A 72,089-nucleotide genomic window follows, 5' to 3' on the forward strand; every position below is an offset into this window, starting at 1 on the left:
ACTGAATTAGAGCCCACCCTACTCCATTATGACCTTAACTTGTTTCTATCTACAAACATCTTATTTCTAAGTAAGATTATATTTACAGGTACTACAGATTAGAACTTGAACATTTAATTTTGGAGATACAATGTAACCGATAACAATCTGCGACATGCACAATATTTTCATCCCATCCGAGAATCCACAGAAGGTTTAAATCATTCCAACATCAACTCTAGCCCAACAACTCATTTAAATATCAATTCAAGAACACTCAAATATTATTTAAATCAGATACAGGTAAGACTCTGGGTATGATTCATCTGGCGCTAAAATTCTTCTTTGTCTGAAGACCTGTAAAACTTAAAAACAAGTTATGAGATACTCTTCCCCAGGCCTCCTTTAGCTTTTTGTCCATGGCTTTCTTTATCTCTTTGAGCACATTTAAGACTATATTTCAAATATTTGTCTAGAAGACCAATATGTGTGCTTCCTCGGGGTCACTTTCTTTAACTTCTCCTGCAAAAGGCCATTCTTTTTTATTTTTATATAACTTATAATATTTTCTAAAATCCAAATATTTTTAGTATCACAATGTGGCAGCATAACATTAGATATTTTCTTCTCTTCCAGGTTTGTTACATATAATTTGCTGTATATTGTAATTTTATTTTTATTTGACTTTTCTAAACTTTCTTCATAAAGTCTGTATTCTTTGTTGTGTTTAGTTTATCAGTGGTTTCTGAAGTCTCTAAGTTTTTTAGATAGTGGTCAGCTAGTGTTTGGCAGAGATTTCCTTAAAATGTTGGATATGAAAGTGACAGAGAGAAAAAGGAAAGATAAAGAGAGAGAAAGAAAAGAAAGTAAGAAAATAAAAAGAAAGAAAGAAAATAAAGGACACATAAAGAAAAATTGAAAGGCAGAAGAAAAAAAAAAAAAAAAAGAAAACCTGACTCAGTAGTTACAGATTATCTGTCATTGGGGCACGCCTTTAATGACCTAGCAAGACCACGTGAAACTATGCAATAGTCTTAATTTTTGCTTGTTCTGAACCTAGAGATGAGTAAAGGTAAAAGCTGAATCCCGTAGTGTTTCCTAAGTATGTGTTCTACTTTAAGCATGTGTGTGGCTTCTTGAAACCACGTGTATGAACACGTGGAAACTTTTCCATTTCCTTATTTCTCAAAGAGATTATCAACTTTTCCTCTCAGGTTTTTAGCTTGCTTACTTGTTTGCCATAAGTGGCAGTGAGTTATTCATTCTCTGTACAGTCATTTAAAGGAATTCCCTCTGTACAGCCAGTTTTCTGCCTGAGAGTTCTAAGTTACATGAAACAAAGGCAAGCAAATTGCCTGAGTCCCTTAAGGAACTCCCAGAATGTCACAATGGACAAACACTACTATTTGAAATAAGATCTAATTTACTTCTGGAACAAAGGACCATCAGACCACTCTGGGAACATGGGCTGCCATGTCCAAGACCGTCACTGAGGCAGGGAGGTGGAGGAACAGCAAGAACAAGTAAGAACACTACAAAACTTTTCTATCATTTTTAAGTGCTATTTAAAAAGTTTGTTTGGTTGGCTGCTGCTAACCTTTAACTACTTTCCAGAGTTCTCACGATATTGATTCTGACAGTTTTTTTTTTTTTTTTTTTTTTTGGGTGCGGTGGAGGGATGAGTACCTATGCTATACATTTTGCTAATACCATCACAATTTGTTGTTTGGAATAAGAATGTGCAGTGTAATAATTAGGGAATATTTATATTAAAAATGTGTTACTTATGCAAATCTTAAGCTTATTTGGGTGTCCTATATTTTTTTCTGGCAACCTATTTTGAATATACACAGAGACATACACACATATAGGTACACATGCAGATATTGGCATATAAAGATATATGGATACATATATATAATAAATATACATATTTTTTCTGAGAATGTAAAGTGAATAAATTGATGAAAGATTAAAACATTAAACAAATGTAAAAACAGAAAATTTAATATTTTATTCAAGTTAAACAGCATTAAGACAGGGTTATAAAATAATGGTGATACTTTAAGGATGAGAAAGTATTAGAGACAGTCTTCATCAATGATGAATGAAGTTCAATATAAAGCCAGCTATTGCATATTTCCTCGATTCTAGGGAAATTTCCTTTTTCCCATTTTAATATATTCATCACATCATTTGCCTTGTATATATGGACAATATCACGTTATTAAACTTTAATTCAAGTTTTGATTTTAAATTTTTATTAGTGTCTCAACATGTTATTTCACATTTCAGTCATAAAATGTAAAATTACTGTATAATCAAAATAATTATTTTTTATCACTTTAGGAAATTCAATTAGTCAATGCTCCCAGTGGAGTTGATCTCAAACTTACCAAAACCAAAGCAAAACAACTTTAGGTTTTCAGATTTGGGGGATTTGAAAATCATGGATTTGTGGGCAAGGAGTCACTATATATATATATATATATATGAGACAATATATATATATTTGTGTGTGTGTGTGTGTGTGTATACAAACATCATGTTTTCGCTTGGTAAAAAATAAGATTACTCTTTTTAATGTGCTGTGAAATCAAGAGACAATTCTTCATGCATTAGTTTCCTCAGACCGCCATAAAAAATTACCATTAACTTGGTGGTTTAAAACAATAGAAATGTAATCTCTCATGATTCTGCAGGCAGATGCCTGAAATTAAGGTGCTGGCAATGACACCCTTTCTCTAAAGGCTCTGGAAGTGCCTCTCCCAGCTTAAAATTAGCTCCTAGAGTTTCTTGGCTTGTGAAAGCATATCTATAATCTCTGCCTCTCTCATCACTTAATCTTCTCTCCTGTCTCCTCTGTCTCTGTAGGTCCTCATTTATTATAGTTCTTATGAGGAATCTAGTCATTGGATTTAGGATCTCTCAAAATGTAAATGATCCCTCATCTTGTAATTCTTATCCTAATTACATCTGCAAAGACAATTATTCCAAATAAGGTCACATTCTGAGGTTCTGAGTGGACACATATTTGGGAATCACTCTCCAACCCACTACACTTAAAAATGTATTATATATTCATATTTTCTACTACTAATCTTTGCCCTCAACATAATTATTAAGAATTTTATTTCATGATTTTCTGTTTGAAACAATGTCTTAAAATCATAAAATTCTCAGACATGAGTTAGAACTTAAGAATTATTAAAGAAGAAAACCCTTTTACCATTACATATTAGATAACTAGTGCCCAAATACTCTCTTTTTTTTTTTTTTTTTTTGAGATGGAGTCTCGCTCTGTCGCCCAGGCTGGAGTGCAGTAGAGCGATCTCAGCTCACTGAAAGCTCCGCCTCCCGGGTTCACGCCATTCTCCTGCCTCAGCCTCCTCAGTAGCTGGGATTACAGGCGCCCGCCACCACGCCTGGCTAATTTTTTGTATTTTTTAGTGCAGACGGGGTTTCAGCGTGTTAGCTAGGATGGTCTTGATCTCCGGACCTCATGATCTGCCTGCCTTGGACTCCCAAAGTGCTGGGATTACAGGCGTGAGTCACCGCGCCTGGCCCAAATACTTTCGACTATTATGTTTAATGTATTAAACTGCTCAATGGATGTTAATTTTGTAATTGCCTAAACTCTTGCTAGATTTTCAAAAATCTGCAGGTTCACAAAGAACTCAAATTAGAAAAAATGTAAGTAATTATTGTGTTCTGACCTCAATTTTTTCATGAAATCATCAATTTCATTTGGTAAATTATGTGACTTTATTTTTCTAACAAAAACTAATATATGGCAGTTAAAATGCTCTACCAAAGAAATATCATATTAATATTTACTGAGACTTGTGAGTGATCAAAAAACTTTCATAGGCAAGTTAAAAAATGAAGTAGAATTGAATAGAATGACTTTTAAAAATAATTTGTTATTATTCATGTGATTGTTCTCTTTGCAATGTATGCATTTTAGAGCACTATATAAACACATTTAAAATCTAAAGTGATTTCATAGTCTTAGAGGAGCAATATTTTTAACTTAATACTTCCACAAAAATGATGGAAACTTGTTGATTACTGAAAGCAAGAAGATAAATTACATGATAATTTCTACAAATTATCAGTTTCAGAGAATACTACATTATTACTAAGACATTAGATTTTCATTAAAGGTTAAAAAATTGAATGTTTCAGAAAGTATCTGTGTTAAGTAAATTATGTAAATTGTAACTAAATTATCCTGCATTGAAGAAATATGTTAATTTTTAACCTGATGACTTACTCTTAGAAAATTGCTAAATGCTAAAAGTGTCTAAACATTTCAATTTGAATGCATTATTAAAAATATAATGACAGAGTTCCTTACACAATTTTTATTTAACAACTAAAAGGGTGATTCTATGTTACTGTAATTAAGCTGCTCAAAGCCTTCATTTATAAAGATCCTTCCATAGTTACCATTTTATTAAAGCCAAAGAAAAATTACATTGATACTTGAAGCATTTTCATATGTAAATGTTTCTGTATATTATCCATGAAAGTTGCAGCACTCCATTTCCTCTCCTACTTTTGTCTCATTTTGATTGCTTTTTATCTGTAGGAATTATATTCTTTAAAAAATTAGCTATATTTTAATTTATCAGATGATGTATTATGCCCATTAAGTTGTTTCATTTTAACTTGTCCATGGCCTAGAAGCCCAAAGAAATGGTATTAGTGGGAATGACATTTAATTTCAGGAGCATATTGACTGGTGCATTAATATGGGACTATGTTCTAAATTGTTAATTACACCAACATGATAAAATATATTTAATCAAGTATATTATTTCATTTTTTGGTGAGGGCATTTATTTGTGAATAAGCTAAGTTTTTAAACAAATTTCTCAGAACAACTAAATAATAATGTTTGATTTCATATTTTATGTAGCATAACTTATGAAAACACATTCTCAATATAATCAATAAGAATTTTTATGATTTTCAGAAGAAAATATTAAAATGTGTACATGTACTCTGCATATTTGCAACTCTGAAATGAAGTTATTATTTTCCCAGGTAGAAAAAAATCATCTAAATGAATTAAATAAAAACACATTCTAGTATTCAAATTTGCATATACAATAAATGTAAAATAAAAAGAAAAATTCTGATTTTTTTTAATACTAATTCATGTGTAGATACATTTTTATCATCATCAGGGAGCCATTACTGAATACAATGGAAAATTTCTTTTTTCGTTGTTTGGTTTTACTATTTTTATTCAGTTCATGATGTGGCTGATAATTCCTGCAAGGCAGAACTCTAGTTCCCAGAGGTAATTTATTCAAATAGTACAGACTTTCCATTTTAAAATGGCAGACTCCTTTTTAACCTGAAAATACATTAGAATAAAAATGTGAGGTCATAAAATAGGACAAGTTAGTAATAATAAAAAGGGTAGAGGTAGAGAGAAAAGTGTCCAATAATTCTTTCTGAGGTAGAATATAGATAAACCTTGGTGGCCAATGATACTGGTTGCCTACATATTACTGTTACTTGCTAACAGAAATCCAGTTTTACTAAGGAGGTTTGCACCTGGGAAAGGAAACTATGATAAGCGTAAATCAATGACGGTATCCCTTTCTACTTTGCCCATGATCAATTTATGCACACACATATTATCTGGCCTCTGCTGGCAACACTAGGATTTGTTTCTACCCTCAGAATAGAGAAGGAGAAGGGAAGGTGAAGTTGGGGGGGTGGCAGGAGAGAGAGAAAGTGAAAGAGAAAGAGAGTGGAAGGAGAGAGAGAGAGGCCTCACTGGTTCCTATGAATATGGTTGAGTAAATGTGATGCATGTACCTGTGGCAGCTCTCTTCTGATCATGTGAGGAAGCATCACTTACACTCAGATGATGGCAGACTAGAAAATGAAGGTATCACATCATGCACAGACAAGTTATCCCACATTTATACATTCTGTTAAATAAATAATGGTAATTGTAAATGCTAAGTCAGAGTTACTCAGAACCTCTATTATCAATAGTCAAATGCATTCTATAAACATGCTTTTAAACTATGTTAATTAAAAGAGGCTGCAAACCACTGCTCAGTGAAATAAAAGAGGATACAAAAAAATGGAAGAACATTCCATGCTCATGGGTAGGAAGAATCAATATTGTGAAAATGGCCATACTGCCCAAGGTAATTTATAGATTCAATGCCATCCCCATCAAGATACCAATGACTTTCTTCACAGAATTGGAAAAAACTACTTTAAAGTTCATATGGAACCAAAAAACAGCCCGCATTGAGAAGTCAATCCTAAGCCAAAAGAACAAAGCTGGAGGCATCATGCTACCTGACTTCAAACTATACTACAAGGCTACAGTAACCAAAACAGCATGGTACTGGTACCAAAACAGAGATACAGACCAATGGAACAGAACAGAGCCCTCAGAAATAATGCTGCATATCTACAACCATCTGATCGTTGACAAACCTGACAAAAACAAGAACTGGGGAAAGGATTCCCTATTTAATAAATGGTGCTGGGAAAACTAGCTAGCCATATGGAGAAAGCTGAAACTGGATCCCTTCCTTACACCTTATGCAAAAATTAATTCAAGATGGATTAAAGACTTAAATGTTAGACCTAAAACCATAAAAACCCTAGAAGAAAACCGAGGCAATACCATTCAGGACACAGGCATGGGTAAGGACTTCATGTCTAAAACACCAAAAGCAATGGCAACAAAAGCCAAAATTGACAAATGGGATCTAATTAAACTAAAGAGCTTCTGCATAGCAAAAGAAACTACCATCAGAGTGAACAGGCAACCTAAAGAATGGGAGAAAATTTTTACAATCTACTCATCTGACAAAGGGCTAATATCCAGAATCTACAATGAACTCAAATAAATTTACAAGAAAAAAACAAACAACCTTATCAAAAAGTGGGCAAAATATATGAATAGACAATTCTCAAAAGAAGACATTTATGCAGACAAAAGACACGGGAAAAAATGCTCATCATCACTGGCCATCAGATAAATGCAAATCAAAACCACAATGAGATACCATCACACACCAGTTAGAATGGTGATCATTAAAAAGTCAGGAAACAACAGTTGCTGGAGAGGATGTGGAGAAATAGGAACACTTTTACACTGTTGGTGGGACTGTAAACTAGTTCAACCATTGTGGAAGTCAGTGTGGCGATTCCTCAGGGATCTAGAACTAGAAATACCATTTGACCCGGCCATCCCATTACTGGGTGTATACCCAAAGGATTATAAATCATGCTGCTATAAAGACACATGCACACATATGTTTATTGCAGCACTATTCACAATAGCAAAGACTTGGAACCAACCCAAATGTCCAACAATGGTAGACTGGATTAAGAAAATGTGGCACATATACACCATGGAATACTATGCAGCCATAAAAATTGATGAGTTCATGTCCTTTGTAGGGACATGGATGAAGCTAGAAACCATCATTCTTAGCAAACTATCGCAAGGACAAAAAACCGAACACCACATGTTCTCACTCAAACGTGGGAACTGAACAATGAGAACACACGGACACAGGAAGGGGAATGTCACACACCAGGGCCTCTTGTGGGGCGGGGGAATGGGGGAGGGATAGCATTAGGAGATATACCTAATGTTAAATGATGAGTTACTGGGTGCAGCACACCAACATGGCACATGTATACATATGTAACTAACCTGCACGTTGTGCACATGTACCCTAAAACTTAAAGTATAATAAAAAAAAAAAGAAAGAGGCCGCAATACAGTATTATCGCATAAGGACTCTTCATAAAGGTGAAAGTCATTTGTCTCAAGAGAATCATAAAGATCTTCCTATCAAAGTTAACCTGTAAGATCTCTGAAGTAAAAAGTATTGGGAATTTACTTGAAAGGCAGTCAACAGTAGAGCATTCCAGTCACTTCTTATAATATTCATGTCCATTTCAGCTTACAGAGTTGCTAGCAGAAGTAATTAAACTCTTGGTTAGAATTAAACCACAAAAAGCAAGGCAGGAAAGTCAGCATTTGTTTCTCCAGGATACAGCACTTGCTTCTTGTAATATCCACATAAGATAGACAATAATACTCCTAAATTGCACTCTAAAGAGCTCTCAATCACAGTCTCAGAAAAAAGGAGCTCCAACTTCCCGTTCATGAGAGGAGTCCATTCAGGAAGCAGACCTACTTACATAGCAACCAAGGAAAACCACAGCAGCTAGTCAAATAAACCAAGTCTTGTTTCCTTCAATCTGACTGAAAAAACAAACAAGAAAAAGCTAATAGAATAAAGTAGAGAGATCAATTTAAACAGTTAGAGAAAAACAAAAATAATCAAGGAGAATAAAAACGAATTGTTAAAGGAAGAAAATATGCATTCATAAAAAGCATGAAAAAGGATACGATAATAAGGAAGAGTCAAATAAGATAATTATCAATGAAAAACAAAAGACTTCTAAAGATAAAAACTGACATAAGCCTTCAGAATAAAATGCTTTGTATTATTAGTATATGAATGAAAAAAACACCCTACAATACAGTGTGACAAAATTAAAGAATATTAAAGCTTCTAGAGAAACACACATCTTCACTCATAAATTTTAACACCCAAATAAAAGCTTGTGTCTGGCTCCAGAACTAGAGCAGGAAATATACACAAAGTGATGCTACAGCATCTTTTAGTGCCAGTAAGTAAAAAGGGTACAAAAAAAAAAAAAAAAAGATTGGAGTGTTTCAAAGGTACAAAAGAGTTAACTGACAGAATTTCCAAAGGCCAAAGCTGAAATAAGTTGAGCAACAAACTAGTATTGATTGTAATTCAAAATAGAAAACAAACATTCATAAGTTTATACTGATATAATGTTATATACAAATGATTGAATAAACAAATAAATAAAGGGGAACACAAAGATATTCTAAGCAGAAACATTCCAAATCATTTATGTGGATATTTGGTCTTCAAAAAAGGTGGAACACAACTACCTACTTCTTAAGTGTGGGCTGCACATCTTGACTTCTTAATAAAAATTACAGTAGGGAAATAAGAAAAAAATAATTTTACAATTGAGAAACTTGACAATCCTCAACCACGATTCAACCTTAGCAGTCATAAATCATGTTGATAGTATGGACCCTTGATATAAATGAAAGATAATGGCACTTTATCTTTGTGGTCTTCCTCTCAAAATTCCACAACCCTAGTCCAGTCATAAGAAAAACACCTGAAAAATCCTAATTGAGGGACATTCTGTAAATCCCTAACCAACACTCCTCAACACTCTCTATGTTATCAAAAACAATGAAAGTATGAAAAAACTATCATAGCCAAGAGAGGCCTAAGGAGACATGACAACCAAACAAAATGTGATATCTTGTATTGGATCTTGGAACAGAATAAGGACATTAGGTATAACTAATGAAATTAATAACTATATCACTGTGGGTACATGAAATATCACAAATACATCATACTAATGTAACAGGTAAATGACAGAAGAAACTGAGTGTGTGGTATGTGAGAACTCTATAGTAGCTTCACAATTTTTTGTAAATCTAAAATTGAATAAGCAATAAGCTTAATATTTAAAAAATTAATTATAAAACAGTTGAGTTACCTAAGCGCAACTATCAACCTGACAATAGATTTTCTGTCAGGTACACCAAGTGTTAGAGGAAATAATTCAGAGGGAAATTATTTTTAATATATAAATGAATGTACCAATAAATGTCCTACTATTATGTGTTTTTGATATTCCATTCTTCCTTTAAATGAATTTATATGGGGATATATTCAAGCCAAATAATAGAGAAAAATTGGGGGAAAAAAACCCAGAATACCGAGGAGTGTAGTTCTAACCAAGAAAAATAATGAAAAGAAGTCCCAGAATGATGCTTTGGCAGAAAGCCTTTAAATGAGACTTTACTGATTGAAGAAGAGGGCAGGAGGCTTCTTGGAAGGGTGATCACCAAAGAAGAGATTTCCATGTAATAGAGAAGATAACTCAATGTGGATACGCCCAAAGATGGGAGACTGCATATTGTTACTTTTAATAATATAAATTTATGAATTTAAAATCAAGGAAAATCAAAACCAGGAAATAAGAAATTGCTACCAAATGTATAGGGTCATTATGTATGCCATTGGGCTTTGGGAGAAGGAATTGTGGCACTAATATTCTTCTTTCCATAGCAAAAATTATTTGCAAAGTAGCATAAATCACATGAATTTTTATATTTTAGAATCAACCTTTTTTCCAAAACAGGAATAAGTACTGTGACAAAACTATATAAATCATGGCAAAAGTTATAAAACCCCAACAATATAAATGTTTACACATTCAGATTACTGCATTTTTATAGTTATGAATTTGATTACCCACATAACACATATTGTTGAGAATTTATGAAATAATTTTCTTTTCAAAAAATCTCTTATTTTTAAATTCGTAGGTGAGAATATACATTCCTAAGTCTATAGAGGAAATATTAAAACTCATTATGAATTATCATTTTATTACAAAGAAATTTATATGTCAAATTCTATGAAATTTGTTTTTCTGTACTGCCTTCTCAGCATACATTTTAGCAGCTAAACTTACCTGATTACAAAGAAAAAGGATGCTATGCTTTTAAAAATGATGCCATCTATGAACAAAAACAACGCTGAAAACAAACTTTGCTATGTATCAGCAATATCTCAATATAAACAGGATTTGGCAGGAGCAAAAAGTTGGCAGTGAATTTATGAAGAGAATCATAGTAAAAAACGAAAACTTGTTATGAGTCTATGGTCACATCATTTTTCCTGAGTTTGACAGTGAATAGATTAAATTCAAAACACATATTTGTGGGTGAACACCTGCACCAGATTCTATGTTAGTTATTAACGACATAGGTATAAAAAGGTTCTCAGCTCTTTCTTCAAAACCAAACAGTTTAATAGAAGAGGCAGACAAGTAAAACATTCTTATGGTCCTTTTGGTAGATGTAAATGTAATCCAGATTTAAGCTGCGGTTTCTCCGACAATTGAAATCTAAATGTAATTTAAAGCAACCCTATTCATGTTTTGTCCACTATTTCTCCAAATACTGGAAGGTTTAGGTTATATCATGGTCTCTCTAGCTCTTTTTTTTCCCTCCCGTCTGAATGTATATTCTCCAACCCACAGCTTTGTCCTTATTTCTGATCTGGCATAGAGTAGAAGTTGGATCTTGGCCCCTTTTCATAATTAATATAGACAAATCCAACAAAATAAACAAACCAAAAAAGACAAAAATCAACTACCTGTCCCTGCGTATTGCACAAACCCATAAGTTCATTTTTGAGGTGAGTCACAGGGGATTTGAATAGCAACAAAACAAATAATTTAATTTTCAGTTGCAGACATCCCATTTCTCAAAAGTACTGCAGTCAGTTTGCCATGGTTCTCAGCCAATTCAACACTCTCCTCTTTCCTCTACTCTAAGCTGCTTCTAAATTCCTTTTCTTTTTTAAGGCAGAGGGCATTAGCTATCTTGTATTGCCTGTCTCCTCAGGAAATTACTTTCTCTCATGAACTCTCTTTTTATTTCAATTGATTTATAAAAGTGCTTTACTAAATGACGTGTTCTCTCCCTATAAGTTTCTCTTAAAAGAACACAGAATTATTTTTTCTTGTAGTTGCAAGTTAATATAATACATGAAAATAAACATTAATAATGAAATAAGAATAGGTAACATATATTGAACTCTTAAAAATATGCCAGTCAAATTTAAAATTACATCACATAAATTATACATACCCAATGATGTAGATATTGTGCTATTTTCATATGGTACATTATTTTTTAATTCACTGAAATTAAAATTGCAAAAGCAATTATAGTTCAGCAAAACTGTATGAACTTTGGGAAATGATGTTTTTCTAAAAGAGGCACATAACTTTAAGTGTGAAATATATTGGAAGTATCCAAAGCATATAGAGTGTAGGTGGGAATTTGTGAAGAAGGGAGAAGAATTTTAAGTATAAAGACATTAAAACAGCATGGTTGATATGGAGAGGCATAAGGATCTCAAAATTGATAGCATATTACTTGCCATGATAAATGGGTATTAGGTTGTGAAGAGTATAGTTTGAAGAAGTAGTCATAAGCTAGAGCATAACAGAATTCCTTAGGAGAAAACATTAAGGATATTGCTATCTATTTTAAACTCTTTAGAAGATGAGATTTATGCTATGTACAAAGCCATAGATTATTTTCATAAATCTACTTTTAAAGTGTGGAAAAACTTAGAAGAAAAGCAAGGTGATGCTTAAAGAATACCATCAAAGATGATGGATGGTATCAAAGAAGAATATGCAAAACTATTATAATAGGTTAGCAAATGCACAAAACCCAAAATATGTATTTGTACTTAGTACCAGTTATTTTATATCAATGTTACTGAATTACATAAATATTTACATTATTCTTGAAGTTAAAGGAAATCTACCACTAAATCAGGACATACAAAGCAATTTACACCATTTTATATTTTATTACTGGATTTTGCAGGTGGTAATTTGGTTTTTCAAAAGTTGAAAATGTTGGGTAGAGATTTTACGTTTTATTTCTGTGAAATGCAGTAAGAAATATTATTTTACTTTGCAGATAATACCAACAGAAATGATAAGGGTTCATTTTAAATCACAAAAATGTTAGAATATTTGCTTGTAATTTCAGAAGAGAAGTCATTAACAAAATATGAATGTGAAAATTATGTTTTCAACATTTTTTCTGCAAGGTATATACTAATCTGCAAGTTCTACTCATATGGAATTGTTGTTTTTTAAATAAGAGTTTGAATCAAACACACATATATAATCAATAATTATATTTTCATAATCAAATTTCAAAAATATTTAGTCTATATTCTGTATATTTTATTAGGGATTTAAAAAGTTATTTAAAGAGTATTATTTTTCACAGCTTATTTTATAAGAGCATGTCATGTAACTTTTGAGTTTCAAAAATGAAGTATATTTAATAAAACTGAAATGAAACTAATAAAAAATATAAATATAACAACTCTTTCAGAATTTATATCTATGGCATTTTGATTATGAACATGATTGCTTTGCCATGCAATTGTTTATATTCTAGAGGAGTGATTCTTATCTGGCGTATCATGGCACCCCTCAGAGACACAGCTGCCACTTGACACATCATAAACTTGTATGGGATCTAAATAAAATTTAAAATCATGCAAACAAATGTTATGAACTAGACATGTTAGTAGGGGAGACTTTCAAATTCTGTTTGGACATAAAACAAACTTCACATAATATTATTCAACATTGTAACTCAACAGGCAAGTGCTAGCAGTACTAGTGATGCTATGTACATTTTACAATATTAGCATAGCTATATTGCTTTAGGAGAAATGAACTTGAAAGATTGACAAAATTATTTTAAAATTTATAAACTATTCGTTTTGTGTAATGATTCCCTCAATTCAGTAGCCTCTTTTAGCGACAATCTGACTCTTTTTTTCCTTAATTGTTTCAATGAGTTCAAAGAAGTAGTAAATACTGATGAAAGTTGAGAATACAGAAAGGCAGAGATTTAAGTGGCAATGTTTCAGAAACTGATTTGAGGTGGACAGATTGTCCAGCCTGGGCTCAAGCAGAGAGCACATCTGAATGCCACAGTTTCTCATGGTGAGTTTTGATTAATTAATCTTAATTTAGTGCTTAGAGGTCTTTGAATATTTAATGCTGGACCTGATTCAGGCGTGTTGAAACCTTACAAACAATCACCCATCAGGATGTGACGTGATAGTTATTTTGTGGCCTGATATTCATTTTCAACTTCTACTCATCTACATGCAACAGAGATAATGTCAAGAACTGGTATTTATTCCAAAACAGCATCAAGAAAAAAATTCATTAAAATACAGAGTTGAGCTAGTACTCTGCTGTTGAAAGGGTTAATAAAAAACAATATTGAATTAAACAAATTAAACACACTCCTGACTTGTTGACTTGTTTATTTATTTTACTTTATTATTAATTAATCCTTGGTGTTCTTTTGGACCCAGCCTAATGTAGTACTTACAAGCATCATTCATTATTCTAAGTGTGATACATACATATATATTTACCTTAGTTGTATAATAGGTACTATAATTATCCTCAGTTTAGACATGAAGTGGGAAAATGTATGTAAATAGCCTGATGCATTAGTAATCCAAAAGGGTGAGGCTGAAGTTTAAACCTAAACATTCTGGTGCTAAAGCACCATATTGTGTATATGTGCATATATGCACACAATGACACACACACACACATACACATATAAAATACACTACACACACATATAAATATTTACACTATATATGTAAAATAGTCTGTGTATATGTCTACATGTATATATCTGAGCATTAACACTAGGTTGGGTTAATTTCCTCCCCCTTTTTAACCTATGACTGTTAGTTAAATATTAATCTCTCCTACAGAGATAGATTGTAATACTCATTACAATTTAAAACACTCCAAAATATTTAGCATATATATGTTCTCTTGTAGTTTTATGATTTATTTGAATATCATGTGTATTAGCATGCACAATAAGGTTTCAACCAACGCTTTATACCTACAGAAGACTAAAACCATAAAAATTTTCTTTCTAAAACATTTAAAATATACTCTGTAAAGCCAATGATTGTATTATCTAAATGGGCTATCATCATATAGAAGAATTTTAATGACTTATGTGTAGCTATATGAATATATTTTAGAGCTTTATCAATTACGCTTGGTATGTTGCTTGCATTTTGCCTACTTTATTAAAACCAATATTATTGTTAAGACAGTTTCCTAGACTTACTGCTTTATGACCATTTTAAAATTACAATCTTTTGCAGGAAATTGATTGCAGCTAAAAATTAAATATGTGCTTAAATAGCAGGAATATTATAAACAAAATTATTATTAGAACTGATAAATACATTTAATGTGTATGCTTTAAAAATTTTCTAATCATTAAGATATTGAAATTAAATGTTCTTTATGTATTAAAGTAACCAAATCACAATAAATTCAATACTTTAACCTTAATACTTTTGTTATAAAATATGACATACACACCAACATTTTTAATGAAAACAGTTTTTACTCTTTAGTATGAATCTACTTATTATATTGTATGAGTATAAGTATGAGAAACTGTAGTATATCATATCACTTGTAGCAACAATTATTTTCCAATGCTCAGCTTTCATCCCAGCATAAAATGAAAAAAACAATTTTGAACATGCAACTTGAAGCCATTTCTTCTTTTATAGAATTTGAGTATTTTTACTTTTTATGTTTAAAGACATTTTATCATGTGAAGTTTATCAATAACATTGTCTTATAAGTAAAAAATGTGCATTTTTCTTATAAATTTACACTTTTTAATGTATAAATTAAATAAAGCTCTTTTTCTTCAGATATATGTTATGCATTGATCCATGGAAAGAAACTGAGAAATAAGTGAATGTGGGATAATCTAGAAAGAGTTTTTATTTAAGCGGAAAAGATATATATTCCTGATTTAAAAGTAGGGATAGTCTTATGAGATTTTAATTTGGAGAAATTTTGTAGATGACCAGAAAATTATTTAAAACAAAGGTAGAACTGTGCCATATTTTACATTCATTTGTCTATTATATTGATGTAACCTGGAGCAAAGGCCTAATTGGTATTGACTTTAGGTCACATTCATAGCACTGCAGATTGCCATGGCAATAGTAATCTATCTGACATTACTGACATTATAATGAGCATAAAAATGATGTAAATCATAATTAAAGCGACTATTAATTACTTATCTTGATCTTGGGGGACAGTCTGGGAATGCATTTTAAAGTGTTTATAATGAAAAATAACTATAAGGTCATGCTATAGGAAATGCAGGTAGTTTACAAGGTTTAATCTCTGACTGCATGCTCAAGAGAGATTGAGCTTCTATTATGGCACGTGAATTTGTTTTGACATCTGACTTTGTTTGAAGGCACTGTAGGTAATAAAATGTGTTGTTGTTTAATCTATTCTTCTGTCACTCATTTCTCCACGGAAGGGCCATTAGTCAGGAAAATAGTTAACTTGTCAACCTGTGGACATTTTCCTGAGATAGGACTGGTTGTACCAGCCAACTTCATGAATTGTGCATTTCACACGAAGAGTATGGTTTGAGTCTGACCACATGAGATATATATCAGTTATTAAATTGGTTCATGTTTTATGATGACAAAAAATAAAATATACGTAAAGCTGTTTCTCTGAGGGGTGTCATGATACAGCAGATATAAATCATGGTTTATGAACTTTTTTACAGTTTAATTATATCTGGTTTTTATGCCTTTGGAACTTTAAAATGTTAAAATCACAGTTCTTTTCACGTTTACGTTTATATTAGTAGTGCAAACAAAGGATTTAAAAATTATTTAAAAGCATAATGACTCAAATAATCAAGCATTGTAGCAACATATGAATTCATATGATACAGATTTTTATTTTGAGAAGAATCCATTTAAATAATAGCAGCCATGGAATTACACAGTTTTCTTTAATTGTTTTGTGTCATATGACATTCAATAATGTAGTCAGATGTATTATCATATAAATTATGCAAAGCTTAGTATCCAAGAGAAACCACTTAATTTTGCTCTGGAATTTGTGGAACAGTGTTTCAGGAGTTCAGTTGGGCCCTTCATCTGCAAACATAATTCACTTGCTGCCATTTAGCTGGTCACTCACCTTGACTGGGAAATTCAAGACAGCTTAACTTATTAGCCTCTCACTTGTGCTGGAATGACTGAGACAATGGAGGTTGGACAAAATCTCTCTTTCCCTTTACATGTTCTTTCTGTATGACAAATTTTGGCTTCCTCACAGAATAGGCTTTCTCAGGGTATTCACAGTTCTTATATGGCAGTTTAAAATGTTCCAAGAGAACTACATGAAATCTGCAACAGTTTATGTAGCCTAAATTCAGGCTGCATTCTTCCATTTTTACAACATTCCTTTGGCAACATAAGGAGAGTCTAAGTGAATATGAAAAGGTGTGGTTCATTGGGGACCATAATAGACTGTCTATCTCAGTCAGCCTTCTCAGCCCCAGAGATTTTTATCCCTTCCATGTGCAAAGTTCACTCATCCCTTACGGAAACCCCCAAAAGTCTCATTTCATTATGATAGCATCTCAAATGTTATGGAGCTCCTGGTCTTGTTAATGTGCACATAAGTTTCCTTGGATATAATTTCTTAATCAGAATTTCTATAAATCTCAAATTTTGGGAACTTAACAACAGATTATCTTTGACTGAACAATTCAATATACAATGTTGAGATAGAGACAATATATAACACCATACTAGTCTGTTTTCATGCTGCTGATAAAGACATACCTGAGACTGGGCAATTTACAAAAGAAAGGGGTTTATTGGACTTATAGTTCCACATAGCTAGGGAGACCTCACAATCATGACAGAAGGCAAGGAGGAGCAAGTCACATCTTACATGGATGGTGGCAGGCAAAGAGAGAGAGCTTGTGCAGAGAAACTCCCTTATATTATCATCAGATCTCATGAGACTTATTCACTCTCACAAGAACAGCCCGGGAAAGACCTGCCCCCATGATTCAATTACCTCTCACTAGGTCCTTCCCATAACACATGGGAATTCCAGATGAGATCTGGGTGGGGACACAGCCAAACCATATCATTCCTCCCCTGGCCCGTTCCAAATCTCATATCTTCACATCTCAAAACCAATCATGCCTTCCCAACAGTCCCCAAAAGTCCCAACTCATTTCTGAATTAACTCAAAAGTTCACAGTCCAAAGTCTCATCCAAGACAAGGCAAGTCCCTTCCACTTATGAGCCTGTAAAATCAAAAGCAAGTTAGTTACTTTCTAGATACAGTGGGGGTACAGGCATTGGGTAAATACAGCTATTCCAAAAGAGCGACATTAGCCAAAGCAAAGGGGCTACAGGCCCCATGCCAGTCTGAAATCCTGCAGGGCAGTCAAGTCTTAAAGCTCCAAAATGATCTCCTTCGACGCCATGTCTCACATCCAGGTCATGCTGATACAAGAGGTGGCTTCACATAGCCTTGGGCAGCTCCTCCCTCTGCCTTTTCAGAGTACAGCCTCCCTCCTGGCTACCTTCACAGGCTGATATTGAGAGTCTGTGGCTTTTCCAGGTGAACAGTGCAAGCTGTTAGTGGATGTACAGTTCTGGATTCTGAAGGATAGTGGCCCTCTTCTCACAGCTCCACCAGGTAGTTCCCCAATAGGGACCCTGTGTGGGGTCTTCCACTCCACATTTCCCTTCAGCACTGACCTAGCAGAGGTTTTCCATGAGGACCCCATGCCTGAAGAAAACTTCTGCCTAGGCATCCAGGTGTTTCCATACATCCTCTGAAATCTAGGCGGAGGTTTCCAAGCCTCAATCCTTGATGTCTGTTCACTCATAGGCTCAACACCATGTGGAAGCTGCCAAGGTTTGGGGCTTGCACCCTCTGAAGCCACAGCCTGAGCTCTACATTGGCCCTTTTCAGGCAAGGCTGGAGATGCTGGGACACAGGGCACCAAACCCCTAAGCTGCACACAGCACGGAGACCCTGGGCCCAGCTCACAAAACCACATTTTCCTCCTAGACCTCCAGGCCTAGTAATGGGAGAGGCTACCTTGAGGACTTCTGACGTGTCCTGGAGACATTTTCCCCATTGTCGTGAGGATTAACATTTGGCTTCTCATTACTTATGCAAAATTCTGCATTCTGCTTGAATTTCTTCTCAGAAAATAAGATTTTCTTTTCTATCGCATTGTCAGGCAGCACACTCCTGAAGTTTTATGCTTTGTTTCCCTTTTAAAGCTGAATGCCTTTAACAGCACCCAAGTCACCTCATGAATGCTTTGCTGCTTAGAAATTTCTTCTGCCAGATACTCTAAATCATGTCTCTCAAGTCCAAAGTTCCACAAATCTCTAGGGCAGGGGCAAAATTCCTCCCAGTCTCTTTGCTAAAACATAACAAGAGCCATCTTTGCCCCAGTACCCAGCAAGTTCCTCATTTCCATCTGAGACCACCTCAACTTGGACTTTATTGTTCATATCGCTATCAGCATTTTGGGCAAAGCCATTCAACAAGTCTCTAGGAAGTTCTAAACTTTCCCACATTTTCCTATCTTATTTTGAGCCCTCCAAAGTATTTCCACTGCTGCCTGTTACCCAATTCCAAAGTCACTTCCACGTTTTCAGGTATATTTCTTAGCAGTGTGCCACTCTACTGGTACCAATTTATTGTAGTAGTTAATTTTCAGGCTGCTAATAAACACCTACCTGAGACTGGGCAATTTACAAAAGAAAGAGGTTTATTAGACCTACAGTTCCACATGGCTAGGGAGACCTCACAGTCATGGTGGAAGGTAAGGAGGAGCAAGTCACATCTTATGTGGATGGCAGCAGGCAAATAGAGAGCTTGTGCAGGAAACTCCCCCTTATATTACCATCAGATCTCATGAGACTTATTCATTCTCACAAGAACAGCACAGGAAAGACCTGCCACGATGACTTGATTACCTCCCCCTGGGTTCCTCCCGCAATATGTGGCAATTGAAGATGAGATTTGTGTGGGGACACAGCCAAACCATATTAAACAATAGACACTCTCAGTCAAAAAGTGGGACTGAGGTAGTGAAGGAAGGTACATAGAGTGAATCCAGCTGAGAATATGATCAGTGACTAGTGCCCAGTCATGCTTCCTTGGTGTAAATTGTGTGGCTATTGGATCTACTGTCTGCTGTATTTCAATAGAATACTATTCTAGTATTCTAACTTTTTAATAAAAAATGTTTTCAAGTAACTTCTTCAGTTTGTTATTCCCTACAGAAATCTGGATATCCAAAGGCCTCTTTTCATTTAATATTTTGAGTTACAACCACACAGCTGACATTTTAGCCCCGAGGCTATGTTTACTGGTGTCCCCTTGGACTTGATCTCTACCTTTATTCCATTTATTAGTTTAAAAGTCTTTTGCAACAAAAAAATGGATATGAGAACTGGTCGCATTTGTAAAACCAGCAAGTCTTGCTGGTGTATTTTCTCTAATATTTTTTCAAAAACTAAACCAATACTTATTTAATTCATTCTTTCTCATATTTTATCATTGGAAGCTAGAAGACTAGGGGACTTCTTTGATAATACCTGAAATATCCCTTGTGAGATACAAACATTTATGAGATCATTTTTTCTATTTTCCATGTTATACAGCTAACAGCAAATAGTTTTGACAAATTTCTGCTATTACATTAGAATGTTTCTGTTTTCTTCAGACACCAAGGCCATTTTTCTCACTCTCCTTCAAGCCTTCAACAACAGCCTTACTGAGGCCCCTACAACTGTTGTGAACATTCTCTCTCAGGACCTTTTAGTTTCCACCTGCCACCATTATAAAAAGTGTTGTATCTTTTGGGCATTTTTATAACACTCCAATTCTGTTACCAATCTCTGCTCCTTATTTACTGTGGTGTAACAAACTGATCTGAAATTTAGTAGTTTAAAAATACTATGTCAAGAATTTTAGTAAAGCTCAGTTGAGCAATTACTTGGATCCATATCACATTAAATTTGGCAATATTCAGCCAATAAGTGTGCTGGTATAGAGGAGCCAAGGTGGCTCAGTTTCCATGTCTGGCATCTGAATCGGGATGATTAGTAAAACCAGCAGTAGGCTAGCATTGGTGTATCTCAATGTAGCTTTTCCATATAATAAGTTTAGGCTTCTAAAATGGAGTGGCCATCCAGTGTGGAATGTAGCCACATTACAGCTTAAGATGTAGCAAAACAACACGAGACAAAACAAACACACACACACACACACACACACACACACACACAAAAGGAAAAACAGAAAGTGGGAAAAATATAAATAACTGACTTTTCTCTTCATTTTTATTTTCTTCTGTTGTTTGCCCTTGGTTCAATCCAACTAAAAGCAAAAGTAAGTAAAAGTCACACAGCAAGCATGCCTAGTTAATGCAGTCTATATGGATCAAAAGGGTAGTTTATCTAGAGTGTTATGTAGAAGAAAAACAGAACAATTCATTAGTTTTTTTGTTCAACAATTAGTCAGTCTCTTCCATCAGTTGAAGAAAGTTTTATTCCCATTACCATGAATATAAAAAATTACTACTAGCTTCTGTATCATTGGACAGGTGAAAATTCAATTGTCATCTCTAGTACTAGAGTTTATGGTGTTGGGAAAAATGTTTTCAGCAGTGAAGGTACATGTTTATCCACATAATGTAAGTACCTGCTAGAAGACACATTGCTGCCCCTTCCGTGAAAGCATGATACAATGTGATTTTTCTCATAGGGCTCCACAATGGCCTCTGCTGTGGACAAGCTGGGCTCTAAAAATGAAGGTGGAACCAATAAATAATAACCTTCCAAATCAGAAAGCACCGGGCTCACATGGGTTTATTGGTAATGCCACCATACACTTAAAGAAGAAATGATACCACTTTTTTTCAGTCTCTTTCAGAAGACAGAAGCAGAGAGATACTGCCTAGCTTATTTTATGTGGCCAGCGACACTCTATAATACCCAAACCAGACAGACGTTATAAGAAAAGAAAACGATTGACCAAAATAACTCATGAAGATAGATACAAAACTTATTAACAAAATATTAGCAAATCGAATTCAACTAATATAAAAAGAATTAGATACCATGACCAAGTGAGATTTGTTTATGCAGAGCTGGTTCAACATTTGAAAATTAAACACATCAACAGGCCAAACAAGACAAATCACATGATTATAATTGATAAGAGTTCAATAACAATCCATGATAAAATCTCTCAGTAAACTAGGAATAGAGGGGAACTTCCTCAACATTGTAAAGAATATTTATAAAACCCTACAGATAATATACTTAATGGTTAGACACGCAAAACATTCCCAATAAGTTAAATAACTTATTTATAACTTTGTACTGGCAGTCTTAGCTAATCCAATAAGGTAACAAAATAAAATAAAATGTGTAAAGATTGGGAAAGAAGAAACAAGACTGCCTTTGTTCATAGGTGACATGATTGTTTATACAGAAAACTAAAATAAATGAACAAAATACTTCTAGAATGGATAAGTCATCATTGTATGGCTGCAGGATATATTAAGACACAAAAGTCAATATATGTCCTATATGCCAGCTATGAACAAGCGAAAACTGAAAGTAAAGACATTATAACATTGATATTAACACCCTAAAATATGAAATGCTTACACACAAATCTAACAAAATATGTACAAGATTTATATGAGGAAAATACAACACTCTCATGAAAGACATAAAAGTGGAATTAAATGGAGAAAACTCCATATTCATGCATGAGAAGACACGATATTTTCAAAACGTCATTTTTTCCCCAAATTGATCTATAGGCTCAATGCAATGCCAATAAAAATTCAAGCATGTATATTTTGGATTTCAACAGATTGATTCTAAAATTTTTATGGAGATGCAAAACTCCTATGATAACCAAAACAGTATTGAAGAAGAACAAGGTTAGAGGACTAAAACTCTCTGACTTCAAGATTGACTATAAAGCTATAGTAATTAAGAAAGTGAGGTATAGGTGTAAAATGGGCAAATAGATCACTGGAAGAAGATAAAGAGTGCAGAAATAGACCCACATAAATATAGTCATCTTATCTTTGACAAAGGAGAAAAGACAATATAATGGAGAAAAGACAGTCTTTTCAAAATTTGTAGTAGAAATTCCATTACTGTGTATACACCCAAAGGAATATACATCATTCTATTATGAAGATACATGCATGCATATGTTCTTTTCAGACCTATTCACAATAGCAAAGACTTGGAATCAATCCAAATGCCCATCAGTGATAGACTGGATAAAGAAAATGTGGTACATATACACCATGAAATACTATGCAGCCACAAAAAGGAACAAGGTAATATTCTTTGCAGGGACGTGGATGGAGCTTCAAGCTGTTATCCTCAGCAAATTAAAGGAACAGAGACCCAAAAACAGCATGTTCTCACTTATAAGTGGGAGTTGAAGGATGAGAATACATGGACACATGGTGGGGAACAACACACACTGTGATCTGCAGGTGGGAGCTGGGGGAGGGAGAGCCTCAGGAAGAATAGCTAATGGATGCTGAACTTAATACCTAGGTGATGGGCTGATCTGTGCAGCAAAAACCACCATGGCACATGTATACCTATGTAACAAACCTACACATGTACCCCAGAACTTAAAATAAAAGTTGAAGAAAGAGAGTAAAAAAAAGAAAAATTCATGCTAGAACAACTGGACATCCAGTTGTAAACAAATGAATCTAGACACAGACCTTACATGTTTCATGCAATTAACTCAAAATTTCTCACAGACCTGCATGTAAAATATAAAATTATATAATACTTAGAGGACAACATAGGAGAAAATCTAGTTAACTTGCGTTTTTCAATGACTTCTTAGGTGCAACACCAAAGTGCGATCCATGAAGTAACAAATTGATGAGTTAAACATTTAAGCAACAAATAAAAATGTCTGCATTGTGAAACACATTGTCCAGAAAATAAAAAGACACACCACATACTGGGAGAAATATTTGTGAAAGATATAGCAGAGAAAGAGCTGTTATCCAAAATATAAAAAGAACTCTTAAAATTCAGTAATAAAAATATGAAAAAACATGACCAAATGTAGACCAAATACCTTAACAGATTTCTGACCAAAGGAGATATACAGATGGGAAGTAAGCATGTGAAAAGATTCCGTACATCATATATCATCAGGAAAATGCAGATTAAAATGAGATACCACTACCTACCAGTTAGAGTGGCCAAAATGTAGGACAAGCAAAACACCACCAAACGTCAAGCTGACAACAATAGATGCTGGTGACAATGTGGAGCAACAGGAACTCATTCATTGCTGGAGGGAATACAAAATGGCACAGCTACTTTGGAATATAGCTTTGCAGTTTCTTACAAAATTGAACATATTCTTACTGTATTATCTAGTAATTACCTTTCTTAAAATTACCCAAAGAAACTGAAAACACCAAAGCCTACACACAGATATTCACAGCAGCTTTTTTTCATAACTGCCAAAATTTAGAAGTTACCAAGATTTCCTTCAGTAAGTGAATGGGCTAATAAACTGTGATACATATAGATGACAGAATATTATCCAACATTAAAAATAAATGAGCTATCATGCCATGAAAATAAATGAGGGAAACTTAAATGCATGTTATTAAATAAAAGAAGTCAATCTGAAAAGGCTACAAACTGTAGAATTTCAATTAATTTTATAGAACACTCTAGAAAAGAAAAAAACATGGAGACAGTAAAATGATTGGTGGTTGCTAGGAGTTGGGTTGACGGAGGAATGACTAGGCAGAGCATGGAGGACTTTTAGGACACGGAAAATACACTGAAATTACACTATAATGGCAGATATATGAATAAACATTTATTCAAACCCACAGAACATACAACCCCAAGGGTGAACCACAATATAAACTAGGGACTCCGGGTGATACTGATGTGTCAATGTAAGTTCATCAGTTGTAGTAAATGTATTACTCTGGTGGAGCATATTGATAATGGGAGAGGCTATGCATGGGTGGAGGCAGAAAGTATATGGGAAATCTTTGTACCTTCCACTCATTTTGCTGAGAACCTGAAACTTCTCTGAAAAATAGTGTATTTTTTAAAAAGTAGAGGAGGTAAACTTATCGATGACCAGCATTAAGCCATGTTGTTTGAGAATTTTTACTTCCCATTACCATACTTTTTGATTCAACATGTATGCAAACTCTGGCATCCAAAAAGGTATACTTAACTCAGTGAACACAGCTATGGTTTTCTTAAATTGACCTGGCCCTAGGAAAATTTGGGTTACTCAGGTTGGTGAACTGAAGGCTTAAAGAGGAGGTTATTACTAGCTGGGGTCAGTGTTTCTTATATACGACATAAATTTGGGTTTGCTTGCTGTGCTGTGGTGGCATACAAGACTATGTCTATTACATTTTTAAGTTAATGAAGCCTTTTTAGTTGTACATCTATGAATATACTGTATTTGTGCCTGTTAGATAAACTTGAATAAATGAAGAAAGATGACATTCACAGCAAGATGTGTCTTATCAATCTGTTTATTGGGATACATTTGTGTAAAGAATGTCTTCTAATAAACATATCTATAAAAATATATTTTCTGTTTATTTCAATTCAAGAGATATATCCATAAAGTCTTCTCTGGATATCCTAGTCACCAATCCTTTAATCTTGAATTCTCAAACCTCAACCAGCCAGTGAATCCATTAGCACTGTCCATAAGTCACTACCCAAGACTTGTGCCTCCAGTCACAAATTCTTCCTAACCATGGAAATAATATATTTTGCTCAAAGTTCTGCCCACTGTGAAGTTCACTGTTTAACATTGGTTTTCAAAACAAACCCTGTATAAGGCTGTTTTTCAGCAGCCATTTAATTCTGGATGATGCCAGTTTAACATACAGACTCAGCTGCAAACCAGGGCCGTATATTTTTTTTTCTTCTGTTGACAGTCATAGTGGACACCCCATGAGGTCATATCAGTGTTGTGAAGGAAATGTGATAGAACAGCATAAGTAGGTATTATGGTAGACTGAGCCACCTGTTCATGTAATTTACTTGCATCTTCTCAGGCTTGTTTGGATCTAGTTTGTATATGCCATTTCTATTTAAAGATGGAATGCTGCTGTGCATGCATCAGATAATACTCAATCTATGATTAGTAGCTAAGTTCAGAGACATGTTTTCCATGGCCAGACATTCATGATTCTTCAAATAGTCACTATACATCTTGAAATATTTCTATTCAACATCCTGAGACATGACCAATTACTAAGTCATAAGAAAATTACCTGCATATATCATTTTCACATCCAAACTCTGTCTACTGCAATCACATAGCTACAGGTTGGACTTCTCTAAACCCACAGTTATGTTCCCAAGTAGATTTCACTACAATCAAGTTCCTGTAAATTTAATTTAAGAAAAAAAGAAGACAAAACCAATATTATCCCTGCTTTGTAAATGACTTTTTCTAATATGCCAGCTCCAGTGTAAAGTCAATCTCTTAAAGGCCTCTCTGGTGATCTTTTTTTAAATTTTTTGTTATTTGGCCCTATGTAATGTAGACTCCAAAGTAAGGGCTAAGAAAAGGAAAAAAATAAATAAAAACCATCATAGTTGATAGAACATTGACCAATCATAAAGGCAGATAGATAATAATAGATGACAGACAGATCAATCTGTACTTTATCACTCTTCCCAAATATTACATTTTTTACAAATTGAAGATTTGTGGAAACCCTGAATTGAACAAAGTCTATTGGTGTCATTTTTCCAACAGCAGGTACTCATTTTATTTTTCTGTGTCATATTTTGCTAATTCTCACAAAATAACTCTTTGATTATATTATGTCTGTTATGATGTTCTCACTTGTAGGTGGGTGCTAAACCACTAGAACACATGGACACAAATTGGGGAGCAAGAGACAGCAGGGCCTACTTGAAGGTGAAAAACGGGAGAAGGGAGAGGATAAAAAAAACTACCTATTGGATATGATGCTTATTAGCCAGGTGATGAAATAATCTGTATACCAAATCCCCATGATAGGCAATTTACCTATATAATAGACCTTCATATGTACCCCTGAAACTAAAATAAAAGTCAAAAAAAAGGCCATGTCCCCCTATTCATTGAAATATTGACTTATTTTTTTGGCAAAATATATTGTCCTGCTGAGCTACTGAACAAAGAAAAGCATCATATATAATATTATATGGTGTTTGGTGATGTATGAATATCTGCTACAACAAAAGCTGTTTTGTCATATACATATAATGAACATTATTTGTTTATCTTTTATTAAAGATTACATTTATTTTTTCATTAATTATCATTTTAGTACTTTTTTCATTATCTTTATTTAGCCTTTTATAAATATTCCCTGAATCAAATTTATTATAGCACTCTAAAGAAAGTTTTTCCAAATTATTTTTGGTGGATTTTCTATTTCCTCATTTTTCTGAGTCACCTAGATCATTTTCATAAGTTTTTACTTTTTGTGTTGTGTTTTGCTTTATTTCTTTTGGCTTCACTTAATGAGACAACATGCCCATTACAATAAAAGGCCTCTGAGGGAGGGAAAATGTGAATTATCACAAAATTCTGCTTTTCTTATTTGGCACATATTTATAATTAGATTTAAATGGCTACCCAGGAATAAGAGTTGAGGTGGGACTGAGTTTTACTTAACAGAAAAAAAATTTAGATTTCTTCTTTCACCAACAAAAACATAGTTGTGGGCTCTCAATTCCATAGTGTCTGTGGCAGAATCTAGAGTTCTGCCTATTAATATGGCATAGTTTTCATAACATTTTAAAATAGAACGCAGAATAAACACTCTTGATATTATAGTAATATGTAGCCATTTCTTATGTTTTTTTTTTGCTTCTCTAGAACGTTTTTGGATATTTCAGTTACATTATTAAACAATATAAGGGGAAAAGTTCTGACCCACTGTGGTGCTATATTTTTTATTAATACAATAAGTATTTATTGAGTAACTTCAGTGTGTCACACACAATGAGCTGAGTAGAGTATATGATGAAAACAGAAACACGCATTTCTTGCCTTTATAGGATATATTGCCCTAATTTTCAAATGAGTTAAATAATATTGCCCAGCATATTTCATTTTTCATTCTTCCAAAAATTCTAATGTTGTTTTTATATTTTTATGCTTTTCTTAAATATTTGGATTACTAGTAATTACACTTATAATAATCTTCCAGTTTAACATTGCTATGTGCTAAGAGCTAAATAAATAATTTTGTAGTATAATTCTTATATTTCTTAGTATATATTTTCAGTCTTCATAGTATATACTCATAGATTTCATACCAGGGTTGCAGGAATGTTTTAATACCATACATAGAATAGGATATTATTCATTTCTGGAACAGTTTATGATAAACATGTAATCCCCTTGTATTCTGAATTAATCAGTGCAATTATATCTAGCTGGTTTAAAATGCAATCCTCAAATTCCTTCAATTTAACAGATAAGGTGTTTTTTTCTTCTCATTTGAAGACTGATGTGGATGTTCTTAACTGAGCTCCTGTGTTTGGTGGCCATCCTTATAGTTTTGCCTGCCTGCCATACATAGGTAGAAAAAAAATATGAAAATCTTAGGGAACTGTTTATGCCCCAGAGGTCCACTTCACTTCTGTTCCCATTTCACTGATACATTAGAACTGAATGGGACCACATTGAGGCTCAAAGTCAATAAATGTGATATACCACATAAAAAATTTAAAAACAAAAATCACATGATTATCTAAATAGCTGCAGAAAAAGCATTTGAAAACATCCAGTATCCCTTTGTGATTAAAACCCTCAGCAAAATTGGCATACAAAGGACATACCATAAGGTAATAAAAGCCATTTATGACAAACCCACAGTCAACATAATACTGAATGGGAAAACATTGAAAGCATTCCTGCTGAGAACTGTAACAAGATGAGGATGCCCACTCTCACCACTTCTACTCAACATAGTATTGGAAGTCCTAGCAGAAGCAACCAGACCAGAAAAAGAGATAAAGGGCATCCGAATTGGTAAAGAGGAAGTCAAGTTGTCACTGTTTGTTGATGATATGATGGTACACCTAGAAAACCCTAAAGACTCTTCTAAAAAACTTCTAGAACTGATAAATGAATTCAGCAGTTTCAGGATACAAATTTATGTACACAAATCAGTAGAGCTTTTATACATCAACAGCGACCAAGCTGAGGATCAAATAAAAAACTTAACTGCTTTTATGATTGCTGCAAAAAATAAAATAAAATACTTAGGGATACACCTAACCAAGAAGGTAAAAGACTTCTACAAGGTAAACTACAAAACACTGCTGAAAGAAATCATAAATGACAAAAACAAATGAAAATACATCCCGTGCTCATGGATGGGTAGAATCAATATTGTGAAAAAGACCATACTGTCAAAAGCAATCTACAAATTCAATGCAATTCCCATCAAAATACCATAATTATTCTTAACAGAACTGGAAAAAAATCCTTAAATTTATATGGAATGAAGAAAGAACCTGCATAGCCAAAGCAAGAATAAGCAAAAATAACCAATTCAGAGGCATCCATCACATTACCTGACTTCAAACTACACTATAAGACCCTAATCACTAAAACAACATGGTACTGGAATAAAAAAAAAGAGAACATAATTTTAACACATACATGTGGCAACCAGAAAGTCAGTAGTTGTCACAGACTGAAGAATGTGCAAAATAGCCTTATGATGTGCACTTGAACACCACAAATTATATTTCACAATAAACAGAATTACATGCTAATTTTTTTCTAATTATCTGATTGAAATTACTTTTTTATTTTGCTCTGGCCAAAGACAGGATAAATCCTGAAGAAAGTTGGGAGATGTGCTGATATTTTGATAATTAAGTATGCGGATAGAGTGGGATAATAGTGTAATACTATCAGATATTTATGTTACAAATTATTGTATGTCAATTCTATGTCTCTTGCATTTGTGGAAGACAGTGTGGCAATTCCTCAGGGATCTAGAACTAGAAATACCATTTGACCCAGCCATCCCGTTACTGGGAATACCCAAGGGAATATAAATCATGTTGCTATAAAGACACATGCACATGTATGTTTATTGCGGCACTACTCACAATAGCAAAGACTTGGAACCAACCCAAATGTCCAACAATGATAGACTGGATTAAGAAAATGTGGCACATATACACCAGGGAATACTATGCAGCCATAAAAAAGGATGAGTTCATGTCCTTTGTAGGGACATGGATGAAGCTGGAAACCATCATTCTCAGCAAACTATTGCAAGGACAAAAATCAAACACCGCATGTCCTCACTCACAGGTGGGAATTGAACAATGAGAACACTTGGACACAGGGTGGGGAACATCACACACCGGGGCCTGTTGTGGGGTGGGGGGAGAGGGGAGGGATAGCATTAGGAGATATACCTAGTGTAAACGACGAGTTAATGGGTGCAGCACACCAACATGGCACATGTATACATATGTAACAAACCTGCACGTTGTGCACATGTACCCTAGAACTTAAAGTATAATAATATATATATTAAAAAAAGAAAATTATTTTTAGAAGTGTAAGAAAAAAAATTTTGTGTCTTCCTTCTTGAGCTTGTGATACTATTAATATACATTTTACTTTTCAATGTTATAAACCCTATTGTACTTTTTAATTTTACTCTCAGCATTCAGTTATTTTTTAAAATATCTAAATTAATAGAAAATAATCTTTCATATTTACTCTTGTATTTATCATATGCAGTGCTTTTTATTGATTTGGATAGATCCACATTTTACTCTGCTATCACTTTTTTCGACTTTCTGAAGAACTTCTTTTAATATTTTTTCATGTGTTTCTCTTTGTGATTAATTATTTTAGCTTTTGTTGTTCTGCAGATATTTATTTTGACTTCATTTTGAAAAATACATATAAAGTCCCAGGTTGATTTTTTTCTTCCAGTATGTTAAAAGTATACACTCTTGTCTTTTCATTTACATTGTTTCCAACAAATAAATGTGCTGTCAATCTTATATTTGTTTCACTGCATGAAACAGGTGTTTGTTACTCTGTTTGCTATCAATACTTTTTCTTCATTACTATTTTGGAGCAAGTTAATTGGAATGTTCCTTGCTGTAGATTTCTTCATGTTTCTAGTATTTAAGTTTTATTATACATCTTGAATACATAGTTTACTACTTCCCATCAAATTTAGAAAAATATGGCCCCTGATAATTTCACATACTTTTACTTTAACCTATCATCATTTCTCTCCCTTGGGAACTCAAATTATAATTACCTTGTATTTCTTAGAGTGGTCCCACGGTTCAGCAGTGTTTCTTTCATTTGTTTTTTTCACTTTTCTCTTTGTCTTTCAGTTATGATAGGTTTCATTTTTTTTACTTCAAATTCACTAATTTTTCCTTCTGTGATATCTAATTAACTGCCACTCTCACCCAGTGTATTTTTTATCTCACATATTGTGATTTTCATTGGTTTATGTGTAATTATCTTTTTAAAAATTATGTATTTTCTATGTCTCTACTTAACTTTTTAAACATATAGAATGCAGTTAAAATAACTGTTTTCATGTCATTTTCTGCTCATTCAAATATCTGTGTCTGGTCTGTCAATTTCCATTAGCTAATTTTTTTCTCATTATAGTTTATATTTGCCTTCTTTTGTCACACCTGATATTTGTACTTTTAAAAATATTTTTAGCTATTTTGTGTGATACAGTTTAGTTACTTGCAAGAAGTTGTATCTTTTGGGGGTCTTGCTTTTATAATTTATTAGGCAGGCATTGAGCCATATTTATTGTAGGACTAATTATTCCTCACTATTGGATCAAGATTTTTCACACACTCTCCCCAATATCCCATGAATCTTTAGGCTCTCTAGTGGCTGGTGAGAATATTCCTGGCCAGCCTCAAGCACTGGGCATTCTTAGTCATAGTCTTTTCAGATGATTCTTTCAGAGGTTTCTGCTGGTTTCCTCAATATGTATTACTATTTTTAGTATACTGCTCAATGCTCAACAAGAACTCACTAAACAACTCCAAAGTTTTATCTGTAGTTCTTTCATCTGAATGTATCTTTTTAATGAACTCTAGTCTCAGTATCCCTGTCGTCTTAGATCTTTCTTCAAGACTGAGTAAGTCAGTTTATTTTCTTCTAGGCTCTTTCTTCATTCACCATTGTCTGCAAATCTTATCAGGTCACTGATCTGGTGTAGTCATAGGAATAATTTTTTATCATTTTTTTCCTTTTCTCTGATGTATTACTTTGTTGTTTAAAGTCGAATGTCCTGAAAACTGATTTTTACGTATTTTGTTCATTGTATGATTGTCTGTGTTTGATGCACTATCTGTTTTTGTTTGTTTTTGAGATGGAATTTCACTCTTGTTGCCCAGGCTAGAGTGCAATGGCGCAATCTCAGCTCACTGCAACCTCTGCCTCCCGGGTTCAAGTGATTCTCCTGCCTCAGCGTCCCGATTAGCTGGGATTACAGGCAGCCGCCACTATGCCCAGCTAATTTTTGTATTTTTAGTAGAGAAGCGGTTTCACCATATTGGCCAGGGTCCTTAACTCCTCATCTCAGGTGATCCACCTGCCTCGGCCTCGCAAAGTGCTGGGTAATATATATACAAGATTTCTATTTTATTTCATTTTAATATTTGTAATGACTTTGTATCACATCTTATTTTATCCTCTATGGATTTTAAAAGTAGTATAACATGGTTCCTATTCTTTATTATTTTTAAGAAAATACACTGAGCAATTTTAATATTCTTTTGTGGATTCTCATAGAGGTATGTACCTAATGAAATAAGAAAGTAAAATTGGGATTCAGTGCTGGTTTAATTGAGTACTTGGCAGATATTCAGCCAATGCTACCTAGAAGAGTCGATTATGGAATTACATTTGAATTGATGATTTCGAGTTCTCAATGGATTAAGACACAGCAAGAAAACATTTGACTCATAGGTACTATGAACAAATGTGCAAAGGTGTGAATAATGTGTTTGAAAAACCGCAAATAGATTGCTATTTCTGGATTAGAGAGTCATGAAATGTTAATTCAGTATTGAAACGTGAGGCTGAGGTAGCAGACCACTGCCAGGTCAAAAACGAGCTTGCATAATAGCCAACATACCTGACCACGATCCAATTACTACATTATGACTTAAGTAAAAAGATAAAGAAAAGTATAATCTTTAAGAAACTATATTGAGCCTACAACAGAAATTAGAAAACACAGTTTGAAGACTCTACTATTTGTATGGTTGTGAGATTTGGGGTAATACCATTAAGTCATGATGGAAATAGCATCACAAAAGAGACAACAGGTTGACTTTCAGGATATGGGCTTTTAAGGATTTACAAAGATAGGGCAGTGTCAAAGGTTTTGTGGATGATTCTAAAAAAAACTATGAAATGATTAGCCATAAATTTCAGGGTAAACAGAAAATAAAAATAATGCTAGATCATAATAAACTGCAGTACAACTAAGAAAATACAAAATTATTTTCTGTAAGTGGGATAGATAAACTCAAGGTTTTGGAAGCAAGGCACTTCTGATACAGTTTGAATTACATTAAAAACCACAAGATAAAAAAAAAAAAAAAAAGATGTCCACCAGTTTCCCTACTTATAACTTTCTCTCCTGGAAAATAGCTTAATTACCTAGCATGCAATATTTATTTGTGGGGAGTAACAATGGATTAAAACTAATTTTTATAAAGCTTTAATGCCTAAAATAAACCTTTATGTTCTGGCCTTTTTCAATCCTCTGGTTCTACATATGATCAGCCTACAAATGCAGAAATGCTTAAAACTTTCATTACCTCTTTCATGCCACACACTGTGTGATCTCTGATTCTTACAGCACATAATCACACATATTGGGACACTTTCCTCAATTGCTTTTTCTTTTTATGGCTAACTCTTGCTCATCCTTCATGTTTCAGCTTTACTTATACATTTTACAAAAAGTCTTTGCACCTTCCTTTGCCAGTCTCTCAGTGAGATTAGTGTGCTCTCTGCATCACCAGAAAACAATTTAATTTACATTATTAGTTTGATATCACTAAAGTACTATTTCTATATTAAAAGTGAATATTCAGAGCAACCTTTAGCATACCTTCTGAGAATCACCAATATATGTATTAATAAACTGTTCATAGATCCTAGGTGAACAGTAATTGCTTATGATCTCATAAAAGAAATCTTTCTTCAAGGAGGAGTTCTTTCATTGAATGTCTTTATTTTTGTTTTGCAATATCTCTTAAAATGCACAGAATATCAACAGAGATTAGATATTATGCACCTTCAACTCCTTGAAAATAGCCTTCTCCAAATATGTCTATGTAACGTGGGTTTACTCTGCTATCAGTTGCCTAGGAAAAGCTTATTATATATGTTTACTGGCACGGTAGCAAATTATATATATATATATATATATATGTTTTGTTTTGTTTTTAATGCCTGGAATTGGGGACTTATATGGCTCCTCAAACACCACTCTCCAACACTGCTGCCTGGGAGTGTCTCTTATGTGCTCTCCGTTACCATGGTCAGCACCAACATTCTGGATCCACTATTTTTCTATTTTTATTTTTCCTTTCGGTTCTGGCTCCCATCCCCTGTGGTTGTATTTACTGTGGAGCATACATCTTTACTGCTGGCAGCTGCTGCATCACGTTGTTATGTTAATGCCTACAGAACTGCAGATAGTGCCAATGCAGAAATGTGCAGAAGCTGCTCCCCTGTGCCTCTGTTTCTTTATGGTGTGCGACCATCCACAATAGTTTAATTCTTCTCCAGCAGTGACCCCAGGATTCTAATGATTCACAGAGATTTTTAGTGCAACATATCTTTCAGGTTTTCATTCACTGTTATCTCTCGCAAAAATTCAAATTCATGTCTATAAGAGTTAGAATGAATAATTAACTATATCCATTTGCATAGCCATTTGCTCATTCAGTTGACATACTTTTATTAAGTTCCTGTTAGGTGCCAGGTGCACACCCTGGCAGTGAGAACACAATGAAGTTATCACTCTCTGCCAAATCAAGTGAACAGTCCAGTTTAGCAGAAGAGACAAATATTTTAAAAAAATAATAAACATAGCCCCAAACGTATTATCTGCCAGGGATTTAGAATGGAATAATAAATAAAATTGACTAATCCCCTGCCTTCTTGATTTAGAAGTCCATGTCCTTTACAGAGGCAGTTAATATACTCGAATAGTAGTAGCACCGTATTATATGTTGACTCACGGCTAGAGTGTAACTTAAATAGAACATTCTCTCTGAAAATACAGCATTTCAACAGAGATCTAAATAATGATAGAAAAGGTATTCCAGGCAGAAGACCATCAGGCAATTAAAATAAAACATGCAAATCCATTATAATTATTACATTTTAAGTAGCTCCTCCGAAAGCTTTTTTTAATCAGTGTCATGATTTATTAAGGTATTATATTCTGCTTCCATGTTTAACATTTTTGTTAAAATTGTTATCCTACATTTTTGCCTCTTCCTTTCCCTGTTAAAATTAAATTTACATTCTGGATTAACCTGGACAGTAGAAAGAAAGTAATTTTAATCTAGAAATTTTCTCAATTTAAAATACCAAGTTAGTTACTAGTTACCAAATGTTGGTTCAAATGCTTTCAGTCTATTCTTTTCAAAAATCATTAATTCTTTGGTTGAAGTCGATAGGTATAGGCAAGCTAAACATTCACATTGATTAATCATCAACTATTTAAGCTATTCAATCAATGAAGTAAAGGATAATCATTCTGGGCATTTGTAATAGTTAATTAGATTCTTTTAAGGCCAAGACATTCCAGTTTAACTCTTTATGAATGGTTTACTTTGAAAAACTGATCATGATTGCATGTGATTATTGCAGTAAAGAGATATGACACAAGAGGCAAATTGGCACAAATGTGTTATGGTTTATATACATCATACGAATAAGATGAACTTCCTAGTTTATACAGAACCAAGTAAACTATTCTTGTTTTCTTTTCAATGCAATATATAGGACCCTTCGGTGTACAAATTAATAATGAATATTTTTTATCAATAAGTATTTTGAATATATATATATATATATACATCTACTACATTTTATTTATCTTTGAAAGTTTAATATTATATATAAATTAATGCCAATGAAAAGGTTTTTTTTAATTTAAGCGTTAGGTAATTGAGTTGTTCATTAAAATTAAGTAATAAATATTTCTATGCATTTTGAGCCACCTATGTTTTTAGTGAGCAAGATGCACACTATTTTAGGCTATGGCTTGTGACATCCCCTCTGTTTTTTTATATTTAATAATAATGTGGTTTTGAGTGGGTTTCCAAAACCCACTCAAACATTGTATACCCTGAAGTTTGAAATGCTATTCCTTGGGCACTGAATTCTATGCATATTTAGGGTCATTTTAGGCGGACGGCAAATGCATGAAATTAGCTCCAACTCTGACTCAGGAATGTTGTTGAACAAAAATAAAATCAGTGAGTAAGTCCTCACAGAATTTCAAGTAACATAATATCATACATAATTTCCAATGTTGGCATTATTTCGAAATCATAGATTGTATTTATCTATTACTACGCTGCAAATCATCCCAAAATACAGCAGCATAAAATAAAAACATTTATCTTTCCATTTCTGTCCTCAGAAACCCGAAATCTCCTCTTGGTCCTGTGGCACAGGATTTCTCTCAATGCGGCAAAATCATGTTGATGAGTGAAGCTGAATTATCTCAAGATTGATCAGCTACTGCAACAGAAAGGGATAACCCTTTTTACTTTCTTTCTCTGTCTTCTTTCTGCACAGTGCCTAACGTGGCGATATAGTGAAAGTGAGTGGTTTTTGCCCAGAGGACTAAAAGATGGAATGTTTGGAAACCGAAAAAATTCTGAAAAATCGCAGAGAGGAAAGAAACTTATGAAGCAGGTGAAAGGCTTTGAACTCCTGTGCACAACTTCATACTGTGTATGCATGCATCTGATTCAAGTTAGCAAATGTAAGACTTTGTAAACTGAAAAAAAAATGTGTACATATCCATCGACGTCTCAGATGGACCACCGTGTGCTGTTAGCACCAAACAAAACTAAATAGCTCTTTCGCATCTTTAAAAAATTAACCTTGGAACCATAGACTACAAAAGGTAGGTCATAAAGTGCAGCCCCAAACTGATTGCCTACTAAGGTAAAATATCAGTATTATACATCAAGTTTAGTAAAATAACTGAAGTCTTCACCTCTGGGTGAAGGATACAATCCAAAATAAAAGAACATAAAAGGAATCATGACAATTTCAACTTGAATTTGAAAAGAAAATCAGTGAATATCAATATGATGAATTAAAAAATGGAAATAATTCATTAAAGAATACAAAGCAGCTTACAAAAATACTCAGATACAAATATGAACACTCGACATAAATAGAAAAATACGAATTTTCTATAAATAAAATAATATAATAAAAATCAAAAGCTGTAGAATTAAAAAGTTATAAAAACTAAAATATATATCTAAAAACACTTACCAGATGGACTCAATAGCAGAAACAAGGTGAAGCTATGTCAGCAAGATGATAGAATAAAAAGTCCCAGCCCAGGTTCCTTCACAGACAAAGTAAATTAACAAAAATGTACAGACCAAAAAAACTTTATGGGAATTCTAGGAACCAGTTAAGAATTTGCAGTATGCCAGGCAAATACAAAGCTCAGAACAGCTGCATTGAAATAGGTGAGAAGAGTTGTTTAATTTTATCTACAATATTACCCCTTCAACAAGCCCACATAGCTCAGCTCAGTTTGTAGCTTCTGGACTAGTGGGTGGAGAACAGTGAAATATGCATTCAATGTTGTAGCTTTTATACAGGGCTACCCTGAGTCACGGGGCTCTGTTTGCCTGACTCAAAGCCTAATGGAACCAACATAGTTTGAATGTCTCCAGGCAGCTGAAAGCAAAGGTGAGCAAGGGTGCCTTGTTGCAGCATCAGACGGTCTACAGATAACAGTGCTAAGGATCAGAGGGTCTACAGATACATGTCTACATATACAGCGTTACAGATACGGAATAGCTCAGCACAATCTAGAGGAGTCGTGGCCCCTGTCATAGAATGGAGGGAGGAGAGTGAAGCATGCATCTAGAATTTTGGGTTTTTGAATAGCTTCTCAAGGAACTGAAATGTGTGTTGCCTGATTTAGGAAAATGATGGAGAACTTGTATAATTTGTAAGCCTCAGAGCCATTGAGAACAAAGGAGAGAGGTATGCCTTACACTGTAGCACCAGAGAGCCTGAAGTACCACCGACAGGCACCAGAGGGTGAAAAAAACTTGTGAGTTCCTGAAAAAGAAACCAGCAAACCTCTCTGAGAAATTACACATTAAATCCCAGAGAATTTGTATCCCCCCAAAAGGTTGTACTGCCTCCCCAAATATTATTCAAGCTGATTACTGAAGGTCTTCCCTGCATAAAGCCCTTGGTCTATAAAGAGTGGCAGAGGTGGCAGTTGTTTTCAAACACATAAAACTCAGCAAATAAATAAGTAAAGATTCAGAAGACACACAGGAGAAAAGAGAAACATAGCCCGATCAAAGAAATAAAATAAATCTCCAACAATGAACCCCAACAAAACAGAGAAGAATTTACTGTGTTACATACAATTCAAAATAATCATCTTAAAGAAGGTCCATGATCTACAAAAGAACAGATAGAGAATTAAATAAAATGAGGAAAATAATGCATAAATAAAAAGAGCATAGAAAATAAAAAACAGATAAAAGAAATAAAATATATAAAAAAGGAATTTATCTAGCTGAATAATAAAAGTCCACTACATGGCTACAGATGTAGACTTGAGTAAGCAGAAGAAATAGTTTTCTAGTTTCAGTAAACTAGAAAACAGGTCATTAGACATTACCAAATCAGAAGAGAAAAAATAAAGTGAAGCATGCCTAAAACATATATGACACCACCAAGCTGACCAATATATGCATTATGGGACATCCAGTAGAAGAAAAGAGAAAGGGGCAGAGAGCTTATTTGAAGAAATAATGACCAAAAACTCCCCCTAACTGAGGAAGAAAATGAACATCCAAATTCAGGAAACTTAAATTACTCCAATTAAGATGAACACAAAAAGGACCACATTGAGACATGTTATAATCAACCTATTAAAATAAAAGACAAAGAAAGGATCTTGAAAGCAGCAGAGAAAAACAACTTGTCATGTACAAGGGAACTCCTCTTATATCATCAGTGGACTTTTAGAAGAAACCTTACATGTCAAAAGAGAGTGGAATGATTTATTTAAAATGATGAAAATATACATTGCCAATTATCCTGTCAGTCAAAACAAAAGAATGCTATATAGCAAACAAAACATACAACAATATAAAGTTTGCTGGTAAAGGTAAATGTACAGATAAGTAGGCAATACTGAAATGGTGATGTATAAAGCACTTTTAATTCTAGAATAGAATGTAAAAGAAAATAGTATACAAATAACTATAACTATTAAATGATGTTAATGGATACATAATACACCAAGATGTAATTTGTGACATCAATAACACAAAGTGAGGGTGGGGAGATGTAAAAAAGTAGAGTTACTGTATACAATAAAAGCTAATGTGTTACTAGCTGAAAATAGATCATCATAACTATGAATGTTTGATATAAGCAATCTGTTAATCATAAAGAAAATACCGATGTGAGATACACAAAATAAAGTGAGAAAAAAAATAACTAAGATAGATGGAGGCCGGGCTCAGCGGCTCACTCCTGTAATCCCAGCACTTTGGGAGGCCGAGGCAGGGGGATCATGAGGTCAAGAGATTGAGACCATCCTGGCTAACATGGTGAAACCCCGTTTCTACTAAAACTACAAAAAATTAGCCAGGCGTGGTGGTGCACACCTATAATCTCAGCTACTGGGGAAGCTGAGGCAGGAGAATCTCTTGAACCCAGGAGGCAGAGGTTGCAGTGAGCTGAGATCGTGCCAGTGTACTCCAGCTTGGGCAACAAGAGTGAAACTCAATCTCAAAAATACTACTACTAATAATAAAGTAACTTAATTTATTATTAAGTATTATTTAATTCTACATTTTATTTTTAAAATAATTTAAGCATTTTGCTAAAGTACTTTAATTTTAAATATCTTAAGCTTCCTAATCAAGAGACATAAAGTGGCTGCATGGATTTAAAAATATATAGAATGAAATGCTTTTTACAAAAGACTTGCCTTAGTTGCCAAGGCACACGGAAACCTAAAGTAAAAGAATGAGAAATATTTTCCACAAGAGAGCAGCAGTGGCTATAGGTACAGATAAAATAGACTTTAAGACAAAAACTGTCACAAGAGGCAATGAAGAATATTATATAATGATAAAAAGGTCAATTTACAGGAAGATACAATAATTTTAAGACAAAAACTGTCACAAGATGCAATGAAGAATATTATATAATGATAAAAAGGTCAATTTACAGGAAGATACAATAATTTTAAGTATATATGCATTTAATAGCAGAGCACCAAATATATGAAATGAACATCGACAGAATTAAAGGGGAAAATAAACAGTAACACAATAATAGTAGAAAATTTCAATGCTTTACTTCCAAAAAAAGATAAAATAATCAGACAGAGGATCAGTAAGAAATAGAGGACTTCAGGCCAGGCACGGTGGCTCATGCCTGTAATCCCAGCCCTTTGAGAGGCCGAGGCAGGCACATCACCTGAGGTCAGGAGTTCAAGACCAGCCTGGCCAACATGGTGAAACCCTGTCTCTACTAACAACACAAAAATTAGCCGGGCGTGGCGGTGGGCGCCTGTAATCCCAGCTACTTGGGAGGCTGAGGCAGGAGAATCGCTTGAACCCAGGAGGCAGAGGTTGCATTGAGCCGAGATTGCACCACTGCACTCCAGCCTGGGTGACAGAGCAAGACTCCATCTTAAAAGAAATAGAGGACTTGAATAACACTACAGAACATTTGAAAGTAATACACACACACAGAACAGTCTATGCAATAGCATCAGAATACACATTATTCTTAAGCACACAAAGAACATTCCCCAGAACAGATCACATTTTAGGCCACTAAAACTGGTATGACAAATTTAAGAAAACTAAAATAATACAAATATCTTTTTCAATCACAATAGAAAAAAACTAGAAGTCAATAGCAGTAGGAAAATTAGAAAATTTATGTGAATATTATGTAACCCACTTTTGAAAAACAAATGAATAATGGAAGAAATCACATGAAATTATAAAATATCTTGAAACAAATGAAAATGGAATCACAGCACACCAAAACTCATGTAATGATGCAAAATCAGAACTATAAGGGAAATATACAATAGTAGTCACCTTCATTTAAAAAAGAAGAAATATCTCAAATCATAGAAAAGATCAACAAGGCTCAGCCCAGTGGCTCACGTCTATAATCCCAGCACTTTGAGAGGCTGAGTCGGGTGGATCATTTGAGGTTAGGAGTTCGAGACTATCCTAGCGAACATAGTGAACCCTGTCTCTAATAAAAATACACACACACACACACAAATAGCCTGGTGTGGTGTCCTGTAGACCCAGCTACTCTGGAGGCTGTAGGCAGGAGAATCACTTGAACCCGGGAGATGGATGCTGCAGTGAGATGAGATTGTGCCACTGCACTCCAACCTGGATGACAGAGTGAGAGTCCACCTCAAAAAAAAAAAAAAATCAAAATTTTTAGTGAAAAGATCAAAATGGATGATCTTAAGCAAGATTACCTACAGAAATAAGAGGGAGAAGCTCAAATAAACAAAATCAGAAATGAAAGAAGAGGCTGTAGCCACAGATGTAAACATGATTATAAGAGAATACTGCAAACAATTATACGTCAACAAAATGAATAACTTAGAATATATGGATAAATTCTTAAAAGTACACAAGGTACCAATACTGGATCAAGAATGAACATACGAAGACTGAAGAAATAGAAAATCTGAACAGACTTACAAGACATAAGGGAATTAAATCAGCAATGAAAAACTTTCCAATGCATTAAAAAAACATCATCAGCACAAGATGACTTCACAGAAGAATTTTACCAGGCATTTAAAGAAGAGTTAATGACAATCCTTTAAAAATTATTTCAAAAAATTGAAGAAAAGAGAATTCTTCCAAACTCATATTATGAAGCCAACATTATTATCTGGTACCAAAGCCAGACAAAGACACTACAAGGAAATAAAATTAAAGGCCAGCATTACCCAATAAACAAATACACGTGACTTCTCGACAAAAGTCTAGCAAATAGAAGTCAGTAGCATATTGAAAGGATCATATGTTATGACCAAGACAAATTTATCGTTGGGATGCAGGGATGGTTCAACATATGAAAATCAATGAATATAGTACACCACAATAAGAGAATAAAGGATAAAAATCACATGATTTTGTCCCCTCCAAACTTTATGTTAAAATGTGATCCCTATTGTTGCAGGTGGGGCCTGCTGGGTGGTGTTGGGATCATGGGGGCTGATCCCTCATGAATGGCTTGATGCCCTTTCTTCAGTAATGAGTGAATTCTTGCAGTTTTCACTCTACTAGTTTATATGAGAACTGTTTTTTTTTAAAAAGAGCATGGCATCCCTCCCCTTCTCTTGCTCCTCCTCTGACCATGTGACATGCCACCTCCCCTTGCCTTTTGCCATATGTAAAAGCTTCCTGAGGTCCTCACCAGAAGCCAAGCAGATGCCAGTGCAATGCTTCTTGTACGGCCTACATAACTGTGAGCCAAATAAACCTGTTTTCTTTATAAATTACTCAGTCTCACGTATTCCTTTATAGCAACACAAAACAAACTAATATGCATGATAATTGCAGACAAAGTAAATGCCCTTTAATGACTAAAAAATACACTCTACAAATTAGCACTAGAAGGAAACTTTCTCAACATAATAAAGGTCATATATATTAGAACCCACAGATAACATTATATTAATGGTGAAAAACAAAAGCTTTCCCTCTAAGATCAGGAGGAAGGCAAGGATGCTAATCTTCACTGCTTCTATTTAATACAGTACTGGAAGTCCTAATCAGAGCACAGGCAAGAAAAAGAAATAAAGGAATCCAACTGGAAAGAAAGAACTAAAATTTTCTATGTTTATGAATTATTTGATCTTATATGTAGAAAGCCCCAAAAACTCCACAAAAGAACTGTTAAATCTAATAAACAAATTTGCCAAAGTTGCAAGATGAAAAATCACACTCAAGGCAGGAAGTGGTGGCTCATGCCTGTAATCCCAGCACTTTGGTAAGCCAAGGCAGACAGATCACTTGACGTCAGGAGTTCAAGACCAGCCTGCCCAACGTGGTGAAACCTTGTCTCTCCGAAAACACAAAAAAAATTAGCCAAGTGAGTGGTGCACACCTGTAATCCCAGCTAATCAGGAGGCAGAGGGAGACTGTTTGAACCCTGGAGGTGGAGGGTGCAGTGAGCCAAAATTGGGCCACTTTACTCCAGCCTGGGTGACAGAGTGAGACTCTGTCTAAAAAAGAAAAAAAAAAAAAAAAAGAAAGAAAAAATCATATTCAAAAGTCAGTCATGTTTCTATACTAACGATGAACAATACAAAAAGTTATGTAATTAAACAATTCCATTTACATTAGCCTCAAAATGAACGAAATACTTAAGAATAAATGTAAGGGGTGAAAGACTTGTACACTGAAAATTATAAGACATTTGTTGAAGAAATGAAAAAAGATACAAATAAATAAAAAGGTATCACATGTCCATGATTTGAACGACTCATTATTGTTAAACTGTCCATACTACTCCAAATAATCTGTATTCAATCCAATCCCAATCAAAATTCTAGTAGCATTTTTGGAAAATATAGGGAAAACATCCTACGGACTCTCAAAGGACCTCAAATACCCAACACCATCTTAAGAAAGACAAACAAAGGTCTAGAAGCCTCATATTCTGATTTTATAATATATTACAAAGCTATATATTACAAATCAAACTGTATGGCATTGGCTTAATGACAGACACAAAGACAAATGGAATATAAATAAATCTAGAAATAGAAATAGGAAGTCTGGAAATAAGCCTTCACATGCATGGCCATATGATCTCCGACAAGACTGTCAAGACTATGCAATGATGAAATGATGCTTCAACAAATGGTGTTTGGACCGTTAGAATGGCTATTTGTAAAAAGGCAAAAAACAACAGATGCTGGCAAGACTGCAGAGAAAAGGAAATGCTTATACACTGTTGGTGGGATGTAAATTAGTTCATCAGTTGTGGAAAACAGTTCAATTTCTCAAATACCTTAACATAGAGCTACCATTCAATCCAGTAATCCCTTACTGTGTATATACCCAAAGAAAAATGAATTCTTCTACCAAAAAGACACATGCACTTGCATGTTTATTGCAGTGCTATTCACAATAGCAAAGACATTGGAATCAAGCTGGGTTCCCATCCACAGTGGATTGGATAAAGAAAATGTGGTACATATACACCATGGAATACTACACAGCCATAGAAAAGAACAAAAAATAATGTCCTTTGTGCAACATGGAAGCAGCTGGAGGCCATTATTTTAAGTGAATTAACACAGGAACAGAAAACCAAATCCCACTGATTCTCACTTAAAATAGGGAACTAAGCATTGGACACACATGAACCTTGGAGTCTCCTGGAGGGTATAGGGAAAGAGTGGGTCAAGGGCTGAAAAACTACCCACTGGGTACTATGCTCACTATTTGGGTGATGGGATCATTTTTACCCCAAACCTCAGCATTATGCAATATATTTGTGTAACAAACCTGCACATGTGCTTCCTGAATCTAAAATAAAAGTTGAAATTTAAAATAAATAAATTAGTTAAAAATTGCAAAGAAGAAAATCAATAAGTATCTAGTCTTATAATCCATTTGTTAAATATTTTAATTTACCTTTTTTCTTTCACAGAGTGATTGTGGCAAGGTTCTGAAGTCTGGTCTGTTTTAAGGTAATTTTGAACAGAATCCCAGGGCTTAACTTTGAGAATGCTACCTGGGAAAAGAAATAGGAAGGGAGGAGCCAAGATGGCCGAATAGGAACAGCTCCGGTCTACAGCTCCCAGCGCAAGCGACGCAGAAGACGGGTGATTTCTGCATTTCCATCTGAGGTACCGTGTTCATCTCACTAGGGAGTGCCAGACAGTGGGCGCAGGTCAGTGGGTGAGTGCACCGTGCGCCAGCCGAAGCAGGGGCGAGGCATTGCCTCACTCGGGAAGCGCAAGGGGTCAGGGAGTTCCCTTTCCGGGGTGACAGACGGCACCTGGAAAGTCGGGCCACTCCCACCCGAATACTGTGTTTTTCCGACGGGCATAGGAAACGGTGCCCAGCAAAGGAAACTACCATCAGAGTGAACAGGCAACCTACAAAATGGGAGAAAATTTTCACAACCTACTCATCTGACAAAGGGCTAATATCCAGAATCTACAATGAACTCCAACAAATTTACAAGAAAAAAACAAACAACCCCATCAAAAAGTGGGCGAACGACATGAACAGACACTTCTCAAAAGAAGACATTTATGCAGCCAAAAAACACATGAAAAAATGCTCACCATCACTGGCCATCAGAGAAATGCAAATCAAAACCACAATGAGATACCATCTCACACCAGTTAGAATGGCAATCATTCAAAAGTCAGGAAACAACAGGTGCTGGAGAGGATGTGGAGAAATAGGAACACTTTTACACTATTGGTGGGACTGTAAACTAGTTCAACCCTTGTGGAAGTCAGTGTGGCGATTCCTCAGGGATCTAGAACTAGAAATTCCATTTGACCCAGCCATCCCATTACTGGGTATATACCCAAAGGACTATAAATCATGCTGCTATAAAGACACATGCACACGTATGTTTATTGCAGCATTATTCACAATAGCAAAGACTTGGAACCAACCCAAATGTCCAACAATGATAGACTGGATTAAGAAAATGTGGCACATATACACCATGGAATACTATGCAGCCATAAAAAATGATGAGTTCACGTCCTTTGTAGGGACATGGATGAAATTGGAAATCATCATTCTCAGTAAACTATCGCAAGAACAAAAAACCAAACACCGCATATTCTCACTCATAGGTGGGAATTGAACAATGAGAACACATGGACACAGGAAGGGGAACATCACACTTCGGGGACTGTTGTGGGGTGAGGGGATGGGGGAGGGATAGCATTGGGAGATATACCTAATGCTAGATGACGAGTTGGTGGGTGCAGCGCACCAGCATGGCACATGTATACATATGTAACTTACCTGCACGTTGCGCACATGTACCATAGAGCCTAAAGTATAATAACAATAATAATAATAATAATAATAATAATTTAAAAAAAAATTGAGAGAATGCATGAAGCAAATGGCATCATGTACAGTTTGTAATGTGTGCATAAGTTTTGATAAATTTTAAAGCCTTATAATGGTGTGTGTATTTTATGGTAGTAAATAATAAAACAGTCTAGTATCTACATATTAAAAAAAAAAAAAAGAAATAGGAAACATATCTTTCTCATTACAGCTGCAGAAAAATGAATAGATTCCCATTAGAAAGTGTGGTAGATAAACTGGTAAGTTACAAACATTCATAAAAATATGTTTTTCTTTTTTTTTCAGATTGGAGAATTTATGACAGTGGAAAATCTGTTCTGTATTTTGTCATCTGAATGTCAGAGTTTAATGCTAAAATTTACGTCGTGAGATTTGGTAACTCCTAGAAGTGTTCAGACATAATTGTTTAATAAATGATTTGTTACACTGGAAATAAGAATTGAATTACATGTCTTAAGTAAATAGATACTTATTTTTTTTCCTGTTGAGGTAAGAAATGGAAGTGTTTTACAATTTCCTTCCCTCTTAGTAAACATAAAAACTGAATTTGAGTGATTTTACTTAATTCTTCAGACCCTGGATATTTTCTCATTTAAAACTAAGTGGGTAACCTTGACCAGTTATCAGAGACATCAGCCCAATGACTCCCAGCTGAAGCCAATCTTGAGCTTGCAAAAGATCACTGAATGCCCAGTTAATTCTTCCTGGGGATGTTTTCTGCAGGTTTGCTAGCCGGCTCACACCAGCCATGGCAGAGCCTTTGTACTAAGAGAAGCTATGGAGCCCTGGAAAGTTAGGGACCAACAGACAGATATGGTTGGGGTTGGTGTAACTGTGAAGGTGTGATGCCAGTATTGATAGTGTAATTGTTATCGTCCTGGGGTTGTTGGTAAACATTGTCAAATAAAATGAATTTGATTTTAGATAAGAATTGACTTTATCTAAAGGGGTACTGCAATAGATGGGAAGCACCAAGCAAAATATCTGCAAGTATTTGAAAGGTTAAGAAGATAAGGGGTTCCTTTCATAGGGAGGAGCAAAAAAGATGTGAAAAAAGATGAAAGCTGGAGGGCAGTATGGAGTGTGGCAAAATTAGATCCTAGATCAGAGGATATTTCACCCTGAAGTTAGCCTATTCTTAGGAGGAGGCATAAAGAGAAGTTGTATGTAAGCTCAGACTGAGGGTGAATCAAAGTTCAAGGCCTGTCGGAAGGAGAGAATCTTAAGCAAAATTTGGTTAACAAGTAATTTGTGCTGACCACTGAAGAAAAAATTGTTCATCTGATTGTTTATGGAAGAAAAAGGGGAATTTGCAGAGTCTGTGTCTGGCTTTGTGATAGTTACAAAGTGAGCATCATATAAGTCATATAAGTCATAATGTTAAGGATGTCTTTTTGCAGTAAGTTGCTCTTGGAGAGCACAACTGATGGGGGATTTTCTCGATCATGGCTGTTTAGCAGGGTTATCTACCCGCTCCATCTTTCCTTGCCATTTACATCTCTTCCTATTGGCTGTTCCTGAATTGTATCCTTTATAATAAACTGGTGAAAGTAAAGTTAAACATAAAACAACAACAACAACAAGTGGTGTTTGGGAAACTGAATATCCACATGCCAAATATGGAGATGGGTCTTATTTTACAACATATATACACATTAAATCACAGATTTATGCATAAGGCCTAAAACCATAAAACTCCTAGAAGAAAGCATAAGAGAAAAGATTCAAGGCATTAGAAGGTCCAATGAAACCAAAAGCACAGGTAAAAAAGACTAAAATAAATTACACTACATTAAACTTAAAATTTTTTGTGCAGCAAAGGAAACAATAAATAAAGTGAAAAGGCAACAAACATAATTTGAGAAAATATTTGCAAAGAATATATTAATTAAAGGGTTAATATCCACAATATATAAAGGACTTCTACAACCTAATAATTAAAAAAAAAACAAATAATTAAGGAATGGGCAAAATACTTGAGATTCTTCTCTAAAGAAGCTATACAAATGGCCAAAGATGTATGAAAAGATGCTCAAAATCATAATCAAATAATTGCAAATTTAGTCCACAGTGAGCTATCAGCTTACATCTGTTAAGATAGCTGCTATCAAATGACAACAATGACAAACAGAAAATAACAAGTGATGAGAATCTGGAGAAACTGGGACTCTTGCACACTGTTTGTGAGATTGTTAAACAATATAGCCACTGTGAATAACAGCATGAAAGTTCCTCAAAAAATAAAAATAGAACTACCATACGCCTCAGCAGTTCTACCACATTTTTCTCTTTTATAAGATGGAGTCTTGCTCTGTCACCCAGGCTGGAGTGCAGTGGCTCACTGCAACCTCCGCCTCCAGGGTTTAAGCAATTCTCCTGTCTCAGCCTCCTGAGTAGCTGGGACTACAGGCACACACCACCATGCCCAGCTAATTTTTGTATTTTTAGTAGAGAGAGTGTTTCACCATACTGGTCAGGCTGGTCTCGAACTCCTGACCTCAGGTGATCCACCCGCCTCGGCCTCCCAAAGTGCTGGGATTACAGGCATGAGCCACTGAGCCCGGCCCAGTAGTTCCATTTCTGATTATATATCCAAGAAATTAAAAATAGGGTCTTAGAGATATTTGCACATCAATGTTTATTGCAGCATTATTCACAACAGTCAAGAGGTGGATCCAAAATAAATGTCCATCTATGAATGAATGCATAAAGCAAATGTGGTGCATACATACAATGGAATATAATCAGCCTTACAAAAGAAAGATATCTTGGCATATGCTACAACATGGAAAAACCCTGAGGAGATCATAAAAAAACTAATACTGAATGATTCCATTTATATGATGTATGTAAGGTAATCAAACTCAGAAAAACAGAAAATAGAATTAGAGGTTGCTAGGAGATGGGGTTGGAGGAAACAGGGATTTGTTCAATGGGTACATATTTTCAGTAATGCAAGATAAAAAAGTTCTTGAGATCTGCTATACAACAATTTACATATAATTAACAATGATGTAACATACACTTTAAATTGTTAACAGGTTAAATTTATGTTATTTATATAATTTTAACATAAATAATTTAGAAAAATAACAGATAGGAAATGGAGTATACAAGAATCAGTAAACCTGAAAACAGATTAACAGGAATTATTCATCCAAACAACACAGAGAAAAGAGATCAAAAGAAAAGAAATGAATATGGTCAAATGGGGTTGTAGAACAATAACATATGGTCTAACATTTGTGTCTTTGGGGTCCCAGATAAGGTAGAAAAAACGTGTATTGTTGAAATATGTTTCAACTAGTAATATTCAAAAACCCCTCAAGTTTGGCAAAAGACATAAAATTACAGATTCGGGAATCGTGGTAAATTTCAAAAAAAAGTACAACCGTCCCAAAAAAATACCCAGACACATTATAATCAAATAAACACAAAGCAAAAATCCTGAGGAAGAAAAACAATGTGAGGAAAAACAATCCTTTGCTTATAGGAGAGCAATAATTCGGGTGACTGAAATTCTCGTCAGAAATCATGGAGAATAAAAGGAAGTGCCACAGTATTTTTAAAGTTGCTAAAATGAACTCTGGTATTTATATATACAGAAAACATCCTTAAGGAATTAAGATGAAACAAAGACATTCTCAGACGAAAAAAAGAAAAAAAAAAAAAACCTCTTTGAAGTAAACGAACTTGCTCTAAAAGAATTGCTAGAGAAAGTTTTTTAGCCAGAAGGAAAATGATACCAGAATCTTAGAATTTAATAAGTGAATAAATAGCAAAAGAAATGTTTTGATCTTTCATATTATTTCCCCCCAAAAAAGCTTTCTCCTAAATTCCTATGTTACCACTATTCAAAATTATAGGACATAAAATTCATATTCATGTTCCTGTGGTTGTACAAGCTGGCAAGAGAAACAAAAGAGTACGTGGAATGGTCGATAGAAATTTCAAGAGCTAAGAGAAACAATCGTAACTATAAAAAGAGGTAAAGGAATGTAGAAAGCACCGCAGAAATGATGCTTGATTGTGCAAATGTGGTGGTCCTGCCCACCCTTGTGGTGGCTACTGGGTATCTCACTCTGTCCGTCACCCCCTCTAAAGGGTATGACATGAAACTGAGAGCCAGTGAAGACACCATGGCCACCCTCTCTCCTGACTTTGCCATGGACTCCCTGGGCCTTTGGTCTGTTTTTCCTGAGACTTGATCACTTTCAGTCACAAAGGTGGTGGCATAATGAACAAATTTGCCAAGTTCTGGGAGGAGCTCACCAGTTTAGGTTGTTGGTTCATCATTATCAAATTCCCCATGAGAACATGCTAACCTTGTTTAAGAATTATTTCAGCATTAAGTTCCACAAGGCACAATTTTCCACAGGCAGTCTACCTAGAAATGGATGTGAATCAGTGCCATGAAGCAACTTCCACCAACTAAATACTAGCACCCATATATCTGTGATTAATTTTCCAAAAGAAAATGAGAGTCAAACAGTATCAAAGAGCAGATGCTATGGAATTACAATAGAAAATTAACTAGCAATTAGAAAATACCAATGAAAGCAGTGAGAAAACTAATTGTACAAAAGAATATATAAACAATATCTTTTCCCCAAAAAAGCTGGCTGTGAGATTCTAAATCAACGTAATGGGAGGACATTTGTCAACAGTTACAAAGAGGAATGATCTTGAAATCTGTGATGAACAGCTGCTTATTATTATGACATTAAAACAACCAGAACACTTTAGTTCCTGAGAAGTCACAGTAATAGTCAAGGTCACAAATATGTAAACACTTCTATTAACACAGATCTCGGTTTTTTTTGTTTGTTTGTTTGTTTTTCGCATTTGGTGTTTAGTTTGTTTAACTTTGTATCTGACGGTACTGGTGATTCATATGCAGATAGATCACTCCACCTTTTACCCAGTTTATTACAATGGAAACGTCTTGCGGAATTACGTGCAATATCACAACCAAGATACCGACATTAATACATTCAAGTTACAGGACATTTACGTCACTACAAAGATCCTGCTTGTTGCCCTTTTGTAGACACACACAATCTCCATATGCTCCCGTTTTCAAGCCCCTGGAAACCATTAATCTGTTTTTCATTTGTGTAAGTTTTTCATTCTAAAGATCTAATATAAGCAATATGTAATATTTTTTAGAATTAGGTTTCTTATCTCTGAATAATCCCCTGAAAATTCTTCCAGGTTGATGTGTATGTCAATACTTCATTACTCTTTACTGCTGAGTGTTATTCCATATTAAGGATGTATCATAGCTTGTTTCACCAATTACCCATTGAAGAAAAGACGGTTGTTTCTAATTTAGGTGTATTATAAATAAAACTGATAGGTACATTCATGTACAGCTTTTTGGTTTGTATTGCTTTTGTTTTTGCATAAACATAATTTTTATTTATGTGGAATAAATACTTAGGAGTACAATAGTTTGGTCATGTGGAACGCTCATGCTTAGTTTTGTAAGAAACTGCCAAATTGTTTTCTAGAGTGGTTGTGCCATTTTACATTCCCACCAGCTATTTATGAGTGATTCAACTTCTCCACATCCTCATAAACATTTGGCATTTTTATTTTTTTTAATTTTAAGCCATTCAGATAAGTGATTAGTGATATCTCTTTGTGGTTTTAATTTGCATCTGCCTAATGATTAATGATGGACATTTGATGCATTACTTGACAGCCACATATCCTTTTGATTGAAATGACTGAAGGTTAATATGTCTCTTCAAGTCCTTTGCCCATTTTAAATGGACTTACTAGCCTTTTTTTATTATTGAGTTGTAAGTATTCTCTATATCTTCTGGATACAATTTTTTATCAGATCTATAATTTGCGAATATTTTCTCCCATTCTGTGCATTGTCTTTTCACTTTCATGATGGTGTTCTTTGAAGTACAACGGTTTTAAATTTTTGAAACCACTCTAATTTATCTATTGTTTTTCTTCCAAATTTGTTCTTTTGGTGTTATATCTAAGAAAACATTACCTAACCTAAGTTCATGAAGATTTACTCCTGTATTTTCTTTTAAGAGTTGCATAGTTGAGCTCTAACATTTATATTTATGATTTCTTTTGAGTTAATTTTATATATAATTATTCTTATTCTTTCTTATATTCATTCTTTTACATGTGTATATGCAGTTGTTCTAGTATCATTTGCTGAAAAGACTATTCTTTCCCTATTCCATTGTTTTGGTGCCTTTGTAAAAAATAAGACCATAAATGCAAAGGTTCTATTTTGTTGATGTATCAGTTTATCTTTATGCCAGTACCACACTTTTTTTGTTACTGTGGCATCGTAGTAAGTTTTCAAATAGGGAATTATGTGTCCTATAACTGTTCTTTTTCAAGATTTTGTTGGCAGTGCATATTGTTTTAAAATATTCTAAAATAAATTAAAAAGTAAAATAATCAAAACCAAAATTTAAAATAAAATGAAAACAGTTTTTAAAGCATAAGTCAGTTTTGCCACATATATAAGTAACTAACATGTATTTTTTACAGTATATTCTTAGTCTTGAATTCTAAGAGTAATATTCTGTGAAAAAATAGGAAAATTTCATTTTTTCCTTTTAGTAATTAATATTGTTATGTTAACTATTTTATAAATGTTTAGGGTAGAAAATAGAAAGTATATAAATGAAATTAGGAATAAAAATATTCAGAGTAAAACCATAACATAAAGGTTTACATTTGAAAAAGTCTGTATTGGACTTGGAAAATTAAGTTTTTATAATCAATTTAAAATATATTTTCTAATCTTTACTACAGAGAGAACCTAGAAAATATGACACTCAGAAGCAATAAACTACATTCCACCTAGGTATTAATGTGAATAAAGAAACAGACTTTGGAAATTTGGTAAATACTCTATGATTGCAGGGGATTTTATTGTGCCAAAGAGCAAGGACGTCTACAATAAATAATAGGGTTTTCCATCATACACCAGATACAGCTTTAAGCATGCCACAATACTTCAATTTTAGAAAATATAAACATAAAACTAAATATTGATTGTCCTTTGGATTAAGAGAGAAAAATATTTCCATTATTGGAAACACCATGACACAAACTACTTTCTATGAAAAAAAACAAGCAGTAGATGAAATAAAGATTTAATACAACTTTCTAAAAAAACCTGTTGTTCACGTTTAGTGAATTCTTAATGCAAATTTGTCAAGTAGTTCACTTTTTAAAATATGGAAAGTACTAAGAAAATCATCATCTTGCTACTAGTGTTGAAATTATAGATTCAGCAGAATCATCAATACAGGCTACAATCATCAGCTGAAAGAGAATACTTTACCATTATAAATATTACTAATTGAAAAAGCGAATTATTTTTATGAACAAGAGAGCTGACCATCATTACTTTAACAAAGCAATTAAAATTAGTATCACTGAAATTTAGACTTCCTAATAGTGTGTGCTGCCTAATGAGATGCAATATTGAGTACCCAAAATCACTGTAAAGAATTCTTGCCCAAATTTTTAAACCTGAGTTGAATTAAAGTTAAGAAGTTATCATCCACTTTGGATACATAATTAAATAATATCACAGGGAAATAGGAAAATCCATAATATTTGATGCCTAAAAGGAAACTTGCCTGTTTGCTTTAAAAATATAAAGTCACTGAAAAGAAAAACAAACATGAATATTATATTTTAAAAGAAATAAAGAGACATAACGACAATAGCCAATGAACTATTCTGGATTCTAAATCCTAGTTTGAAAAAAAAAACTGTCACATGTAAAAGCCAAATGCATGCATTTGATTATAATAAATGATATTAGAAAATTGTTCTTTTCCTTTGGTATGAAAATGATAAAGTGGTTATTGATGTAAGGCAGCATTCCACAAACTGTGGCCTGGAGCAAGGGAAAGCATGCTCATTACCAGTTATAAAATTTCAGGTCTCGTAAAGTAATTTCTCCTGTGATGCAACCCACTCATGTGCAGGTGTCATCTGGGCACCTCTCTATTGCTCCCATGAGATCTGTGGACAAGCAGAAGTAACTTGTATGTGCTGATGTCCATGCTGCTTTCTGTGCCATGAGCAATACTTCTGTGACTCAGAAGTATTGTGTCTTCTGTTAGGTTCCACAAAACTGCAGCAAGCTAAGAGGTTAACTTGTGGTCTGGTAAAATCTCAGAACCTTCACAAACTTAACAATCTGATGATCATATGTTATTTAAAAATTACTGTATGTTTGCAGTTTCTAATAGAAAGCTTCAAAATATTTCTATAATTTTTTTTCTCTTGCTACTCTGAAAAATAAAAAGTTGGGGAAATCACATGACTAATTTAGCATTCCATTCAATCACATTTGATTATGCTGATTATTTGGAAAAGAAAAAGACTCTCACAGGCAATAATAAGAATGCAACTGGGAAAGAACGAGCAAGGGCAGTAACTGTAATCTATAGACATATAGGGGGGAAAAGGCAGAATAAATGACCAGCAACGATTTTTGAGTTTAAGTACAAAAATATTTATTTTTGTTGCCTTTTAATATTTTTCTGTAAAATTAAGGTGTTTGTATGTTTATTTCAAATAGAGAAAGAGAAGAAATAGATTAATAATGTTTATTTTCCTGACCATTCACTCTTACTAGTATTTTAAAGACAACGGTACTCAGTAACAATGAAAGTTACCAATTTTTATTGTTTCTGACTTTAATTTGAATAAACGTAGTATGTCAGCTTTTTAGGATAGATGTTAGCTATGAAACTTAGAGACAGTATTTTTTACATGTAAAGAAGTTTCAATTATTCCTTCTCTTATTAGTTTCATTAATGAATGAATCACAGATTTTACTTAAATGATTGTTTTTAAAATGCAAGGTTTTTCCTTGTGCTTCTCCAATAAAAAAATTATGTAAGATATTTAATATTGGATTATTTTTAGTGAAAACAATACAATTTTATTATTGTGGTATAGTAATCTTTAAATATATTGCTATATTTGTTTCCTAATGTCTAACTAACTTAGAATGTTTGCATCTTATTTAAGTGATGCATTTTCAATTTTTTTTTTCACTCTGTCACCTAGGATGGAGTGCAGTGGCATGCTTTCGGTTCACTGCAACCTCCGCCTCCCAGTCTCAAGTGATTCTCCTGCCTCAGCTTCCTGAGTAGTTGAGATTACCGGCACATGCCACCACACTCTAATTTTTGTATTTTTAGTAGAGTTGGGGTTTCACCATGATGGTCAGGCTGGTCTCGAACACCTGACCTCAGGTGATTTGCCTGCCTTGTCCTCCAAAAGTGCCGGGATTACAGGTGTGAGCCCCCATGCCCAGTCTCAATTTTATAATGTTTTTACTAGTTTTAATTTCAAGATTGAATTAGGTTTTAAAAGTACATTGGTGACAGGAGGGAGGGGCTTTGAGATGGCAGATAAGACATTTTGTACTCACTCCCTCCACTAAGAAGAAACAAAATAGTGAGTAGATAACCACACTTCAAATAGATCATCCAAGAAAGAACACTGGAATTCAAGAGAAAAGTATCAGGAAATACTTAAAGCAAGGATGGAGAATGAAGCAGGGCAGCCTGCTTGGCCAGGGTTGGCTGGAAGCCGAGGTAGACTCCTTAATATGGTGAAAGTATAAGTGACATTATACTTAGTGTTCCACATTCTTTCCACGGACTCCTGTAATCCTAGCCATGGGAGAATCCCTTGACCCTCCTGGGCTCTGAAACTAACATAGGAAACTGCCAGGAGATGGTGTGATGGCACTACTCCAAGAAGGAAGGTCTCTGTGGGTCCCACAGGCTCCCTGGACTTAGGCAGGTACAGAAAATTTCCACTATAGAGCCCTTATAACCAGAAGATTGCTCACTGTTCTGGAGCTCAGGGGTGCTGTGGCTGAGGTGCAAGAGAAATGTGGACTGTTGCCACTTGGGCTGAGGTGAGAGTGGCTACAGGCTACCACAGTGAGGGCTGAGGCATGACCAAAGCACAGGCTCCTGTACCAGGGGCTGAGGCATGACCAAGGCATGGTCTATCACCATTGCAGGTGGGGCAAGAGCACCACTGGGAACAATGTGCGAGTGGTGCATGCATTCCCCAACTGTCAGCCTAGACTGCCATCACAAAAGGTGGCACCACCCTCACCAGTGGCAAGGTAGTGGCATGACTGCTGCTACTTCACATCTGAGCATTCTACAGTAGCCTGAGGTCTTTGCCTACCATGGCTGATGATGGTAGAGACTATTGAGGGGCCTGGGGACAAGCCTGCCCAGCCCAACTTTGTCTGTCCCAGCACTGTTCCATAGAACACAATCCAAGGGACAGAGGATTACCCAGCCAAGTATAAAATTAGTGGCACCTGAATACTCCTCTGCAGGGGCTGAGTTTGGGACTAGCCAGCAGGCTGCTACCTTTTAGCTGACACTTGCCTGCATATGACACCTGCAGGCCTGAAGACTGGCCTTAACTGCCCATTGCAGCCATAACCAAAACCAGTATGCATTGCTCAGGTCCCAAAGGGTGGTCCTAGCACTGCCATTTCCATTGTCTGTCCCATGCTGTCTGACAATAAGCCCAAGAACCTGCCCGTACACCTAGCCCACTGCTGCCACTACTATCATTTGACAAAGCCACCTGGAAACTCAATAATTCACCTTATTGTATCTGCTAACACCAGTGCCTACAAATGCTGCCCTTTGGCCCAAAGAGATGCCTGCTCAGCCCATTGCTGCCACTATGGGCCCCAAGGCCTGGCCTACATGGTGTCCTAACCTCCAGCAAAACTTGACCACAGCATCCATTAATAACTGCACCCTTAGCCCCTGAAGTGAGTAGATACCACAAAAACCACTAAGGCTGTTTATAGCTGAAGAAATCATACAGAGGCTACAACACTGCATGCACCCAGAATCAAAGCCAAAGTGCCCTACCCAACCAAGACCACAGAAAAATCTTTGGGAAAATGTTCTCCCCATGGAAGAAAATTCAGAAATTGAAAGAAGCAACTGTTATACAAGGTGCACAGGTACCAACACAAGGGCATAGGAAACACAAACAAGCAAGAACATATGATACCTCCAAAGGAACATACTAATCCTCTAGAAACAAATCTCAATTAAAAAGAAATTCATGAAACTCTTAAAAAGTATTCAAGTTATTGATTCTACAGAAGCTCAGTAAAATACATGAGATTTCCAACAAACAATACAAAGAAATCAGAAAAACTATTCAAGATATGAATGAGATATTTAGCAAAGATATAAAATAATATGAAAGAGATATTATTTTAAAAATCAAACAAATTTTGGAAATGAAAACCTCATGAATAAAATACAAAATACATTAAAAATCTTCAATAATAGAGTAGATTAAGCAGAAGAAATAATTCCAAAACTTGAAGACAAGTCTTTTGAAATAACCCAATCAAACAAAAATAAATTTTAAAAAATAGAAATAAATGAACAAAGTCTTCATGATATATGGCACACTATGCAGCAACCAAACATACAAATTATGTGTCCCAGAAGGCAAAGAGAGAACTAAAGTTTCAAAAATCTAATAATAATTAAAAACTTCCCAAGTTTAGCAGGAGATTTAGACATCTAAATACAGGAGGCTCTGAGATTCTCATCTAATTACAGGAGGCTCTGACATTAAACACCATGAAAAAATACAAAAGTATACAACTCACTTGTAAAGCAAACATACAAATAAGAAAAAGAAAGCCTCAGTGATACCAGAACAGAAAACCACCAAACCACAATGACCAATAATAAGAGAGAAGAAAAGAATAAAGAATACACAAAACAACCAGAAAACAATTAACAATAAAACACAAATAGGCTGGGTGCAGTGGCTCACGCCTGTAATCCTAGCACTTTGGGAGGCCAAGGTGGGCGGATCACCTGAGGTCAGGAGTTCGAGACCAGCCTGGCCAAAACAGTGAAACCCCATCTCTACTAAAAAATACAAACATTAGCTGACCGTGGTGGCACGTGCCTTGTAATCCCAGCTACCCATGAGGCTGAGGCAGGAGAATTGCTGGAACCTGGGAGGCAGAGGCTGTAGTGAGCTGAGATCCTGCCACTGCACTCCAGCCTGGGTGACAGAACAAGACTTTTGTCTCAAAAAAAAAAAAAAAAAAACACACACACAAATAAAACCTTACTTATCAATAGTAATCTTAAATGTAAATTAATTAAAACATATACTTAAAAGATATAGACTGGCCGAATAGATAAAACAAAACAAACCAAAGACAAAATAAGACTCAATTATATGTTGCCTAAAAGAAACATCCTTTACCTGTAAAGAGGCAAATAGATTGAAAGTAAAGGGATAGAAAAAGATATTCCACACAAATAGAAACTAAGCAAGCAAGAATAGCTATATTTATATCACATATAAGAAACTTTACTTCAAAAGCCATTTTAAAAAGACAAAGAAATTCATTATATAATGATAAAGGCATCAATGCAGCAATGGAATGTAACAATTATAAATATATATGCACTCAACACTAGAGCACCCAGATTCACAAAGCAAACATTACTAGATCTAAAGAAAGATATAGACTTCAATAAAACATTAGTGGGGAACTGTAACACCATACTTTCAGCATTAGGCAGATCACCAATACAGAAAATCAAGAAAGAATATTGCATTTAAATTGAACTCTAGACTGAATAGACCTAATAGACATTTACGGAACATTTTATCCAACACCTTGAGAATACACATTCTTCGCATTAGCATATAGAGCCTTCTCTGGGACAGAGCTTATGTTAGGTCACACACACACACAAAAACTCAGCACTTTAAAAAAAAATAGAAATCATATCAAGTATCTACTCAGGCCACAGTGGAGTAAAACTAGAAACTTATACCAGGAGGAAATTTGAAAATTATACAAATACATAAAAATTAATAAAGGCCTGGTGCGGTGGCTCATGCCTGTAATCCCAGCACGTTGGGAAGCCGAGAAAGGCAGGTCACCTGAGGTCAGGGGTTCGAGACCAGCCTGACCAATATGGAGAAACTCCATCTCTACTAAAAATACAAAAAAAAAAAAAACTGAGCAGGGCGTGGTCTCACATGCCTGTAATCCCAGCTACTCAGGAGGCTGAGGCAGGAGAATCACTTGAACTCAGGAGGCAGAGGTTGCGTTGAGCCGAGATCATGCCATTGCACTCCAGCCTGGGCAACAAGAGTGAAACTCCATCTCAAAAAAATAAAAATAAAAAACAAAAATTCTGCTGTACCCCATTGTATCAATGAAGAAACTAGGATGGAAATTAAAAACAAAATTCTTGAAACTAATGAAAATGAAAGGAAAATATAACAAAACTTTTTTGAGACAAAAAGCAGTACAAAAATGAAAGTTTATAGCAATAGTCACCACATCAAAAAAGTAGGATTTCAAATATAAAAATCTAATGATATACCTCAAGAAATTAGAAAAGCAAAGATAAACCAAACCCAAAATTAGCAGACAAAGATCAATATTAAAGGTCAAAATAGAAATAAACAAAATACAGGCCAAAATAATAATAATAATACAAAAGAACAAGGAAATTAAAAGTTGCTTCTTAAAAAAGACAAATAAAATTAATAAATGGCTAGACAAACTAACCAACAAAGAGGAGAAACAACCCAAAATAAGCAAAATCAGAAATGAAAAAGGAAATACTACAACTGATACCACAAAAATACAAAGGATTAACTGAGACTACTATGAACAACTATATCCTAACAAATTTGAAAACCTAGAGGAAAGAGATAAATTCCTGGAAGCATATAACCCACCAAAAGTGAGTCAGGAAGAAATAGAAAAGACAAACAAACAAAAAACAAAAAAAGACTAATAAGGAGTAGTGACACTGAATCAGAAATTAAAAATACATCTTCCAACAACAAAAAAAAAACCCAGGCCCAGATGGATTCACTGCCAAATTCTACCAAATGTATAAAGATGAACTAGTATCAACCCTCCTAAAAATTATTTCAAAAAGTTTCACTATGACTCATTCTGTGAGTGACAAACAACAAGATAATTTGCTATCAGCATTACTTGGAGAGCAAAACCAGACAAGGACACACCACAAAAAGAAAACTACAGAATGATATCCTTGATCAGCATACAAAACTCCTCAGCAAAATACTAGCAAACTAAATATATCACATTGAAAAGAACACACCATGATCAAGTGGGATTTTCCCCCAAGGATGTAAGGATGGTTCAACACACACACATCAATAACAGTGACACTCACATCAACAGAATGAAGGACAAAAATCTATATTATTTTCCCAACAGATGAAGAAAAAGCATTGACAAAATCCAACCATCCTTTTATGATAAAAGCTCTCTAAAACTAAGCATAGTAGAATCATATATTCAAATAATAATGGTCATTTATGACAAACCCACAGCTAACATCATATTAAATGGACAAAATGGAAAGCCTTTCCTCTAAAAACTTGAACAAGACACGGATGCTCACTTTAAGCACATCTATTCAGCATAGTACTGGAAGGTCTAGCTAGACCAACTAAGTGAGAGAAAGAAATAAATGGCATCTAAATTGGAAAAGAGAAGGTCAAATTGTCCCTCTTTGCCAATGACATGTTCTTATGTTTAGAAACATCAAAAGACTCCACCAGAAAATTATTAGAACTGATAAATATTTAATAACATTGCAGGATACCAAATCAGCATAGAAAAATCAGTAGCATTTCTATAAACCAGTAATAAAATAGCTGAAAAAAATCAAGAAGATAATTCTGTTTACAATAGCTACACCTAGGAATATATTTAACCAAAGAGTGAAAGATTTCCATAAGGAAAACTGCAAAGCACTGATAGTAGATTGAAGAGGACACAATCAAATGGAAAGACATCCCATATTCATGAATCTAAAAAATCAATATTGTCAAGATGACCATACTATCTAAAGCAATGTACGGATTCAATGCATTCCCTATAAATACATGTACATCATTTTTCACAGAAATAGGGTAAAAAATCTTAAAGTTAATATGGAACATAAAAGTGCCTAAATAGACAATGCAATCCTGAGAGGGAAAGAAATAAAGCTGGAGACATCACACTATCTGACTTCAAAACATATTAAAAGGCTGCAGCAAAAGAAGTATGGTATTGTTACAAAAATAAATATTTAGACCAATGGAATAGAATAGAGAACCCATAAATAGATCCTTACATCTACAGTGAACTAATTTTCTATTAAGATGCCAAGAACATATGCTGGGAAAAGGGCAGTCCCTTCAGTAAATGGTGCTGAGAAAACTGGATATCTATATGCAGAAGAGTCAAAGTGGACTACATTACTCATTATGCACAAAAGTCAAAGCAAGATGTATTAAACATAAGGCCCCAAATATAAAAATATTAGAAAAAAACAAAGGCAAAACTCTTCAGGACATTGGGCTTGGCAAACAATTCATGGCTAAGACTCCAAAAGCACAGGCAACAACAACAAAAATAGACAAATGTTATTAAAGCAAAAAACTTCTGCACAGGAATAGAAACTAATGACAGAGTGAAAAGACAACCTTTTGAATAGGAGAAAATACTTGCAGTCTATTCATCCAAGAGGAAACTAATATCCAGAATATACAAGGAACACAAACATCTCAAAAAAACAACAAAATCAATCCCACTAAAAATGGGCAAAATACATGAATAGACAGTTCTCAAAAGATACATGAATGGCCAACAGGTATATGAAAAAATGCTCAACATCATCTATCAGGAAATGTAATTCAAAACCACAATGAGATAACATCTCACCCCATTTAGAATGGTCATTATTTTTTTAAAAAGAAGTAAAATAACAGATGCTAGCAAGGATGTGGAGAAAAGGGAACTCTTATACACTGTTGGTGGGAATGTAAATTAGTACAACCACTATGGAAACAGCATGGAGACTTCTCAAAAAATGAAAAATGGAACTATCACATGATCCTGCAATCTCACTATTTGGTATCTATTTAAAAAAAAGAAATCATGATATGCCCAGTCTGTCCTGCAGACCCTGGTCGACAGATGAAATGAGCACTCAGACACAGGTATGTAGTGTAAGAGCAGCCAGGTGACTGCCTGGCTGTAGTGGCCAGAGAGCAGTCCCAAGAAGGTGGAGCTGCTTGCTTTTATTCAGTGCAGTCACAATGCCAAAAACCTGGAGCCAACACAGCCTGTAGGTAATTAACATTTATTGTTCCCCTTTCAGGGAATGTCACACACAGATGATCAAAGTCAGTTCCTGGTCAACATAAGTAAACAAGCTTGTTTAAGATAAATTCCCCCACACTCCCTTGTACCTACTACTTGCCCTCTGCCTCAGCGTTATAGAATAGCTGCCTTCAGCTATTCTTTCTCAGGGTTCTGCAGAACCTTCCGACCTTTCAGAAGGTATGTGTCCTTTCCCTATAGTTTTTCCCACCACTCTGACTGATCTCCCACAAGGGTATCAAAGGGATATCTGCATTTCCATGTTTATCACAGCACTATTCACAATAGCAAAGATAAGGAGTCAATCTGAGTGTTCATCAATAGATGAATGGATAAAGAAAGCATGCTATACACACACACATACAATTTAATAGTATTTCACCATAAACAAAGTAAGAAATTCTGTCATTTGTAGCAACATAGATGAAATTGAAGGTTATTACATTAAGCAAAACAAGCAAGGCACAGGAAGACAAATATTGCATGTTTTTCACTTATATGTGGGAGCTAAAAAATTTGATCTCATTACAGTAGAGTAAAATGATAAATACCAGATGTTGGGAAAAGATGCAGGGAAGTAGGGATAAAGAGACGTTGGTTATTGGGTACAAACATAGATAAAAGGTTTAAGTTCTATTGTTTGAAAGCAGAGTGACTATAATTGACAACAATGTACTGTATACATCAAAGCAACTAGAAGAGGGGACATGTATTGTTTCCAACACATAGAAATGATAAATACTCAAAGTTATAAATATCTCAAATACCTTGAACTGATTGTTCTATGCATGTAACAAAATATCATATGTATTCCATAAATATATAAAACATTATGTACCATTAATAAATAATGAAAACAAATACATTGGTGTATGTTTTCTCTATTCTCTGCTTTTAGCAGATTAAATTACAGAATAATTATTTTATACGCATAAGACAAAAAATTATTAATTTATTTTCTGTTAAATTTTTGTCTGATTTCTTTTGTTGTCCTTAATATAATCAGGCTCATAGAGGTTGCATAATTTTGGTATAAAACTGTACATAGAATCGACAATTCATGCATAATATTAGTAGAAAATAAAATATTGGTGTAAATAATTCATCTGCAGAGAAGATGAACTCCGCAGAAAATCACCACTTCACTTAACCATATTAATAATGTATTAGGAAATAAAATTAATTACTGACTTTTGAAATTATGATTACTTTGTGGAATATACATAAACAAAAACAGGATTTATAGAATACTAACAAAAGCATATCAAAATAAGATTCAAAAATGTATCATTAAGATATTTAAAAATTTTTGTTTATGTAGAAATAGTTCCCTTTTGATATTTTACACTGCTTTATATAAACTAAACTTCTGCATCAATAATTTAGAGCATTTTTTTCTAATTTAAATGTTTTAAAAGCAACATTTCAATTTTTAGACATATTTATCTAAGCTATGCAAGGTAACTGGCCGATTTCTTCCCTAGAAGTAAAAAATAGTGATTTTTAAATTTTTATCCATTTTCAAACATAATTCTGGAAAGTATTTTTAGACTTCATATTTATTTAAAATATATCTTACATGTATAATATCATGCCTAGATCTACAGAAAATATTTAATGATTATATTTATGAGGGGCCACTTAATAATAAAACATACTGGTTCTAATAAATTTGTATATATATATTTGAACATTCTGAAAGTGTATTTACATTTTTAGCAAAAAAAATTTTCTTTCCAAATTTTTATTATCTACTAATATATATTTGCCAATTAAATTCATCAGAACCTTCACACAAAAATATTAAATAGTAGTGAGAAATAGATATTCTTTTATTTCTTCAGTTTATTCAAGTGAGTCTTCTCAAGACATCCATGAATTACATGCACGCATTATTGATAACTGCATGTATTTTGTGTGAAGGGATTAGCTAATATTTATATAGCAGTTTAAAATATTTTATTCAAACATTCCATATATAATACATCATATAAATATTTCATCATAAGTTGTTTTATGAAATAATGGTATCTCTATTTTAGATGTGTTAAAATCAAGATACAGAGAATTTATGTAACTAACTTGCCATTGTACCACATATTTTGTATGTGTATATGTATTTATATGTATTTGTATATATGTATACTTACATACACATATTTTTTACATATGTGTATAAACTCATATGTGTATCTTTATATATATGAAGAATTATGTGGTCTCTATGTCTTCGTTGAAGTTAGTGAACAATTTTCTAAGCAATGAAAATAGAGCATTGTTGGAATAGTTTCAACATTTAATGGGAGATGAGACATGAAGACAAGTAGTTCAAATCACTTGTGGATTATGAGAAGGAAGAGAGCAGAAAACAAAACATAACATTTTTTAATTTATAAAATAACACTTCCTTAGTAAAATCTTATCAAAATATTTTCAGCAATATTATTTTTCAATGTATATCAGGAATAATATATTTTGGTTAATTATATTTTATTCTAGGAATTCCACAATGGTCTTCTTTACAATTGACTTAAGAATATATACATATATATTAATTCATTAAAATTATTTTAATAATAATTTTAATGAATTAATATATTTAATGAATTAATAATTCATTAACTTATTAATGAATATATTAATGATTTAATAATTTTAATTCATTAATTACATTCATTAATTCATAAATAATTTTATTAATGAATTAATATAATGAATGAATTAATGAATTAATATGATATTTATTATATTTATTATTCGATATAATATTCAATATATTAATTAAAATTCATTAATATATTAATCCATTAATAATTTTAATGAATTATTTTAATAATTTTAATGAATTAATCTGATTAAATACTTTTTTTAATCTTCTCTAATTTGTTTGTGTAAACATACCCAAAATTCTATCTCAAATTTTCTCCTATCTACTGAATTCAAGAGATAACCCTCTATTCAGAAACAAAACAAATATACCTGCTTTTATATCATGACTTGAATATTGTTTGGGAAGTTTACTTACTATAATAAAAAAATATTAAAAGGAGGGTATATGAACACTATTTCTATGTATTACTATTATTAGCTAAAAACGGCACAAAAAATAAAAATATAACACTTTGGAAGCAATACTAGAAGTATAGATTGGTACAAAGGTTATGCAGGGCCATTAAGCAATTGCTATCAGAATTTTAAATAAAGGTTACTTTTAACTGAACATTTCTAATTTTAGTGTATAAATGTATATTTGTGTCTGTATTCGTTTGGAAGCTGAATAAAAAGAAGCAATGAAAATTTTTATTTTTCTGATATGAAATAATGAAAACCATAACTAAAGAAATATACTAAGTATGGAAGAAATTTAATGTATTTATAAAATATTTAGGAGGTAGAATCAAAAATATTTCTTGACTGTTTTAATGTGAATAGTGCATAGAAGATGTACCTTTACATTTCTTTTGGGTTTCTTTTTATGGTGACTGGCAATAGGAAATGTTTATGGTAAAATATGCAAAGTATACAGTAGAATATATTTTTCAAGGATTATAATGAGTTTAGATTTGGATTAGTTTTATGTGTAATGCTCAGGGCACACCTATTTGCAGATATGTAGGGCACAATCGAGGAAAAATATTGTAAACCAAGCAAACAAATAAATAAACTATTAAAATATGTTTCAAGCTAGAGGTCAGGATAAAGATTTATCCTAAGGTTATAGATTTGGGCATCAGCATCATATAGATGGTTATTGAAGTCATGACTACAAATGAGGGCACCAATCTGCATAACTTCGTAATTTTCTGCAGTAAGCTGAATAGTCAAGATGTAGGAGTAAAGAAGTCAAATATTTATGTGTGATTTATAGCTACATCTTGACTGCATACAACACCTGAATCTTAAGAGCAGTCTTTCTTTAGACATCAAACATACATTTCACTAAATTAGGTTAATGAGTTTTCAGTTTATTAGTTACATCCTGCCTAAATTAAAACTCACATTCACTCACATAGAATCACACACAGAATGTGCTATTTTCATTTTTTAATAGAATAAAATGACCTTGGAAATGACTCTAGTATATTATTATTTGTTAAGCAATGCCACTTTTAGCAGTGTAAATCTCTTTTGTATTTAAGAATGAGAATCATTTGTGGTTAAGGATGATGTTTTACACAGACAAAGCAGAATAGCAGGCTCTTATATTCCATCAAATTCTTGCTGAGTCATATGAACATTTAGAAGAATTTTGTGAATTTAGACATTGCTGAGTAGATAATATTTTATTGCCCTCCGTGGATTCCAATTTTCTCTAATATATCAAAAGCAGGTGAAAACTATGTGAAGCATTATGAAGAATCCTATATACCAGGAATAATTCAAATGTCAGGGACCAGACTGGTAATTTAAAATTTGTAGTGGCAAATATAATACTAATGTGAGCTTTGGGCATTCTATCAGAAAAGTAGAACTTCACCTAGAGGTGGTAAAGTGGATTTTATTTGAGAAAGGGTGCAGGGGATGTTGGGGGGAGAGGAGAGAAGGGAGGGGAAGAAAGAGGGGATGAGGAGAAGAGTTATTTCTGTCCAAAACAGCTTGCTCTCAATTGAATCTTGCTGACTCTTTTCTAATAAAAATAAAATTAAAAAGATATAAAGAGATGGATATTGAATTGTGATAATTTTTCTTTGAGAAATGTATTTCTAAAAGTTTTGGTCAAGTAGAATCAGAACAAATTGAATAAATTTAAATTTTTTAATTCAACAGTGGTGCTACTATAGGCACTGCATTTTACAAAGACTGAGATCCAATCACAAACATTTCTGACATGATGTAACTGGAAAGCCAAACTGTAACGGGATATGAAAATTTAAGATATAAGTGATTTGAAGGGGAAAATACAGTGTGCCACAGGAACTTATAGGAAAATCAAAACATCTATTTCAGCCAAAGATGCTCAAGAAAAGGTTTCCACATTAAGTAATATTTCATTTCTGACCTTGTAGATAAAGAAAATCAAGCTAGGCAAATCCAGCAGACAAGGAAAATTAAGAAAAGGAAAACAGTATGGGTATTGCCTATATTCAGAAGACTATGCTGTATTCTGGAAAATTAAAGGAGTTTCAAATAATTAGAATGTAATGTTTGGAATTTGGAGCAGTATTGGCAAAGTATAGACTGGAGAGGTGATCAGGACCTGTTGATCAAAGACTCTGGAAGCCTGGAAAAGGCATTTGGGCTCTACCCTGAAGTCAACGGATTATCTTTTAAGAAGGCTGAGCATAAATTGATTTGCGTGCTAGAAATATTATTATGGTGACTTTATAAATAATAATTTGGTGGGGTGCAGGTATACTTGCAAGGTATATAATAGCTATACGTTCAAGTGACAATGAGAAGAAGGCTGTTGCAAGAAGTCAGGTGGTGGATAATGGTGGCCAGAACTTGAGTAATAACAGTGAGGATGGAGTGAAAAACATGGATAAATTTGAGAGGTGTATTTTGAAAGCCAAATTCATGGTATATAGTGGTTGATTGTGACCAAGACATCCTTAATATTCCCCTAAGCTTCACTAAATTTTATAAATGTTTCTTCCTGACTATAAGCGCTGGACCTCCCTTATCTTAGACCATTCACTTTAAAAACAACATTGCTAATTCTTACCCTGACCCCTTCGTGAAATGTATACATATCGTCTTGAAAGCCTCTTGCCAGTTTTACAACCCATGGTCTTTTTCAAGGACTTGGGAGCCATCCTTTGAAATGTACTCATCAGGAAAGCTAGCATCCAAATCTCCCAGCTTCTGTGGGAGGGTAAGGGCCTAACATCCATAAGCTCTAATTAGCAAACACAAATGACCTAATTACAGAGAGAAACAGGAATGAAAATGTAGGAATAGGCCAGGTATGGTGGCTCACGCCTGTAATCCCAGCATTTTGGAGGCCGAGGCGGGCGGATGGCCTGAGCTCAGGAGTTCACCACCAGCCTGGACAACACGGTGAAACCCTGTCTCTACTAAAATAAAAAAAATTAGCAGGGCATGGTGGCAGGTGCCTGTAGTCCTAGCTGCTTGGGAGGCCAAGGCAGAAGAATTGCTTGAACCCAGGAGGCAGAAGGTGCAGTGAGCCGAGATCGCGCCACTGCACTCCAGCCTTGGCGACAGAGCGAGACTCCGTCTCAAAAAAAAAAAAAAAAAAAAAAGCAGGACTAAATGCTTGCTTGATGCACCCAACACATTCCATTGACCAACCCACCCCTGAAGTCCTCCAGTTATTTAACAACTCACCTCACAACTTCAAAACCCTTCAGACTTTTGTTTCAGAGAAGTTGAGTTCAATTTCTCCCCACTTATTGCAACCATGTTGAATAAAGTCTTCCTTACCTGTTTAACTCTGTTAGGTGCACGTTTTCTTTGACATTTCAATAGTAAGAATGGTTGTGGTATGATAAATACTCAGGAGACAAGAATGATCTCCAGGTTCCTGATATTTACTGCCAGGAGAATGACAGTTTATTCATTACAATTGCAGGAAAATAAATTAGAAAAGCTTTGAAGGAGTAACAAAGTGCTAGTAGGAGAAAAAAAATCAAACCCAAACCAAAGTTGCAAAAAGATAGGAAGGTAACATTTCCAAGGTAAATCCCTCCTTCAGCATGTGAAATATAAAACGTCTGTCCCTTTCCTCAAGGAAAATAAAGTTAAAAAATAATAATACCCAACAAAACATACATTTAATATTTCAAGATACATTCTTTGAAATGTATTGAAAATGTTTCCTTGGAGTTAGAAGAAATTGTATTTTTTCATGAATTGCAATAAACATATATTTGGAATTCATCGCCATAAATAAAGTTTACATCGGCATTTTTACTTTTTAAGTTATTTAGTTTTTAAGGACACTATTAAGGGTTACATTGATTTTTCAAGTTTTTATAAAAATGCAATAATCAAATTATTTATTTGGAAAGAAATGAATATTCAAATTTAATAATGTTTATATTTTTAAACATTAGAATGTTTTAAAAAGGATCAATATAATTAAACTTTGCTTATAAAATTCAAAATATTTCTGATATCTAGTCTTTTAATTATACAGACTAATCTATTTTTTCCAAATTTGTATTTGACTTCTTTTAGGTATACTGAGGAATATAAATGAGTTTCTGAAACATATACTAAAATGGCAAGAACAGAAGAAGAACAATATAATTTGTTGATCTATTTTTTGTTTTTGTTTTTGTTTTGATGATTCTATAGGTAATAAATTAGGAAATAACTCAGTGGCAAAATGCGTATTTTAGATTATAAACATGATAAAATCCACTGAAGAATATATTTTAAAATAACAATATTGACAAGTATAACTAATTTATATATTCATTGAATTATTTGGGCTTGAAGTCAAAGAATACTTTATCTGAGCTACGTTAAATAATAAGAATATTTATTAGATCACCAAAGATCAATCTGGAGCTTTAACGTGATTATCAAAATTCAAAAATGTTATCAAGGACTAATTATTCTTTTGCTGCAATTTTTACAGATATTCAAAACTTGAGGTTGATTACTGCCAAAGTTTTAGTTTTAGAATTCCAGAGAGTAGAAGTTGTGGCTAAATATTTCCTATACACAATGAACATCAAAAAGCCCATCTTGTTTTCCATTAATATCTTTAAAGAACATGAATATTGTCCTTCCATCCTTCTATTTCTGTGTTCATTTCATTTACTGTTTTTCATTCTTCTGTATTAAAATAAATTTTTTTACAGTTTTGATTTTTATGGGAGGATGGACTTTCTTTTCAGACGATTAAACTCTGTTTTTTATGAGCTGATTATTTGCATGGATACGTTTGTCCATGAGACTGAAGAATCCCAGATTTCCAGATCAACAGATATTTGTTCTTGGTGAGGGAGGGATGAATAAGTGTAGTTTTTACATTTTACTTTAAGTTCTGAGATACATGTGCAGAACGTGCAGGTTTGTTACACAGGTATACATGTGTCATGGTGGTTTGCTGCACCTATCAACCCGTCATCTAGGTTTTAAACCCCACATGCATTAGGTATTTGTCCTAAGGATCTCCCCGACTCTCCCTCCACCCATCAAAAGGCACCAGTGTATAATGTTCCCCTCCCTGTGTCCATGTGTTCTCACTGTTCAACTTCCACTTAGGAGTAAGAACATGAAGTGTTTGGTTTTCTGTTCCTGTGTTAGTTTGCCGAGAATGATGGCTTGAGTTTCATCCATGTCCCTGCAAAGGACGTTAACTAATCCTTTTTTTAATGACTGCAAATTATTCCATGGCGTATATGTGCCACATATTCTTTATCCAATTTATCACTGATGGGCATTTGGGTTGGTTCCAAATCTTTGCTATTGTAAATAGTGCTGCAATAAACATTCGTGTGCTTGTGTCTTTGTAATGGAATGATTTGTAATCCTTCCCGTATATACGCAGTAATGAGATTGCTGGGTTAAATGGTATTTCTCCTTCTAGATAATTGGGGAATCACCACACTGTCTTCCACAATGGTTGAACTAATTTACACTCCCACCAACAATGTAAAAGCATTTCTATTTATCTACAGACTTAAACGTAAAACCTCAAACCGTAAAAAAACCCTAGAAGAAAACCTAGGCAATACCATTCATGACATAGGTATGGGCAAAGACCTCATGACTAAAACACCAAAAGCAATGGCAACAAAAGCCAAAGTTGATGAATGAGATCTCATCAAACTAAAGAGCTTCTGCACAGCAAAAGAAACTACCATCAGAGTGAAAAGACAACCAACAGAACAGGAGAAAATGTTTCCAAGATACCCATCTGACAAAGGTCTAATATCCAGAATCCACAAGGAATTTAACAAATTTACAAGAAAAAAAAACAAACAATTCCATGAAAAAGTGGGCGAAGATTATGAACAGACACTTCTCAAAAGAAGACATTTAAGAGGCCAATAAACATATGAACAAAAGCTCACCATCACTGGTCAAAAGAGAAATGCAAATCAAAACCACGATGAGACACAATCTCACGCCAGTTAGAATGGTGATTATTAAAAAGTCAGGAGACAACAGATGCTAGTGAAGTGTATTTTTTATACTTCATATTTTCTATAAAAATCTGAATATGACAGAAATATTAACTCAAAGAAGTTTTTGTCACACTAATTTAGAATTGTATGATTCAACTTTCTTAGCATACGATACATAAGATAGATTTGAAAATTTATCCACTGATCAGTTCTTCAAAGTTTGGGATACAGGGGAATTGAAGGTGTTGCTGAATATCAGACAAATCTCATATAAATGACTTAGATTTTTTCAGTCTTGAATTTCTTCCAACTCTCACTATTTGTTCTGCACCAGCCAATACAACAAAGATTTTTGTGTAAGCTTGAGCAGTCCCACCATCTAGAGTTAAAGCCTGGCTCCTTCAACTCTTCTAGACTTGAAGAAAGAATGAAGGGATAGGATATCACTGCTAGCTTCTTGTGTGGCCATTAAAAGTTTCAAATGACCGCCACTGGAACTGCAAACAAGTTAATTTTTTACAGGATAAATTTTGATCACTGTAGGATAGGAGATAAAAATTCTGCAGAAAAAAAATGCCTCTCTATACCTTCTTTTGATAAACTATTTCTGTACAACCTACCCAGATATGACCTCCATGCTGATGAATTGGCTATATCTTTTTTCAAGCAGTAGACAATTTG

General features: G+C 34.1%; 1 long non-coding RNA gene across 1 annotated transcript; it reads left to right on the plus strand.

The window, feature by feature from the left end:
• Positions 1 to 1,400: 1,400 nt before the first annotated feature.
• On the plus strand, positions 1,401 to 46,546 carry LOC129049694 (uncharacterized). The gene is made up of 4 exons (XR_008512948.2): positions 1,401 to 1,502; positions 36,538 to 36,657; positions 44,689 to 44,887; positions 46,392 to 46,546. It is a non-coding gene; the product is annotated as an uncharacterized LOC129049694 (long non-coding RNA).
• Positions 46,547 to 72,089: the final 25,543 nt, after the last annotated feature.

The sequence above is a fragment of the Pongo abelii genome, chromosome 14 (genome assembly GCF_028885655.2).
Source record: "Pongo abelii isolate AG06213 chromosome 14, NHGRI_mPonAbe1-v2.0_pri, whole genome shotgun sequence".
In the NCBI taxonomy this organism is placed as follows: domain Eukaryota; kingdom Metazoa; phylum Chordata; class Mammalia; order Primates; family Hominidae; genus Pongo; species Pongo abelii.